Consider the following 72,089-nt stretch of genomic DNA (forward strand, 5'->3'; position numbering starts at 1 on the left):
AATTGCAAATTAGGGTAAAGTTCGTGTATGCATTTGCAATTAACCCTTAAATATATTATTCGATATAAATCATTTTCCGAAAACCTTTTAAAACATTATCATTTCAAATATCAAATTATCGTAATTGTTTTCCGAAAACATTTACAAATGATTCTTAGAAACCAGGGTCTTACTGCGCGATATCTCATATCTAGCACTGCCCTATTTCTAGTCATAATCGTGACCAATTCCACTCATGGCAATTGATTAAAGAAATCAAACGGAAGAAAACATCATTCATTAAAATTAATTATATATATATATACCGTTTGACTTCAATATTATTCACAACAGACGTCTACGGACTACTGCATCGCTATGAAGTGATACATCTTTTGACACATACTTCAAGTACTGTAGACTTCCGGAACAAGAAATGGAAGTCCATCCATTAAAATGCTTTCACCTGAAAGGAAAGACTGTGAGGGGTCAGTATATGGGAATATACTGAGTGAGTTCATATGTTTACTAATAAGTATTCAAATAAAACATAAAACAGTATTCAATCATATGCAGCCAAGTACAAGATCCGATTGAAACCCTAATCCTCGAACATGCTAAACGTATGAACTCAGAGGATACCTTATCCAATAGTCCGACCCGGGAGTATTCACACTCAACCACGTCAGTCGCGACAAATCTCTCAATTACAATGGTGGGTCCAACCCACTGGTAGGTCCAACCTACTAGATACGGGGCTCAGGTTACACTATAACCGAGTTCACTCTCGTATCGCATTCGTACATCCAACTTCGAAATTCGTGTTCTTAATCGTGTTCACAGCTGTATCAAATCAAAACTAGTGATCACGCAGTTCTATTGCTGCTCAATAGGTAGCACGTTCCATCGGATTATTACTGGTTTCAAATCAAACGTATATGCAATTCATATAAATATTTCGCATTTCAAACATGCCAATCAAACATAAAGCAATATAAAATAATTGTTTGAGTAAATACTTTAAAAGTAAATCATATAAACTCACAATGACCGCTTATCCAAAAATACTCTGGTGCTCAGAAACGTCTAGCTTCCTGAGCTCCTGGTCCAGCGGCTTCTTACCTTGCCGGATCTAAACTATTTCAAAATCGAAAATCAAATCAAAATCCTATTCTAGGATTGATTCTAGATTCAAGACACGACACATTACTTTTATCGATTATCGCGCTTCTCACGTGTATACACCGATAAACGATATCTAACTCTTTACGGATCGTATATCATTTCAAAAATCCACTCACGTATAACCTCGTTAGGTTAACTATTTAAATTAATCGATAATACATCGATTTCAATTAATTTCCAACCTCGATACGCGTATATAAACGAGTATTAAAACAACACAATCGGGGTACAAGAATTGGGGGTGCACGTTCGTGTCCTCGTGCACCTCTTGGTAGTGCACGTTCGTGCACATAGGTGCACGGTCGTGCACCATATATGGGTGCACGTTCGTGCACCATACCGGAATCGTTTTCCAGGGCGTTCCGACATGATACTAGCGAAAAACGCTCCAAACTCATCCAAAACGCATATTCTAAGCTCAAAACGCTATAAACCAATCCTATAATCGTTAAAACGATAAAATCGTTTCGTGGCCTAAAACTCTAACTCGATATAACTCAAAGTATATCCGTTTAAACGATAAAAGGTCAAGCTTACCGTGATTCGCCACTGAAACACGATCAATTCGAGCTATTGAACGTCGGAAACGGGCGAGAAACGGAAACCGAGCGACGAACCGTACATTACCGTCGAATATGAACGAAGGAAAAGGAAAGGAGATGAAGTCCGGATGATTCCTTCATCTGAAGGAATGTTTATATATATTTGGTTAATGTACTCTTTTAATCCTTCATCTCTTTAACTTAAACCAATTCTCTTTTAAACTTTCTATTTTAACTTAACGATTAATTATTTCCTTTAACTCAATTACGTACGCATTATTTATATCCAAATAAATAATACGACTCCAAAATTATTATTTTCCATCAATAATCTTTAAATCACTATTCTCGGGCTTAACTGGCTAATTTACGTTTTGGTCCTTGAACTTTTCAAAAGTTGCAATTTAGTCCAAAACGTATCCGCGTCCAAATTTTAAACAGTCTCCGATTGACTCGAGACTTTTATCATAAATACTACTCCCTCCGTCCCACTCTAATTGACAAAATAACTAAATTACAATAACCAATCAAACTAATAAATGACATAAATAGTTACTTTTATACCCCTCTATTGATAATGGAGCTAATTAATACTATTAGTTTGTTAGTCAAATTCTCATTAAATATTCACCATTTTTCCATAAAAAGTTTAAATTTAAATAAGGATAAAGATGGAAAGTTAAAGAAAAAAATTATAGTTAAGTTAGTTTTGTCAATTAGAATGGGACACCAAAAACTCCATATTTTGTCAATTAGAGTGGGACGGAGGGAGTATAAAATATTTCGCAGACTTTGGCGAAATAATTATTATCTCGGGATTTATATTTTATGTTATATAAATTCTCTAAGTTATTTCTTTAATTCTCGCTAATCCGCTTAACAAATATTATTCTTTATTCCCGATATAATTAAATTAAATCCGTCTTAACTTAATTCATCGGGATTTACGACACGTGGCATGACTTAATTATTTTAAAATATTTGGGGTATTACATTCACCCCCCCTTAAAATAAATTCGTCCTCGAATGTAAAACTTTAGCCACGTACTTAGGGTAAACTAGTACGAACATTTCTACCTCATATCTTCTTCTGGTGCTCACGTGTACTTTTCTACGGACTGACTTTTTCAAAGAATTCTTCCATAGGTACCTTCTTTATCCGCAACTTTCGTACTTGCGTACCGATGATCCTTACTGGTTTTTCTTCATACGATAGCTCTTCCGTCAACTCCAACGTTTGCGGTTAAATCAATCGAGAAGGATTAGATACACCTTTCTCGGGATAACTTGATAAACCTTCTGATGGCAGAGTTGTGTTCAAACGTTATTGTCATCCGTTGCATTGTACGCTTACCTCCTTTTTCATGTACTTGACGTCGTTTGAATACGATTATCACTAATCATTTTTAGCTTTCTTATGGTAGATTCCTTTCTTTGTGTGGTTTAATTCACGTACTTAAAGTAAGTGCTCTGTTTATGGCGTACCGCGGTCGCTCTTTTTACTGGAATTACTGACAATCTTGTTCTTTACTCTCTTACTACTTTGCTCGCAAATTTTGGCGACTTCATTTCTTGTGAATACTACAAATTGCCATCTTCATAACCCCTCATGTCCTTTGAAATCATGTGTGTCGTCGCTTCTTGACGGTTTTCCACTTACTTGCATGTAGCAAGGTTCTTTATTTGCATTACTTAAATTACTTATCCAAAGTAATTATCTCATATATTCCTGCTAATCTTACTCTTATATCCTTTATCTTATTATAATGTATAACTTCACTCTAGTTGATCGTAGAGTGAAATGACGCCATGTCCTTGCTTCTTATCGACACTCTTCTTGGTTAACTTATTGACTTCACGATCTTGTATCATAAGTCAAATCTCTTTTGAACGTTTGTCTTTATGGCGCTGTCCTTATACGTTTTCCTAAATTTGTCCAGTTCAACTTAACTTTTCTATTTTCATACTTCATGGTTTTTTAATCTCATGAAGTTGAATGAACTCTTGGCATTACTTGATATGTTTAGCATTCATCTTTCATGGCGTATCTTGTCTCTTGATCCTTTGATTCTATTTGTTTCGCTACTTGACATTACTTTCTCTTCACTTAAGGTTGCCTCTTTTCAGTTTTCAAATTTGTAAGTAATGTTGCGGACTATTCTTATCAATGGTTACAGGCGTCTTCTGTATAGTTTCATTCCGTTTCTTGATACATTGTTGTCCCTTCATATCCATTTTAACCACCTTTTTATCTTAATGACTTATGATTACCATTAGACATTCTTCATCTAATGGTAATTTACTTAAATCTGACCTAATCTTCGCGTTACTATATTCTTATGTCGTCACTGATCTTGTAGATTCTTGTACAATCCTGATTCGATTCTTCATTAGCTCTTTGATTCTAAGAAGGTATTAGACTTAACTAGTCAATCTGACTCTTCATCTCTCTATCATTTTCGATAGATGCTTAGCCTCTTCTCCATTTCATGTCCTTTATAAAACAATTCGTTTACGTTGGTTTATGAATTCGTAGATAGCTTACGCTTGAAATCGTAAAAGTGACGTCTATAAACTTCTATAGTAATTCTTCATTTCCTTCTTATACCTTTCCTTGTACTCAAACTCTCTATAAATACTTTTACTTACGATTCATTCTTATTGCAGCTCATTACTTCCGTTTATATCCCTTAATTTCATTCATTAGTACTATCTCTCTTATAACTTTCTTAATTTCTTCCACATACTCCTTTGTCGTTGTTCTCACATTCCCCTTCTCGTTGTTATATTTCCAATTATTAATAAAAATCGTAGACGTTCCTTCCTCTAGATCACTTTAACATCTAATACATTAATATTCACTTGTACTCATGGGATGCATCCATTACTGACATTCGTTATGTCAGTGAGACAAATTTCAATTTCTTATTATCGCATTCTTTTAAAACTTCTCGATTTTTCGAGCAAAGTCCATGCTGTATCTTATACTCGGCCTTCATAACACTCTTTGTATCTTTTTCTCATATTAGTCACTTGTCTATTTAATCTCCTTGATTCGTCCTAGATGTCTCGCGAGAAATTTTAAATCCTAAACAAACATCATTGCCATTAGGATGTTTGATCTCGCTCCATCAACCTCTTGAAAGTTGAAATATTAACGTTCCACGTATCCTTTCTTTTCGTCTTAATTACTTATAAATCGTTAATAAGCTTTTGGTCATACTCCAAAATGATCTATATCATTATTTGCCATTCCAATCTAGGTACAGTTAATGCACCTCTTAACCTTGAAACTAAATGATATTGAACTCATCGTTTCGCCTGTTGGTACAATGCCCTCTTTTTAGCTTCAACTAGTATACCTTGAACTTCGATCAATGTCCTTGAATTACGATTTCACTCTTGGTATCTAATCTTAACTATTGATTCCTCTTCTTTAACTCGTTCGTTATATATCTTTCTATCCACTTGCGTATATAAACGAGTATTAAAACAACATAATCGGGATACAAGAATCGAGACTGTGTACACCAGTAAGTACTCTGAAATCGGAAGACTAATGTCTTGCTTACGCTGGTATATGACGAGGATTTGTTCCCGTCCACTCTGGGTTCAATATAATACGTCATACTTACGCTGGTATTATTTCAATACTGTATTTCCATAATCTTAAGTATAATAGCATAAAAGGATTTGTTTTAAGGGTTTTAAACTTAATAAATGTAAATAGCATTATTAACTCATCTCAGTATATCTGACCCCTTGTTTTCCTAATTTTTCCAGACTTACGATTTGCGAGCGTTGGTCATCTCCGTTTCTTTATTTTCCTCTAAGGTTTTTATGTCAATAAAGCTAGTCAACTGTTTTATCTCTTAGACCGCAGTAGAACTAGTTTATCATTTTGATTATCGTACTTTGGATTGTCGGATTGGTCTGATTGTTTTATTATCACCTTTAGCATGTATACTTTGTATTTATCTCGTTATATATAAGGCATGCTGTTGAGACTCGGTTCAGTTGAGCATTTCAGATATTTAAGTTGTTTATATTAGAACTGTGATATAAACTGCTATACTTAGGTTGGAGTCTCGGTTGCCCCGAGCAGTGTTTTCTGCAGGTTTATATGTTTGATTGTTTTCCGCGAGACTTGCTACGGATTTTGGTACGACCATAGCCATATTCTAGCGCCGGTCACGATCCATGAAATTGGGTCGTGAAAAAGATATCCCCTACTCTCGTCACAGGAAGCAAACACTGACTAAATAAAGCAGGAAATGAATCAGAGAAAGAATTCGATACATACTAAACATCACACCAAAAGCGAATCGAACAATCATTGCTAATACGGGTAGAAACTTTAAGTTTTAACTTTTAATAATTTTAATAACAAAAAAGCTTATTATGTTTCATTTTTCTTAACACTGTTAAAAATCGTTAACATGATTGTCAAAAATAAAATAAAAAATTATATTACATCCCCCAACAATCCCAATTATGGTGAACATTGTGAAAACACCACGAGTAGTACTACATCTATGGTGCACCCGCGGTGATTTGCGATGATAATTATTTTATGTTGGTTGTTACTAATTTTTTTTGCTCTGTGGCTTTTAAAAATTCTAAAATGTATAAGACAAAATAATTCGATCTATCGTTATTTGATTTTTTTTATTAAGTATTCATGTGATTTTGGATAATAGAGTGATTTCACAATTTAGATTAATTTCCATTCCAAAAATAAATTTTAATTTTAAATATTAAACGGTTGCATATATGAATAATATTATATATATTATAAAAACAAAAGAAATTAGATATGGAGAAGTTTAATTAATATTCAGTTTCTGAGTGATACAAACTACAATATATCTATATTAATTGCCACAATGGCTTCATGTTGACTACACTTTGGCAATTCCTTTTCATAAGAAAGCTGGTGGATGAGATATGTTTGCTGCTTTATTGTCTCGACACATTTTTGCCTTTTAATTCATTTCAACATTTCATCATTACTTTATAAGTGGATTATACATTTTTTTTATTTCATGTCATTATTTTTTTCTAATTAGATTCCACTTTGCATCATTACATGTCATAATTTTTATTCAAATTTTTTTATTATTAAATGTGACACTTCTATAAGATTAAGTAGTCAATTTTCAATATAAATATTTAACCATTTTGTGAGGTGACAAAATTAAGAAAGATATTGTAACGAAATTAGTAATTTTATTTTCACCATAAATCTAATGAGACCTAACCCGTGTGACTAGGCTCTCCCAATGTACTTTTGAAGTCTTGATTGTCTCAACGCAGCTAGTTTAAACTGATCTATATGTAATGTGATAGATTTGAAAAAAAATGAACGGTTATGATTTTATATAACATCTTTGAAAGGTCGTAATTAAAATAAAATTTCGTGTAAAGATCATGATTTCTATGGAATTAACCCTATAAATAATACCAATAATTGATTTCTATTTCTGAAAAATGAAATAATGTGATAATATATATATATATATATATATATATATATATATATATATATATATATATATATATATATATAGCAAAATTCAGAGCCAACTTCATTAATGACTTTTGATCAATTTGGTTTGGTTAAATTAGAAATTAGTTTGATTTATAGTTTAGTTTTTGTTTTGCAATTTGAAAATTGATTAGCCGAACCGACGAACAATTTAATATCTAAAGTTTTTTTTTTTTTGATTTTTTTGGATTTTAACCGAACCAATTGAACTTTTTTTAAAAAAAAATCTCTAGCTCGGTTTGGTTTTAAATTTTTTATGGTGGGTTTGATTTCGGCTAAAAAATATTATCAGTCAATTTCTATTTTAAAATTGGAGGAGTTTGGTTTGTCGATTTTGAAGATTTTAGTTCGGTTTAAACCGAACCGACCGAATACTCACCTTTTTCTTATTAATTAGGAAGGGGAAGTACTTTTAAGAGGAATTGAATCCACAACTTTTACAGTTAGTTATCCAACGTTTATACTATTTGAGGTATAACTCGGTGGTATACTCATCCTTACATAGAAATATATACAGCTGCTGGGAGATGGAAGCAATCATAAATATGGAACATTAGCAAATAAACACAGCTGTTGATCAAACTATATATAATATTCAAAGTCAGAATCAGAAGAAGACATAAAGGTAGAATTTTTAATTTCTGGTAAGATGAGCTCTAGCTCAAATGGTATAAGCGCTAGGCAGCAAACTGCTAGGTCGTGGGTTCGATTCCTCCCACAAACGCTTCCCCCTCCCTAATTATCAAAAAAAAAAAAAAAGATTATGTCTGCCAAAAATATATATTGGGTGTTGATATGGGTCCTCCTCCTACTTCAAATTATAATCACAAAATTGGCTTATGGTCTTCACTTTAAGCAGCACAACTTCGTGGTGGAATTAGAAATATAATACCAACATTCGGATCTTTTTTCGCACTATTAAAAATATATAAATATAGAAAAATTTGATTCAATTGTCAACTACTCTTATTAGAGTTATGATCGACTACGGATTCTATTCATAGATAATTTTTTCAATTTAAATAAAATTGGATTTACATGAAAAGCGTATAGTCATAATGTTTAAAATCAAATATCAATATTAAACCAAATATTACCAGATTATCGTATATTTTTAACAGAATTAATCAAAATTCATATATTTAACTGAACCAAAGTAACCGAATAACAAATATCTTGAAATACTACAAAACTAAACCGACTATATAAACAATTAATATTTATGATTAACCAAACCCAAATTTGTAAAACATTAACCATATAAATTAAAATATTGTTTTTATTCCATTAATTTGATTTAACCAAGATTTTGCTTTGCAATATAAAATTATGCTTTACCAATGGATGGATGGGGCCACTTGGTTTATGGTATTACTATAGTTGTCAATGCATTCAAGACAAATCAGAAATGCCATCACAATCTTATCAAGAAACATTATTAGACACTCTAGTCCTAAAAAATCCATTTTATTATTTTCACAAAATTATAAAAAATAATAACTAATGTTTTATTTTTTTTATTTTTCTATTATACTCTTATTAAATAGTATTTCACTCTCCAATAGACTTTAAATAAGAGCGATGCAATAAAAGTTGTAATCTACTAAAAATGGACAAATATTTCAAAAAAATAGATAATTATTTTGGAACGGAAGGATTAAGTGTTTTGCTCACATATATCAATCACTTCAAATTTTAGATACTATCACTTTGATATTTTTAGCTAGAAAAAGGAATCCAGTTTGTGCACATAGAGATCAAACCCATGAGCACCATGTTTTCTTTTTCCCTTTTTAGTCACAATAAAGTAGTTTGTATCATCTCAACTTCAACTCAGCACTAGAATTGGCATATTTACAGTCTTTTTTAACTTGTAACAAAAGAAAAGCAAAGATCTTTCTGTACCAATTATGCCAAATTCAAATCAGCAGCAGGAGTTCTGTTTCTGCCTATGAACCTCTAGAATCCACTTCACAACAAGGATCATATAGCACATAGTTAACATTCACTGGAATAAGAACATGAAGAAGCTAAGAAGTGCCATTCAATCATGTCCCTTTTTTTATATATAAGTCGCCGTTTGATTGTAGAGATTAAACTTTTGTAATTTTCATAATCTTTGGCGGCTAGAAAAACCTCGTTGCATCTAATATTCTGCTCCGACTTCTGATTTTTCAAACTTCCCTTACTCTGTTCTGGAAATTGGGACTTGTACTATAACTTCAGGCTTTTCTCATTGTCCACAATCTCAAGCAGAGTGTCTGATTTAGGTCTGTCAACAACTTTCACCTAGTTTCTGCAATCTTTTTATCATTTTTAACCAGACAGAAGAGCACCAACACTGTTCATAATATCAAAATAGTCGAGCTGCTCCTACATAAGAGCCTTCCACTTTACACAATACAGATGTCCAATGCTGCCTACTCCCATTATTATTGCTGTCCGAAGCAGCTGGTATACCTGACCTACAAGAAAGTACAGTTTAACCATGCATGTCCATTGAAAATAACATATGTCGGAATAGGAGCTAGATGGAAGACAAAGATTCTTCCATGGAGACATTACACTCGAAGAGTTTCAATAATAACAGATTGCAACACAAGACTCTTGTAATAAACTGCAATTCTCTTTGGTGCTCAGAACACGAGTTTAAGTATCCAAAGTTGTCTCCCAACATATCAGAATACACTCTAACATGTAATCAACCTAGAAGATTATGTTTTGTCATAAATCACATTATTGTAACATGACCGGTTAAAAGAACATGGTAGAATTAAAATCCCGAGTAGAAATATGAATCTAAGGTTTTAGTTCACTAGAGAAACGGCATTCCAAGAATATGATCAAGAAGAATAAGAGTGACTTAAACCAGCTTTGAGGTGGTTTCCTCAACTAAGATGATAAAAGTATAAATAAGGAATCTACTGAGACTCATCTTCATCATAGAAAACCAAGTCTTTCTATATCGCTGTCAAAGAAAAAAAAATAAAGAATAAACCTAGCTCCCGGAATAAATAAACCAGAGGTCAACATTTTGCAGTTCCAAATCACTTGGACTGTAACAGGCACACAGAAGAGACGAATGATTCTTATTATTTTAAATACAACAAATAAAACAATACTCAAATTTCATTTCAAAAAGTTTCTAGTCTAATCTCCTCATCAAGATAAAAAAAAAGGAGGGGGGGGGGATTCAAAGAATTCAACGAAAAACTTGTTGCAGATGGTTATATTTGAGCGGAGAGTCAGTTTCACACACTAACATGCAAAATCTAAGCTAAGTGATACTTCTGGCGTACAGCTTATGGCAATCCTTCCTATTCCCTTTTTCTGCAATTGTAATAGCATAATCAGCAATTTCAATTATGGATGAGGGAAAGATGAGGTTGGTAATAAGGTAAACCATAGAAAAATGCTTTGGAATTTATATGCATGACAAAAGATTGTGATAATACAATGAACATAAGTCTACAATATATGTTGGTCCACTCGTTCTAGTCTATATACTGAACAGCAGCAACATTTCTTGATGACTTCAATACAATATACTCAACAATATATATTAGTTTCCCCTTATGCTGTAATTTCGTTTAGTGTGTGTGCAGGGGGTGTGATTCTAATTAGTAATAACTGAGTTTGCAGCAGGACTCACCATCACTGAGGGGGCAAAACCAAGTAGCAGAACTGATGCAGAGACAAATACCAGCAAAAGAATATTGCATACAATTTCAGCTTATTCCATTTGCTCTAGACTATAATTGCTTCTTGCCATTCTTAATTTTAGCTCCCACAAAAAAATGTTGAATTTAGATCTTCAGAGCCAAGAACCAAGAAACTTGCTTTTCAGATGAGCCATGTAGTGACAGATCTTCAGTCAATTCCAACCCATTTCCTAAATGTCTGAACAAACTCAACCCTCTTCTTTTGAACCTCATTTCTTGCTTCCGATGCTTTTAAAACCTTGTATAGATTTTTATGAAGCTTCAAGAACTCACTTTTATACATCCCCTTGTCAGTGCACATTTTACGTTCTTTCATGTGACCAGCAACCTCCATTACCCTCTCAAAGTAACCACCTCGGAGAAAATTCAGTAACAAGGATTCATATAGGTCTCTGCTCACCAAAAAATTTGTGGTCTTCATGTGCCTTTTGATGTCCCCCCATAAGAATGTAATATCTCGATAACTTTCCAAAGAAGAATAACCATACACCAGATACGCAAAAGTCTGCACTGTGGGTTGGATTTTCATCGCTTGCATTCTTTTGTATATCTTCATAGCATCCCCCATCATTTTGGCCTTGCCAAAGTAGTAAATAGAAGAATTTAACTCATAAACTCTAGGATGAGTGGCCTTCTCCTCTCTCGTTTCTTGAACTATGAAGTCAGCTAGATCTGATTTACTGAGTAAAGACTTATCTGCTTTTTCTAAAAGACCGGTGGGCGCAACCATCTCACTGGAGCAAGTTGTAAGTAAACCGGTCTTCCTAATTTGTCTTAGTAAGGCTTCTGCCTCGTTTGGCATCTGTCTACTATAGTAAGCTGTTAAGAGTATCATATATGTAGTCAAGCCGCATGATGAGCGAGCTGCTTCCATGTCATCCAAAATGTCATGAGCAGTTTCCGGCCAATCTAAATGAACGCAAGCATCAATCACATCCGAACATAAACTGGATCCTCCTATTGTCTGGAAGTCATTTTGCATGCTTAGTAAAACCTTTGTAAGCTCAGAAATTCTCCCCTGCCTCTTGTAACCACTGATGAACTTTGCTAGAGCTCTATTACTGAGGAGAAGCTTCCCATTCTTAAAGTCTATAAGTTCTTTTTTATGTTCTACTTTGATAATAATATCCTTCTGTAGCGACTCGGGCAAAATTTGGATCTTCAACCCAGCCCTCAGATTCTGAGATCCAATTGAAACAATGCTAGGCTTTTGCAGGTAATTCTTAGGCTTTTCATTAGGAACATACCCCCTCAATCTATTCATATCTAAGACAAGCTCGGCAGCAGCATCAAGGTCATCAAACTTAAAATACATGTTCAACAAGACTTCATAGAATTGCTGGTAGTGGCAAACAAAAGGAGCAGATACTTGATCAATATGATCTTTAAATTTTTTAATCTCATCCTTCAGGTTATTTAATTCATAGAGCTGGGCAATACTGAGAATCGAGTGTGCATCAGCAATGGTGCCTGTTCGTGACATCCATTCCACTAACTCTTGACCTTTCAGACACGATTTAAACCTGACACAAGCATCCAAAACGAGGTTGAACGTCAAAGTATCAGGTTTTATCACCTTTACACAATTATTTCTGTTTGTAGTCTTATGCAGAAAACACTCACAAATCTGAATCAGAAAATTGGAGGCAAGGCACGTTCCGGTCTCTGTCTTCACCATATGCAAAATAATTAACCTCAACAAAGTTACAGTGGGCACATTCTCTCTCTCTAGCATCGCTCTTAACATCGTTGAGGCAGGAAAAGGCATATGTCCTCTTGCAAAGGAGAGTGAAAGCTTTGTCAAGATTTCATTTGAAAGTAAAGCTGATTTCTCTTTCAAAATCTGAGAGACTAAATTACATGCTTTCTGCAGCCACTGACGATCGGAAGAGTAGGACAATAAAGTGAGCAACCTGCTCACAAGATTAGTTTTAGGAAAGCCATACAAAGTTTTAAAGTCATTAAAAGTCACCCACGCTTCATCTATTACGTGATCTTTTAAGGAAACTTCAAGCTTTCTCAAAAGAACATCATGAGAAGAACCTTCCCAACACAGCCTTTGAGGCTGAGCGCTATCAGAAAAAGGTCGAAAATCTAGAAACTGATGGCGAACGCAGAATATATCTAAGACTTGAAGCCTCCTAAAACATCCCTCACTTAAAATTCTGCTGCCATGATATGAAAGTAGGACAATCTTCCGGACAGCAGAAACCATGACAAGGGTGAAAAGCTACTGTCCCGGTGAATTGCAGTGTGCATCACTCCTCACTGTTCCATTGTAACAAAAAGAGATATATCATCATGCTTTTAAAATGTCTAAGTTAGAAATGCACGAAAAGTATATTAATCGATTTACATATTCAACTACCAATTGTTGTACTGATTAATACATAATGGCGAGATGATTTAAACGAGGCATCAAGCAGCAGCACAAGCTCGTATTCGTTTCTTATGAATCAACTTTTGAATCTAATGTTGAAGAACAAAAGATATTGTTCTAAAAGCAGCCAATTTTCAATCTTTAAGTGAAAAGATCACGAATTTTGATCTCTAAATGTTGGATAGTTCAGACTTTCAACAGTAAACTATGCAAGAATCCAATTTCAATGCCTTCTTTTAACAATTAAAGCTGAAAAAACAGAATTGTTCTGAAAAACTATGAGCATTCCAAACATGTAAACTGACTAAAAAGTAATCAAAATTGAACTGAATTCTAGCAATTTGTATACTTGGCAAACACTATTATTCAACTAAGAAATCAAAGAGGGAACTAAATCAAAAGCAAATACAGTAAGGTCAATGTAAAATATAAATGGTAAGATTCGTTGAGACAAATAAACAAACATATGGTGTGCAAAAAGAAAAACAAACCCAGAATCACAGGAAAACACATGGACCACTTGGGCTACGTGTGGCACTTTTGACTTTTGGGAATACTAGTGTTATTGTCTGGTACTCTGGAATTCTCTTCTGCTTAGTTACATTTGCAAGTAAGATTGTTTCATATTTCACATGCAACATAAATTGAGAGATTTAGGAATTTACCTAAAATATAAAAATAATAGGATTTTATACCTCAATAAGGAAAAGTTAACAAAAATACATCATAATTTTTGCTCTTTTAAAATTATACTCTCAATATCTTAATATTTGTGGTTTTACTCTGATAATATAACATGTGTTACTTCCCTCTCTCTATCTCTCTCCTTTCTCTTTTTCTCTCTATTTCTTTCTCTTTCCCCGATAAATTGCACATGCCATATTTTTTTGTGCAGGTAACATTTCTTTTGTTTTTTTATCAACCCTTTGTTCATTTCTTTTGTTTATTCCATTTTTATTCTTTAATTTTTTTTTCTTTTTTCTTTTTTCATCATTAATTAAATTAACAAAAGTGCAGATCACACATTACCAATAAATTAAACTTTTTTTCATTTATTTTAGTATTATCAAATATTTTTTAATTTAAAAATATATACTACTATTTAAATATTTTATTATATAATAGTATATTCAAAAATTATATGAACTAGATAAAAAAGCATAGTATCACATTATTATATAATTATCACAACTTCACCTTTGCATGTAATTATCAGCGTATCATATTACATTGACATTTTATTTTTATGTATGTAGCAGATTATTATCATTTCGTTATCATAATTTTTCTATAATTTGTTTTTCATGTCATATTATCATTTTATTATCAATAAGAACCTTATCATACTATTTTCTTCACATTATCATCTCGTTATCATAATTTTTATATAATGTTTTTCCATATAGGTATCATATTATCATACTATTATCATAATTTTGTTATTGAATTATCATCTGGTTATCACTGGTATCATGAATTTTTTTGTAATTATATTTTCACGTACGTTATCATACAATTATCATACTTCATTATCATCTAGTTATCATACTGCAATGTTATGATAACGACATGATAATCAGAAACTACATAGCATTATCATTATATTATCATGAAATTCTTCTATAATTTTTTGTACGTACGTTATCATAATCTTATCATCCTTCATCATATAGTTATCATAACATTATCATTTAAGTACAATAATACATTATCATCTCGGTATCATATGACTATATTATGATAACGAGATGATAATACAGTAATAACAACATGATAATCAATTTTTTACTTTGTAAAAAATCTTTTTTTTTCATGCAGTGTTATGATAATAATATGATTTTATCATAATATTACCAAAGTTTTATTATGAGAATTTATTTGACTCACTTTATAATAATTTTATCATTATATTATCGTAATCTTATCATTATCTTATCATTATCTTATCATAATTTTATCATAACCAAGAAAATAAAAGAATTCACTTGTTTTCGTAGTAAATGACATCAGATACAACTTGAGAAATTAATTCTTCATTTTTTTTATGTAGATATGATTTGTATTTTTTTTAATGTTAATACCTACCTCCATTTATTTTCCTTTTACTCATTCAGTAGCTGCATTTAGAATAATCAAAGTCCAACCAATTAATTGAAATAATAAAACCCTAAATAAATTGAATTACCTATCAAAATAATGAAACACACAGATATTAGAGGATATAATGGCAGAGCCACAACAAAAGTCTTAAAGCGAGCATCAACAACGACTCTTCTCATCTACCCTAATTTGCGGCTTCACTACATCTCCACCACTGAAGATCGCCTTCCGCCGTCGAGGATTGCCGCCTCCGCCGAGGATCGCCTCTGCCGCCAAGGATCGCCTCTGCCGCAGAGGATCGCCGCCGCCGTTGAGGATCGCATATTACTCTACTCTTCTTCTAAGCTCTCTTCTACTGCTGATCTAATCAAATCATTACTTATCCACCGCTTCCCGCTCTACTGCCACCGCCGACGACGATTTGCATAATTCAGAGAAACGAGCAAATAGTGAAAGAGAAAGTAAAGAGTAAAGAAAAATAGATACAGCGTATTAGTTTTAAATTAGAAAAGTAAAAACATAATTAAAATAAATTATAGAGTAAAAAGATAAAGCTAAAAAAACCGAGAGTATTTTGTTTAACTTTTTGCAAGTGAGGTAGGTTTTACAAATATTTTAAAAATTGGAGTATTTTTCCTAAATTTCTCACATAAATTAGATATGAATTTCCTAATAGGCTTTTTTAAAATTTACCCCCTTTTCCTTAGGAAGATTTACAAAACTATCCTACTTTTAAAAAATAATTACACAAATAAATGACATGTACATTCGATATTTCATTTTGAAAAGTAATTTCAAAATGATATTTTCTTCCATTAGAACTTTATGCATACAAACAAACAATCGCCGCCTCTCTCTTCCTCTCTTTCTCTCAAATCTCAAATCTCTCTTCCTCTTAAATTTTTATTTTTTAATTCATAATGTATATGAGCACAAAAAAACCGATGTCGATGATAGGGCTTGGGCTCGGCAGGTCGGCAGCTATGGGGCTGATAACGACGGGACTGGAGGCATCGGCGGATGAGTAGATTGCGGTGGTTGGTGATGCAGTGAGTGATAATAGGGGGTTAGCTTTTGTTGTTTGTTGTAACTCTGGTGATCCTTTAATATTTTATAATATTCTACAACCGGCTTTGGAAAAAATCAATAAGATGAGTTCGATTGAGTAATTTGTGATTGAGTGTGATTGATTATGGTAGAAATTTATTTGTAATTGTCACCTTATGATAATGAAATTAAACTCTTTATTCTGTTGTGTTGATTTTTGGAATATTTTAATCAAATATATTCATTTTGATGCTATTAATTTTGTACACAACAAATTGATTTATGTGTTTTTTAGAATGTTTTTATCATAAATACACCAAGTGCTGGTGTATTTATAAATTCATAAATATATACCATAAGAACACTATAAATAACATAAAAACACTATAAAAACATCACCAAAAATATAAAATAAAAGAAATCGATAAAAGAAAGACGATAAAAGAGACCAATTAAGGAAGAAGGACATTAATTGGGCGAGATGGGAAAAGCTTTGCGTTCCCAAGAAGTTTGGAGGAATGGGTTTTATGAAAGTTCGAGAATGTAATATAGCCATGCTGGCGAGACAAGTGTGGTGTCTTGTTAGTATGGAGGATAACTTGATGGGGAAAGTTTTTAAAGCTAAATATTTTTCGCATTTGTCGTTATTAGATGCTAAGTTGGGGTCTAACCCTAGCTATGTTTGGAGAAGTATATTTGAGGCTCAAGAAGGGATGAAGAAAGGAGCTAGAGTTCGCATTAGCAATGGAAAGAAAATAAATATTTGGCTTTCGCCTTGGCTGAATAATTTGGAGTCTGCTTATATCCAAACTGAGCAGCCTCCAAATCTGCTTAATGCTAAGGTTAGGCAGTTACTTGATGTTAATGGTAATGAGTGGGATGTTGGTTTATTTTGAAATGTTTTTGTTCAAGCTGACGTTGAAAAAATTGTGAGTGTTTTGGTTAGCAATCGCGATGTGGAGGATAAGTGTTCGTGGATAATAGATGCTAAAGGTAAATTCTGTGTCAAGAGTTTTTATAAAACGATATATGGAGAGATTGACGAGGCCCTAGATAAGTTGTGGGGTTTGTTATGGTGAGATACCTCTTCACGTTAGAACTCTGAAGGGCTTTCTCCGGATATCTTCCTAGAGTTGATGCTCTAGCTAGTCGGAGGGTCTTCATTAATTCCTTGTGCTCAGTTTATAATTCTTCGTTGGAATCGTTATCCCATTTGTTTTGTGTTTATCCCTTGGCGATTGACAGTTGGAAGCTTCTGAGGCTGGAAAAGCTTGCTAGGATTGAATTGAGCTTTAAAGATCGGGTCTTGTGGTGGTTGGACGTTTTGAAGAAGGAAGATAGAGGTTTGGCTGCTGTTTCTTGTTAGCAAATTTGATTAAATAGGAACCGTACGGTGTGGAATAAAAAAATGGGTTAGCTGAAGCAATTGTTGCAGAGGTGGGTTTTGAGATTTCTTCTTAGCAAGCTGCGCATAGACTGATGAGGGAGCTGAGAATGGCTGCGGAAGGGAAAGTAGATGTTAACTTGGTTCCTCCTCCTGGAGGGATGGTTGAAGGTGAATAGTGGCGCTGCAATTTTTGCAGGAAGACATCAGATTGACATCTGTACTGTTGTAAGGGATTGGAAGGGGAACTTAGTTCAGACTCGACAATCCAAGGTTTATGGCTATTTTTCGGCTCGAATAGCTGAAGTTATGAGTATCAGAGAAGCGTGCTAAAGGGTCGTCCAAATATTATTGTTGAGTCGGATGCGATGGACGTAGTTCTAGAGATTACGAATCCAACCTTAGTGGATTCAGAGATGCTTGTGGAAGATTGTTCGATGTTAGCAAAGCAGTTTGATATTATTTCTTTTTTGTTCGTGAGGCGATCTGTAAACCAGGCAACGCATGTATTAGCGCAATATGCATGTTCCATGTCAGGCCATCGGGAGTGATTTTTCATTATCCGGAGCATCTCACAAATATAACTGCTTTGAATTTGATTAATTGAATTCCGTTATTGATAAAAAAAACCTCTTATTTTGAATAAATACAAAAATAAAAATAGTAATGCATATAAATAAATATGAATTATAGGCCTCATGACATTGTTAGCCCAAACTCAGCACATAGCCCAATATCTTGGGCCAATGTAATCAAGTACATAAATTCGTTTTGGTGTCATTCTTTTATATTGTTATTAAATTTAATGTTTATAAAATTATTTAATTTTTCCTATTAAAAAATATTTATTCTAAAATTATTTTTTAAATCAAATTTTAAATTTCTTTAAATTCATAGATTTTAAATTTACTCTTTTTAAATTTCTTGTTTTAAAATTATTATTCAATCAGTATTAATTTTAAAATTAATTTAACTTAAATTATAACTATCACTAATAATCTAATCTATATAAACTATGTCATTTATAAATTATTCTATTAATATAATTTATTTAAATAAATTAAATAAAAATTTAAAAACATAAAAGGATAAATATAATTATAAAATTTATAGTTATTTCAAGCTCTATATATACACATTATACCTTTTAGTTCTTTTTTTTACTCAGATAATGGAGTGATATAGATACATAAATAAAAGGCCATACATGTAGGCCCCTTGGCCCCTCACTAAGCACAAGAAACCTGCTTTGGCTGATTGGGCCAAGTTATGGGCTGCATTATTGTCTGTTCTGCTAATGTAACTAAAACTATAACAGTCAAGAAACGGCTTTAAATGCCAAATATCTTGACAAGTTTCCAATTAACTGTCGAGGGACATGAGTCCGAGTTAACTGATTAAGAAACTAGATTGGCGTCGCCGAGAAAACAAACCCTTCTCCATTCCTTATTGATAGACCAGTTCATTACTTTCCTAAAGGCCAAGAACTCCAGAATGCCCGGATCTCAAATACCTTCAAAAATTGCTGAAAAACTTGCTATGATCAGGCCTTGAGAGTCGAAAGCTATTGCAGCTACTGAACCAAACTTGTAGTTTCAATTTGTACTTACATCATACTTCAATGTTATCAAGTTATCTGGATGGTCTTCTGTATCCATGGGAGGGAGAACATTGTTTTGAGGGGAACTAATTGATGGGGGGGGGGGGGGTCTATAGCTCTTAGGCTAGCTTGAGTAGCAGCGAATTCGTTTCTGCTTTTGATGCTAAATGCCACTGTGTGTTCTATAGTCCAGCCTACTTCATTGAAGATACATGAGTTCCTGGCTTTCCAGATTGCCCAATGAATGTGGCAGGAAATAATCATCAATTCCCCTGTATTGTCTCTGGAGCTGAGGTCCTTGCCGAGAAGATTCCATACTTGATGGAATTGAATGTTCCCATCCATATTAGGGAGAAAAGGAAGAGCGGATAGCAGCCAGACTTTTTTAGCGAAGTCACAAAGGAAAAGGAGATGGATACTGGATTCAGGGGCGCCACAATGGGCACAAACCAAGCTGCTTTGAATTCTGCGGTTTAAATTTTATGATGTTGGCAGGCCATCCAAAATGGTCAGCCAAATAAAGATTTTGATCTTGTTTGGCACTTGCATGTCCCATAGCTCCTTCCATTGAGGTCTATATAGAATGATTCTAACCACTTCTGTGCTGTCCTCTTCCTGATTCTGAGCCACGAAATAACCAGACTTGACTGTATAAGTCCCTGACTTGTTGTGATGCCAGATTTGCCTATCTCATCCAGGGAACAAGGGGATATGGATTAACATAATAGCCATTGCATCTTCAGAAGTGAATAGGTGGTTAACCAGGTTCTCATTCCATCTCCTTTCCTAGTGGATCATGAGTCCTTGGACCAACGGAGGCACATGTGACTTTTCAATTCCTTCTTGAAGGTGTGGTGTCAACGGATAGCCCCTTGGGATCCATGGATCCTCCATTGTCTTAGTCTCCCTACCCGAGCTAATCTGCCATCTTATCCCTTTCTTCAGCAAAATGAGACCATAGAGGAGACTCTGCCAGCCCCAAGAGGAGGAAGAAGTTTTCTTTGCTTCCCAGATTGATTTGTTGCAAAAGTATCTACCTTTAAGGACTTGAGAAAGCAGCGAATCTTTGTTATTTAGAATTCTCCATCCCTGTTTCGCCAGTAAAGCCTGGTTAAAGAAAGTGAAGTCCTTGAAATCTAGACCCCCTTCCCATTTACTCTTTGTCATTCGATTCCAAGCGATCCAGTTGATACCCTTTTGAGAAATGTCTCTTCCCCACCAAAACCGAGCCATGAGGCTGTTGATTCTTTTGCTAAGTAACAAGGGAAGTTTAAAGAACATCATGGAATATATGGGGATTGCAGACACTATAGCCTTCAAAAGGACTTCCTTGCCAGCCAGGGACAGGAACTTCTCTTTCTAGCTTGCCAGCGCTTGTTGGATTTTCTTGATGATGGCCTCAAAGGATTCCTTCTTGGATCTCAAAATGAATGGGGGAAGCCCCATGTAAGTACTTTCACTATTAATATTCTGGACTTGAAGCAATGTTGAAAGGTATTGCCTTTGACTTTGCTCTGTATTTCTGCTGAATAACACTGCTGACTTGGTAAAGTTTATGAGTTGGACACTCTTCTCATCGTAAGCTTGCAGCAGCCTTTTGAGTCTCATCACCGAACTATGTGCTGCTTCTGTGAAGATGATGGAATCATCTGCAAAGAATAAATGGTTGATGACTGGTCCATTTCTTGAGATTTTTATGCCTGAGATAGCTTTGTTGTTTATTGCTTGTTGAATGTTGTGCGCCAATCCTTCTCCATAGAGGAAAAACAAAGGGGGGGGATAGGGGATCCCCCTGCCTAAGGCCTCTTTTTGGAGCAAAGAAGTCACAGCTCTGACCATTTATTGACAGTGAATAAGTGACTGTCGTAACACATTCCATAATCTACTTGATGAAGGTAGGATGAAAGCCCCAAGCCTGAAGAATCTGCCTTAAATAATCCCATTCAACTCTATCATATGCTTTGCTGATATCCAGCTTGAGAGCTAAGAACTTCTTGTGACCTTTTGCTCTCTTCTTAATATGGTGAATGACTTCATGTGCCACCAGGATATTGTCTGCTATAGACCTGTCCTTGATAAATGCATTTTGTGATTGTCCCATAATTTGGGGAAGGATTCTCTGCAGTCTTGTTGTAATGACCTTGGATATGATTTTATAGTATACTGTGCAGAGACTGATTAGTCTGAAGTCTTTTCACTTCTTGAGGTTGGAATGTTTTAGGAATCAGGGCAATAAGGGTGTAGTTTAGGCTTCTCAGTATCCTCCCACCTCTAAAGAATTCCTAAATAGACAAGGTTATAACCTCATTCAGGATCGCCCAGTACCTCTAAAAAAGGAATGCTGTAAATCCGTCTGATCCTGGGGCTTTAGAGGGGTTTATGGAAAAAATAGCTTCCCTTATTTCCTCAGCTCTGATAGGACTAACCAGGGAGGCATTCATTTGCGGGGTGACCTTAGGCCTGAAGCCTCCTAAGAATTCCTGAATGTTCCCGGTTGGGTGGTTTTGAACAGGTCTTTGAAGTAACTGCAAATGACTTGGGATATTGTTTCTTGATCTGTTTCCCATTGCATGGTGTTTGACAAGATTCCTCTAATGTTATTCCTCTTATTCCAGTTTTTTATTTGTGTGGAAGAATTTGGTATTCTTGTCTCCCCATTTGAGCCAGTTTTGCCTAGCTTTCTGAGCCCAATAAGCTTCTTCTTCCATATTAGCTTCTGTCAAGTCCTTTTCTAACTCTCTAACCATATTTCAGTTGGTCTCTGAGTCTACCCCTTTCCTTGCATTCTCCAATTGGTTCTGGATGCTCAAGATTTTTGATCTAGAATTTAAGGACTTTCCATTTTTCCACTTGAATAGTCTTTGTCTTATAGTTTTGAGCTTGCAGTGAACCTGGAACATCTTACTGCCTTTGTCTATTCGAGCCCATTCCTCCTCTATAATGTTTGTGACTGCTTGGTACTTACCCCAACGCTTGTCAAAGAAAAACTTTCTATGTTTTCTAATTCTGGCTGGGTCAGTGCTGATAATGATCGGTCTATGATCTGAGCGTGATGCTTCCAAGTGTTCAGTAACTGCCGAAGGAAAAGAATCTAACCACTTCTGATTGGCAAGACTTTTATCCAGTCTTATAATGATGTGTTCAGGTAATTTCTTCTGTTGCACCAAGTGAACATGGGCCCTAGGAATTCCATGTCTATGAACTGCATTTGATGGATGAACTGTGCAAAATCTGTGTGCTTGTTATGGTCAAATGGATTACCTCCCTCTTTTTCATTTGGCTGCAGGTGATCACTAAAGTCCCCAATGGATTTGTAGGAGCCCTTAAGTGATGTTTTCTGGTTCAGTATGTGCTCAAACTGTTCCCTCCTGATGCCTATGTTTGAGTGAAGGTGGCAAAAGATTATGCCAGAGCTGGGACCGTTGACTAAGTTAAAGGAGCATGTAATATGGAAATTTCCTGCTTGCTGTATTGTGAAATCTAAGTTCTCTTTCCAAAACACACACAATCCACCAGCTATACCAACAGGATCCACAGGGATAACCACAGTACTTAACTATCTTTTTTATTTTCATATAATTATTTTTTTTCTCCATGAGGAAGACAATATCAGGGGATAAGCTACTACATAACTTTTTTAAGTTGTGTGCTGTCAAGGCACTCCCCAAGCCTTGACAGTTCCAGCTAATAATTTTCATTTCTTCCCCTGAGGCTTTTCAAGGTGGGCCTCTACACCTATCCCTGTGTTCTTCTCCTTCTGGTCCCTCTCATGGTAGCTTTCTTGATTCACAATGTTGGTCATATTGCTAGTAAATTCTCCCTCCAACCTTCTGGTGTTCCTCATCCCCATTTCTGCAGCACGCTAGAGGCTGTTATCAAACTGCCTAGCAATAGAGGTATTAGCCAGTTTCCTCTTAGGTTTGGTCTTGGAGAGAGGCACCATTCCTTCTTCTAGGTGGTTGTTGTTGGGTGGGGTGTTTCTCTGGATCTTCTTCCATTTTCTGGCCTTCACTGCTTTGGCTATCCGGCTGGTGCACATGATCTCTTTTTCAGCTTGAAAGTCCTTCACAATATTAGGTAGTACATATTCCTTAGGATTGATCTCAGCCAAAAACCTCGTATCTCCTCCATATCTTTATCAGAAACAATCTGAGGGATATCACCGGTGGCTGCACCATAATAAAAATCCACCAGTATTTCTACTTGACTTTGCAGCAAATGATTGTTATTTCTGTTCAATCCAGCATATTTCCTTTGAATGTTGGGACTTAGCTGGTTTAGGATTCCCACTGGAAATCGGCTTGCAAGAGAGTTCAGGTACCCTTTCTTCTTAGCCATTATCATGGGAGTAAAGGAGGATTTGGGCTCCACCTTCTGGAGGCTTGGGGTGGTGTCATTGTTGTGAGTTTTAGGATTTCTCAATTCTGCAAAGCTCTCCTGGAAGAAATTGGTGACCAATTGATCTTGATGAAAATGGAATTCTGGCAGAGGTTGTGTGTACTGTGTGTTGATGAAGGAGTCTGCAAAACCGAAGTTCTGTTGGTGATTGTGTGCAATCTGATGATGGAATTCTGATTAGTTGACATTCATATCTGGAATCACTCTTTGGGTGGCCTCTGCAGTGTTTTCTTTGTCTGTAATCTCAGTTGCCAGCTTCTGCGCTTTCACTATAGGCATGTCTCTAATTCTTGGAAGGTGGGAGCCTCGCATGAACAGCCCATACTTATACTTGCTCATAAACACTATACCGTTTTCTTCTTCTGCTTGTTTTTTCTCACAGAAGTTCCTGTTATGGCCAATTATACCATTAAAAAAACAAATATCCGGAAGGTTTTCATACCTGAACTTGATCCACTCGCTCTTCCCTTCCTTGGTTGTATTGAAGAAGCCAGCTAAAAAAGGTTCATACACATGATCTTCTAGTCGAATACGGAGGAATTGTTGTCGCCATAGGGGGGCAAATGGGTCTGTATCCATCTCCAGGAATCTGCTGAACAGGCTGCCTATGAGGATTCCATTCTCATTATTAACCTGATTTTAAAAGTGTCCTTTGATCTGCATCCAGAATGGTGAAGTGAGAAATTCACACTAGTCATTGCCACGTCTCCTGGCCACTCCTGAATGTTCACTAACTAGTTGTGGATAAGCCAGGGTCTCTCTTCCAGAATGCGGTCGTAGTCTTTTTGGTTGTCTACACTCATAGAGGATGTATTCAAGTCCACTCTGGCCAAGGCGAACTCCCCTTTCAGCCTCCAGTTGTCTTCAATGTTTGAAGTGATAGTGTTCAGGCTGAAAATCTTTTAGGAAATAACTTTGCCTGCCATCATCCACTTCTTAATATCCTCTGGTTTCTCCTTCTTCTCAAAGATGATGAGTTTTGGTTCATTGATCTTGAGTTGATCAGTGCGGGTGATCATCTCTGAGACTGGGCTCATGTGAGTTCTGTTTGTTTCGTTCTGGAGTTGATGGGATGATGAGGCCCCATGAGTATTGAGATTAAGGCCCCCGTACTGGTTGTTTCCATCCCAGAGAGCTCTTGTATGGTTCATACAAGAGGTTAAATGGTCTCTAGGGTTTGATTGTAGATCTCTTCTGGATGCATCTTCCCTTTCCCCTTGCCTTAATTATTTTCTATGCCCTTCTTTAAAGTTGGAGTCTTTGATGGTTCTCGAATGGTCAGTGGGCCAAACTGGTTGTTGCTTATGAAGTTTTGGTCGATGATTGATTCAATGGTTGTCTCTTCTGCAATGGTGTTCAGGAATGGGCATCTCCTTGTGGATGGTTTTTTCTTTCGTGGGGCTTGGATGTGGTTCTTTTTGGGGCCAGCCATTAGTAGGAGGAGAATTATTAAGAGTTTAAGTTTGAAATGGTGAATTATTTGAGGTTGAGGTGTGGTGATATGTCTGATGGAGCTGTTAATGTGGGTTTCTAATTTATATGGCTGCATTTTGATCGCTTCAACTTCTGGATAGGAACGGTTACTCGATACTCTACAACTTCGAGATAATCAAAGCCAACTCCAGTTAAACAAGCAATTGAGGTTTTTCTTCCCCAGGCGACGGCGCTTCTGAATAGGTCCTAAAATTAGGGATTGCTGGTAATGATTGTGAATAGTGATTTAGGATAGGAGGAGAGGAAATTAATAGCCTGGCTATAAGCGATTTCTATAAAAGCGAGGTCATGCGTATGTTGGATCAGGAAATCTAATTGAACAGACAAAAGGGATTTTGGGTTTTTTTAGGTTTAAGGTTTACTGAACTCTAAAATTAGCAATAAATGCGGGTCGGCTGAGTTTAATTGGCTGGGGGGTTTACGAAAAGATAATGAGTAATTTTCACTAATCTATCTAACCGGTAGGATAGCGGAGATACCAGTTTACAAGGCTTCAGATCGTAGAAGATGAGGAGGCTTTCTCTCTCTAGGCTTTTTCTCACTAGACTTTGTTTTTTATAATTTTTTATGGAGAGCCATTTTTTCCTTTTAGTTCAATCTCAGGGTGAAATACATGTTGAAAGAAACATTTACGCCCTCCTCAATAAATTCTTTTAGCTCATATTTCTCTTCATTAAAATTTAACAATATTAATTGGGCTCAGAAAAAGAAAAAAAGAAAAGGCTTGGGATCTCCAAATGATCCCAGAAATAAGAGTGTTTATCCCACACAACGGATGTGCCACGTCATTTTTACAACAAGCCAATAATCATTTGCGATAGGGAATCTTTATTTATTACTTATTTTTTTATCATTAAACATTTGCACATGGCTAACGCCTTATTGGTTTGTTGCACGAATGACGTGGCGCAACCGTTGCGTTGTATAATTATTCCAGAAATAAAGGCAAAAAGATTATAAGTTGTTCTAAGTGGAAGTAAAGTAAATTATATAGTTTTTTTTTGAGATAAAGTAAATTATATAATTCATCACATGGTAAGGGCCATGTGCTACATAATCCTAGGCTAGCTACTTAATTACATATAAAAAATATTTAATTTAGTTATATAGAATTATAGAATAATTTGAAATGAAAGTTTTACCCAGAATAATAGATTAATTTGAAATGAAAGTTTGACAGTTCCCAATGTGAAGAGGAGGTATTATTTTTTAAAAATTAATAGTATAAAAAATCTTCACCTTTTAACCCCTCTATGTTTGCACTCTGATATTGTAAAATGCCTATTTTATCTAAAAATTCACATATTCGTTTTCAATTGCACCCTCAAACATCAAAATTCATATTTTTTTTTATTTCAATTACACCCTCAAACATCAAATTGACCTTTTTTTCCGATAATATATATTTTAACATATATTTTAAATAAAAAATTATATTTATAACACACTATTTAGGCCAAATGATCAAAAAAGACCAAATCTTTAATGAAAATTTCACAAAAATCCAAATCTTTCAATTTTATCCAATTTGTCCTGAAATGCATTGTCACGACCCGATTCTCGGCGTCGAGACCGGCGCTAGGGAATGGGAGTGGTTGCTCCGAAACCCGTAGCAAACCTTAAAAATAAATTAAAATTCACTTAAATTTTTTTCGCGGAATTCAAATCATTTTCGAACATTTTAAAATCGCAGTTTAAAACGTTCTTATAAAAATTACCATTTAAAACATGCACATAATTTTCTCTTTAATTATTGCATTATAGTTTCAAAACCATTTCTCTATGGTTTATAATGCATCTCAACATGCATACCATCTTACTATGGTAATTACTGCATTTCACTATGCAGGCCATTTCTCTATGGACTTAACTGCATTTCATTATGCAGATGCGCTCGCCGCATTTTATACTCGTGCAGTCGCTCGGACTTTCGCACAGCATTCACATATTACATATTATCAGAGTTTAAGCGTTATAATAAAATATAAAGCATAAATAAGTCCAACGACTACTAAGGTATCACCGTTCATTATTCTAGCTACTGCAACTCTAGACACATAAAGGAAAGTCATTCTCACTTTGTTCAAGTCAGGGATTTCCGGAACAAGAAATTGGAAATCCACACGTCAAACTACTCGCCTGTAAAAATATTAAATTCAACGGGGTCAGTTATTAAAACTGGTGAATGCGTACAACATGTACTAATAAACATTAATATGAAAGCAATGCATTCCAGATTACCGATTCATATGAAACCCTAAACCATGATTCATGTTCCTATATGCTTTCAACACAGGAAACATAAATATTCCACATCATTTCATCATATTCGGGTTAACCTTTTATTTTTCTTTGGCCGTATTTATTTTCTCTTTTTGTACTTTTAGCCAGTCAAATCCGATTATTCTTATTTTACGTATTTGAAAGTCCCAGACTCTTCTTACAATACAACGGATTTCGGCAGTACATAAATACTGTCGCCAATTTCACTTTTTTAATAAAAGGTTCAACCTCTCAGATCTCGGCAGTTTGCTGACTGCCTTTGGTCGTCTATATTCCGTTGCCTCTGAAGATCTGTTCACACAGAGTCTAGGCCGTCGCCTGACTTTCCAGGCCGTCGCCAGGATTCACACAGCACATTCACATGCAACCCATTCTAAATGCAATACCGGTGATCACACAGCACTATTGCCGCCCAATAGTAAGCATGTTTCAATGAATCTAAATCGGTTTCAAAACTATGTATAATAGTTCATGCGATTTAAATTCAAAATAAAATAAAGCATTTGCAAATCATGTAAAGCAGTTCGCAATATTTTTAATACTAATATTTAGCAGTATAAGTTGTAAACACACTCACAGTACTCGCTTATTCCAAATATTAAAAAATATCACCCGTCGAATATCAAAACCTTTGCTCGCCGGTTTCCGCGACAAAACTCGCTGGATCTAATTTAGAGATTAAAACATTAATAAATGTAATAACTCTAAATTCTAGGATATACTCTAGACCGACTCAACCATATAAACCACATAATCACAAACCAAATTTTGATTCCGACTATCTAATTCCGTGTCATCGTATTTTTATACGATACACCACATAGTTTATTTATTTTCAATAAATAAACATAGAATTATAATTCCATATAATTCTATCACACATCAATTCACATAATTTTCTAAAAATACATTTTTAGAAAATCTCAACAAATATACCACATTTCAAAAATAACCAAAAATATTTTTCCGTAAAATATTTTTGACCCGGGGCTCGGCCCCCCCTTATTTTCTGCCAAAAACATTTCGGCACTAACTGCTGCCAAAGGAGTTTAGGACTGAGCCAACATGCTCTATCCCCTTCACTCAAACTCCGGTCACCGTATTCCGGTAGTTTTGGCCGAAAAACTCAAAAACGCTAAAAATGCTTAAAAATCCATTTTAAGCCATTTTTATACCGAAATTCACCAAAATCATTTTCAAATACATTTTTAATTTTTATCTTGTAAAAACAGCAGCCCAAAATTTTAAAATAATATTTTTCATTATTTTAACCATTAAAACCGAAATATCAATTAATAATCAAAACCGATTATTAATCCGTCAAAACACTACACAAAAATCATTTAAATTCCATAAATAATTATAATATGTATTTCCAGAAATTTTTTCATGAATAGTTTCTGCCCAGAAATTTAAATGACAGTTTTACCCTTTTTTAACAATTTTAACCGAATAGACAATTATTAAAATTTAAACCCGGTTACTAAATCACTAAAAATTCACCATTAAATATTTATTTATCATCATTCAAGCACTTAGATCAACCTTAAACAAACTCATTTCCAGAAATTTAAAATCATTAGATTTACCCACATTTAAGCATTTTTTTGAGTTTTAAACTATTAAAAACCGAAACCCAACTAATTAAATTAACACCCGAATTAATTAACATTTTTAATCCACAAAAATCACACTTTAATGAATATTTTAACTTCATCATTTAGATCAGCCCAGAAAATTAAAATAAATAATTTAATTTCACGTAAAAATTATTTTAAAACCGAAACCCATCAAACTAGCAACTAAAACCAACTAATCAACCATCAAACATCACATATAAACCATCCTAAGCATGTTTCTAGGACTCATCAACATCAGGAAATAAAAACTAAGATTTGAGCTTAAAATTATACCTCAAACGAACATGCAAAGATAGATTAACGTTCTACGCAATATTCCCGACAACTTTTGTTAAGAAAATTTTGAGAGAAAATAAAAGAGTAAAGTTTTGTGTTTTGAGCTTGAATGGTTCGGCACCCACACTCAAATGGGGAAGATGATTAAGAAACTTGGGCACCAAGTTTATGTAGAGAAAATATCTAGATATTATTTGGTTGTTCAATTATTTACAAGTTCGCCATTATGGCATTCTTGTAAATAATTCGAACTCTAGGGGCAAAATAAATTCAACTTTCTCAAATATTCAAAAACATTAAATCATAACATATGGGCTGTTTTAAAATATTTTTGGGCCTTTAAAAATATTAAAAATAATTATTTTTACGGTTTTTAATGAAAAATCACAAAATTCACTTTTAACACGTAAAATTGCCAAAAATCACATTTAAGGCAAACACATAGCAAATCACATTTTCACCCATATAAATTTATCACGTGAATTTATTCACTATTTTCGAGGTCCTAATTAATTAAAATTGGACACTAGCGAAAATAAACACTAATAATTCTACGGGGTATTACATTCACCCCTCCTTATAAGAAATTCGTCCTCGAATTTCAAAATAAACTATTACCTTGAGCAAACAAGTGGGGATATCGTTTCCGCATATCCGCCTCTGTTTCCCACGTACATTCCTCAATTGTACGGCTCCTCCAGAGCACTTTTACCATAGGTATCTCCTTACTACGGAGTTTCCTAATCTGGGTATCCACAATTTCTACGGGTTCCTCCTCATAAGATAGTTCCTCGTCTATCTCAACCTCCTGAGGTTGAATAAGTCTATGAGGGTCAGGAATATACTTCCTAAGCATCGACACGTGAAACACTGGATGTACCTGCGACATCTCAGACGGTAATGCTAACTTATAAGCTACCTTTCCTATTCGCTCAACTACCTCGTAAGGCCCTGCATATCTCGGCGCTAGCTTTCCTTTCTTTCCAAATCGGATTACACCTTTCATAGGTGATATTTTAAGAAACACAAAATCTCCGACTTGAAATTCTATATCCTTTCTCCTCACATCAGCATAGCTCTTTTGCCGACTAAATGCAGTTTCTAAACGTTGCTTAATCAACGGCACTTTCTCAGACGTAACCTGAACAATTTCAGCTCCTGTCAACTTTCTTTCTCCAACTTCCTCCCAACAGATTGGAGATCTACACTTACGTCCATACAACGCCTCATACGGTGCCATTTCAATACTGGAATGATAACTATTGTTATATGAGAACTCTACTAACGGTAGATACTCATCCCAATGGCCTCCGAAATCTAAAACGCACATTCTTAACATATCCTCCAAAGTCTGGATAGTCCTTTCAGACTGTCCATCTTTTTGGGGATGAAACGCTGTACTAAAATCCAAACGCGTTCCTAAAGCCTCTTGCAGACTTTGCCAAAATCGGGATGTAAAAACTGATCCTCGATCTGACACAATTGACACAGGAACTCCATGTAAACTGACCACTTTGCCAATATAAATCTGTGCCAACTTCGCTGCCGTATAGGTAACCTTGATCGGAATGAAATGAGCCGACTTTGTCATTCGATCAACGATAACCCATATCGAATCAAAACCATGTTGCGACTTAGGCAATCCAACGACAAAATCCATGGTTATTCTTTCCCATTTCCATTCTGGTATTGGTAATTGTTGCAAAAATCCAAATGGTCTCTGATGTTCCAACTTCACCTGTTGGCATATCGGACACTTAGCAACAAATTCTGCTATATCCCTTTTCATACCATACCACCAATACATCTCCTTAACATCGTGATACATCTTGGTAGAACCAGGATGAACACTATACTTAGATCCATGTGCCTCCATCATAATTCTCTGTTTCAATTCCTCTACATTTGGCACGCACACCCTTGTACCAAATTTCAGAATACCATCTTTCAAATTATACTCAGAGTTCATTCCCTTTTAAACTTCTGCAATAACATGCTTTAGTTGAGGATCCGTTGTCTGAAGTTCCTTAATCTGATCATTCAATGTAGGTTTAATCGTCATTTGAGCTAACAAACTCCCCAAATACGAAACCTCTAATTGAACTCCTTGATCAAACAACGCATGCACTTCTCTAATCATTGGCCTCTTCTCAACTAAAGTTATATGAGCTAAACTTCCTGCTGATTTTCTGCTCAACGCATCAGCCACTACGTTAGCTTTGCCAGGATGATACTGTATCGTACAGTCATAATCCTTTAGCAACTCCATCCACCTTCTCTGTCTGAGATTCAACTCTCTCTGATCAAATATGTATTTCAGACTCTTGTGATCAGTGAATATTTCGCATTTTGCTCCATATAGGTAATGTCTCCAAATCTTTAATGCGAATATCACTGCTGCTAATTCTAGATCATGGGTTGGATAATTAACTTCATGTCTTTTCAACTGGCGAGAAGCATAAGCTATCACTCGACCATGTTGCATCAGTACACATCCTAACCCGATCCTAGAAGCATCATAATAGACTGTAAGTCCATCACTACCTTCTGGATATCTCGTACCAGAGCTAAAAATCCTTGACATCCTTTACTTAACATCTTTCTCGCTTTCAAAGCCGAGACTAAACTCTTTGGGGTTTCCAACTTCTCTCCCCGAATAGAGATAAGTTCAGTTCCAGGTGCATGGAACTTCACTATCTTCTCTCTACAATCCACATTCGCATAATGTCGCGACAACCAATCCATTCCTAGGATGACGTCGAATTCTAAGACATTAAGCAACAACAAATCCGCAAGCAATTCTCGCTCTCCGATTAACACAGGACATGACGGATACACTACAATAACGTCTATGCTTTCGCCTACAGGTGTAGCTACTAACAATGGGTTTTGCAGAATCACAGGTTGAATTCCTAATTTTAATGCAAAACTCGACGATACAAATGAATGCGTAGCACCGGGATCAAATAAAATTGATGCATCATGCGAAGATATTGAAAATATACCTTGCACTACCGCATTCGATGCATTCGCCTCCTGAGGATTGATCGCAAAAACTCTAGCCTGCCCTCCGCTAGCAGTTGCTACAGATCCTCGTCCGCCTGTGGTCCTTCCTCCACCACGATTTCCAAAACCATATCCTCTTCCACGTTGTCCATTAAACACATTTTGATTCTGTGCCTGCCCAGACACTGCAGGATATACATGTCTAGGTTGTTGAAACACTGGTTGAACAACACTAGCACTTGAACCTTGTGGTCCAGACATAGGACATTCTCTTGAGAAATGACCTTGCTGTCCACATGTGTAACATCCTCTAGTTGCCCAATAGCATGCTCCAAAATGCTTCTTCCCACAAGTTGGACATAGTGGCATCGTTCCTCCTGAACTTCGTCCACTAGAACTTGATCCAGACATACTGAACCTCCTATCTTTCTTTCCTTTCTTAAATCCTTTACGATATGGTCCAGTGAACCTATTCGTATTCGAACTAGCAGTTCCTTCTCTTACGAGCTCACCAGTAACATTGATCTTTCCAAATTGGATCAAAGTACTTTCCATCTGACGTGCACTATCGATGATTTGCACCAAATCCTTCCTTACATCAGATAGCAATCCAATATATTCGGGTCCTAGCCCCTTAATGAACCTTGAATTCACCCTATCTCTATCCAACATCAAATCAGGTGTGAATCGACTCAATCTTGTGAACTCCGTCACATACTCCTGCACCGTCTTTCCTATCTTATTCAAATTCAACAACTTCTCTCGATGATTCTCCGTTACTGATAACGGCAGAAAGAATTCCTTAAATCGAGTGACAAATTCATTCCAAGTCATCTCTCCCATACTTGGTTGAATATGCCTTTGAAACCAGTCCTTCGCAGATCCTTTTACTGACATCTCCACCATCAGTATAGACTGTCTTTCACTAGCATTAAGACGTCTAGCGTTCATCTCTACTTCATCTAAGAAATCTAATGCATCGTTTGATCCATCAAACTTCATGGGCTTAAGCCTCATGTAAGCCATAACGAGATTACGATCAACATTAGCACCAACTCTCTGCTGTTGGTAATCCAACTGCTCTCTGTGCATATTCTGCACTTCCACTTGATTCGTTTGCATGGCTGCTATGCCAGCTAAAAATTGTTCGAAATCAAAGCCCAGAATATTAAAATTAGGCCCACAGCCTCTACCACGACCTCGACCACGTCCACGTCCACGACCACGACCTTCGCCTGCTGCGGGTATCGCATCGTTATGAACGGACTCCTCATTATGAACATTCTCCTCTTGAATATTTTCCTCATGCTGATCAGCCATTCTGATCAAAGCACGTCGTCTATTAAAAATCTATCTAAACGTTCTAATCGTATACTATCAGGCTCTACTTACTCCTAACAAGCATACAGACTCGATCCTAAGCACAGCTGGGAATATTTAAAACAAATGATGACTTAACAAATGACATGACAGAAACTTATATGTTGCAGTAGACTCTATATTAATCTATCAATCCTTAGCTAGATTAATCTAATGCCATGATACCTAGGAATCAACAACATCATAGGTTTCCTTTCACATATTAGTATACCACCTTTACTATCAACCACTTTTCGACTATCACTCAGTCAGTGGAAATGATACCAACTTTATCACTCCTTACTCATATTAGTAATGGTTTAAGACTATAAACCATCACTTTGATATCAAACTCGACAATGGCCCGTTTTTCGACCATTGCTCTGATACCACCTTTGTCACGACCCGATTCTCGGCGTCGAGACCGGCGCTAGGGAATGGGAGTGGTTGCTCCGAAACCCGTAGCAAGCCTTAAAAATAAATTAAAATTCACTTAAAATTTTTTCGCGGAATTCAAATCATTTTCGAACATTTTAAAATCGCAGTTTAAAACGTTCTTATAAAAATTACCATTTAAAACATGCACATAATTTTCTCTTTAATTATTGCATTATAGTTTCAAAACCATTTCTCTATGGTTTATAATGCATCTCAACATGCATACCATCTTACTATGGTAATTACTGCATTTCACTATGCAGGCCATTTCTCTATGGACTTAACTGCATTTCATTATGCAGATGCGCTCGCCGCATTTTATACTCGTGCAGTCGCTCGGACTTTCGCACAGCATTCACATATTACATATTATCAGAGTTTAAGCGTTATAATAAAATATAAAGCATAAATAAGTCCAACGACTACTAAGGTATCACCGTTCATTATTCTAGCTACTGCAACTCTAGACACATAAAGGAAAGTCATTCTCACTTTGTTCAAGTCAGGGATTTCCGGAACAAGAAATTGGAAATCCACACGTCAAACTACTCGCCTGTAAAAATATTAAATTCAACGGGGTCAGTTATTAAAACTGGTGAATGCGTACAACATGTACTAATAAACATTAATATGAAAGCAATGCATTCCAGATTACCGATTCATATGAAACCCTAAACCATGATTCATGTTCCTATATGCTTTCAACACAGGAAACATAAATATTCCACATCATTTCATCATATTCGGGTTAACCTTTTATTTTTCTTTGGCCGTATTTATTTTCTCTTTTTGTACTTTTAGCCAGTCAAATCCGATTATTCTTATTTTACGTATTTGAAAGTCCCAGACTCTTCTTACAATACAACGGATTTCGGCAGTACATAAATACTGTCGCCAATTTCACTTTTTTAATAAAAGGTTCAACCTCTCAGATCTCGGCAGTTTGCTGACTGCCTTTGGTCGTCTATATTCCGTTGCCTCTGAAGATCTGTTCACACAGAGTCTAGGCCGTCGCCTGACTTTCCAGGCCGTCGCCAGGATTCACACAGCACATTCACATGCAACCCATTCTAAATGCAATACCGGTGATCACACAGCACTATTGCCGCCCAATAGTAAGCATGTTTCAATGAATCTAAATCGGTTTCAAAACTATGTATAATAGTTCATGCGATTTAAATTCAAAATAAAATAAAGCATTTGCAAATCATGTAAAGCAGTTCGCAATATTTTTAATACTAATATTTAGCAGTATAAGTTGTAAACACACTCACAGTACTCGCTTATTCCAAATATTAAAAAATATCACCCGTCGAATATCAAAACCTTTGCTCGCCGGTTTCCGCGACAAAACTCGCTGGATCTAATTTAGAGATTAAAACATTAATAAATGTAATAACTCTAAATTCTAGGATATACTCTAGACCGACTCAACCATATAAACCACATAATCACAAACCAAATTTTGATTCCGACTATCTAATTCCGTGTCATCGTATTTTTATACGATACACCACATAGTTTATTTATTTTCAATAAATAAACATAGAATTATAATTCCATATAATTCTATCACACATCAATTCACATAATTTTCTAAAAATACATTTTTAGAAAATCTCAACAAATATACCACATTTCAAAAATAACCAAAAATATTTTTCCGTAAAATATTTTTGACCCGGGGCTCGGCCCCCCCTTATTTTCTGCCAAAAACATTTCGGCACTAACTGCTGCCAAAGGAGTTTAGGACTGAGCCAACATGCTCTATCCCCTTCACTCAAACTCCGGTCACCGTATTCCGGTAGTTTTGGCCGAAAAACTCAAAAACGCTAAAAATGCTTAAAAATCCATTTTAAGCCATTTTTATACCGAAATTCACCAAAATCATTTTCAAATACATTTTTAATTTTTATCTTGTAAAAACAGCAGTCCAAAATTTTAAAATAATATTTTTCATTATTTTAACCATTAAAACCGAAATATCAATTAATAATCAAAACCGATTATTAATCCGTCAAAACACTACACAAAAATCATTTAAATTCCATAAATAATTATCATATGTATTTCCAGAAATTTTTTCATGAATAGTTTCTGCCCAGAAATTTAAATGACAGTTTTACCCTTTTTTAACAATTTTAACCGAATAGACAATTATTAAAATTTAAACCCGGTTACTAAATCACTAAAAATTCACCATTAAATATTTATTTATCATCATTCAAGCACTTAGATCAACCTTAAACAAACTCATTTCCAGAAATTTAAAATCATTAGATTTACCCACATTTAAGCATTTTTTTGAGTTTTAAACTATTAAAAACCGAAACCCAACTAATTAAATTAACACCCGAATTAATTAACATTTTTAATCCACAAAAATCACACTTTAAAGCATATTTTAACTTCATCATTTAGATCAGCCCAGAAAATTAAAATAAATAATTTAATTTCACGTAAAAATTATTTTAAAACCGAAACCCATCAAACTAGCAACTAAAACCAACTAATCAACCATCAAACATCACATATAAACCATCCTAAGCATGTTTCTAGGACTCATCAACATCAGGAAATAAAAACTAAGATTTGAGCTTGAAATTATACCTCAAACGAACATGCAAAGATAAATTAACGTTCTACGCAATATTCCTGACAACTTTTGTTAAGAAAATTTTGAGAGAAAATAAAAGAGTAAAGTTTTGTGTTTTGAGCTTGAATGGTTCGGCACCCACACTCAAATGGGGAAGATGATTAAGAAACTTGGGCACCAAGTTTATGTAGAGAAAATATCTAGATATTATTTGGTTGTTCAATTATTTACAAGTTCGCCATTATGGCATTCTTGTAAATAATTCGAACTCTAGGGGAAAAATAAATTCAACTTTCCCAAATATTCAAAAACATTAAATCATAACATATGGGCTGTTTTAAAATATTTTTGGGCCTTTAAAAATATTAAAAATAATTATTTTTACGGTTTTTAATGAAAAATCACAAAATTCACTTTTAACACGTAAAATTGCCAAAAATCACATTTAAGGCAAACACATAGCAAATCACATTTTCACCCATATAAATTCATCACGTGAATTTATTCACTATTTTCGAGGTCCTAATTAATTAAAATTGGACACTAGCGAAAATAAACACTAATAATTCTACGGGGTATTACATGCATGATTTCATTTCAATTTTGTCCAATTGTATAATTTTACTCATGTGGCGCCTACGTAGTGCTGATGTGACATGCCACACATCAGCGCCACATAAGCAAAATTGTGTAGTTGGACAAAATTGAAACGAAATCATGTGTTTCCGGACAAATTGGATAAAAATGAAAGGTTTGGACTTTTGTGAAACTTTCATTAAAGGTTTGACCTTTTTTTTCATTTGACCTAATATTTATTTGTATAAAATAATAAATTATTATTGAGTTTTAAATTTTTAGAGTAGAAGATTTTCTTGTTTTAAATATAACATTAAGCGCTATTTAAAATATAAGTTAAAATATAAAGTATTGATTTGAACTTTTTTTTTTCAAGTGAAAAGGGATCAATTTAATGCTTAAGGGTGCAATTGCAAATGAAAGGTGCGAAGTTTGGTGTAATCGACAATTTTACAATGTTAGAGTGCAAACGAAAATAGGCTAAATGGTGGAGAATTTTTCAAACTGTTAGCCTTTTTTTTAACAGAAATATAATCTAACTAGGTTAATTGTTAGTCCTATATATAATAGTATGAGAGTAGCTTCTTTCAAGTTCAAAATTTCTTTCATTTCTCTTAAGTCCATTTAGATGGATAACATTAAAAAATTGGTAAAACATTCATTATATTATATTAAATTTAAATTTACTTAAGTGTCACTCATCTAAGTAACTTGAGAAAAATGTAAAAAATTTGGACTTAAAAAGAGTCATTTTCAATATAATATTTGATAAATTTAGCCGAAATAATAAATTGTACTGAATCTCCAGGATATAGTTTTCATAGTTACTAACAGTTTTGTCAGGGCCAGGCGAGTCTTCTTCTACTAAACCTGAAATCACAGAATGGTTAGAATGAGTAGGACCATGGAATCCGACAATCCTCCGATGCTTGAGTCACCGACGGTGTATTTAGAAGATGATTGAATAGTATATATGAGTGAAATTAGGATATTACCTTCATTTTCTCCTATTTATAGGTGTGTAATTTAGTATTTTTGTGGTAGTATGATTTTGCCACCATTAGTTGTGCTTTAGCCGGAATTCCTTTGTGAAGCAATCTCAATATCTTCTATCTTCTAAGATATGGATTGTTATACCCCATATATCTTATTTTAGAATGAGCCTGTTTGGTTTGGGCTATGCTTGAATCGTCATGGATGGGCCAACTTGTTTTGAGCTACTTTCCATATCCATTAGTCACTAAACTTTAAATTTCTCCCACCATAATTTTTATAATTCGTAATTATATTCTCCATTGATTTCTATTTTAGTGTTATTTTTTCCCCATTTTCATCGTGAATTTAATGTTATGACGATAAATAATAGTTATATGTTAAATTTTTGGCTTAATGATATCAGAAATTGAAACTTTTTTTACTTTTTATAAATTTATTAAAACTTTTTAAAAGTTGTAAATCTATTTCAATTTGGTCGATTCGTTGAAAATCTATCCAATTTTTCAATATCGCCGTCAATTTTTTTAAAATTAATTTATCTTAACCTAATTTGTATAAATAAAATAGAAAAGATAATTAATTAAATAAAAGAAATTATTTTTGAAAGAGATAATAAATAATAGAAAATAATTTGAAAATTTAGAAAATTTAAAATTGAAAATTAAAGGGTTAAATTAGAAAATTTAAGGGTTTGATTAGAAAATATGCCAAATGTAACTTTTTTTATTTATTTTTTCCAAAAAAAGAAAAGGGGACTGATACTTTAATTCAACAGCCTTGTTTGTGTATACAACAAAAGGCCAAGTAGGCTCTTTTTGTCAATGAAGGGCCAAACTTGGCCCTTTAATTTTTCTAAAAACATGATCCGTCCCTAAAACTAATCAATTTTAACATTGAAACAGATTAGGTTAAATAGAGATTTGTTTTTTTTTAAAAAAAATTTCATGATAAGAAGTATGTTATAGAAAAATTTAAAAGTCTGGACATCAAAGAGGTTAAATTGAAAAATGAGAGACCAAATAGATGAGAGGGTATAAGTTCAAGGTCAAAATATACATTAACTATATTTCATGTTAGCGATGAACATAATTGGTCACACGTCTTTTTATTTTGTAACCAAATGCTTATCCGGAGGGGAAAAAAAATTAAAGTTCAAATGGTAAAGATGTTAAACTGGAAAATGAAAAATCAGATGAGTAAAACAGTATAAAATCAAGGATTAAACGATGTATTAAACTATTAGAGACTCTCAATAAAAATTAGCATGTGAAGAGGCAGCCACCCATTTAAAAATATATGGTATCAATCATCTTCTCAAGATGAAGAGCTTAACCACTATATTTTTCTCTTCTCCTAAGAAAGTGGTTTTGCACTACTTTGGAAAAGAAACTTCCTTAGTTGATCATATTATGCATAACATTTTTTGTTCATTTTGTATGGTCCAGCTCCTACATGCATCTACCAATATTCCCAATGGCTAAGCCTACTCATTTTATAGCCACTCTCTTTGGTACTCACTAACCATAGCCCCACACCTCTCATCAAACTCCCCCAATTTTTCAGGACTAGTGTAGTCTTTGTACTACATATTCACTTCAAAATGTTTGCCCTACTCCTACAGATTTAATTAGTAAATAGGCAATTTTTTTTATAATTTTAGCCTATGCTTTCATAATTTGAATCTAAAATTAAACTCTTTTACATTCATTTTGTGTTTAGAGCATGTAAAAAAGCAATGTTAAAGATATTAAGAAATGTTGGAATGGACACAATCTAGTAGAGAAAAATATAAATTTACTGAAATTGGTGTATCATATCAAATAAAATATATAAATCAGAAGCTGATATAATTTGTTTTATTTTGAAGATAGAATTTTTTTAAGTTATATGAACTCCATCTATTAATTTAAGGGAAAAGAGTTATTTATACGCTTAAAGTTTGACTCTAGGATCAAATAAGTAAACAACGTACCAAAAGGTTCAAATATACCCTTAACGTATTAAAAAGTGAACAACCAGTCCCCGATTTAGACGCATAAATGGGATGATGAGAACCTAATTGTCAAAATTGAGGGGCCTCGTTGTTCACTTTTTAAGACGTTAGGGGCATATTTGAACCTTTTCGAACGTTAAGAGCTTACTTGATTCTAAAGCAAAATCTTAAGGGCATAAATGAACCTTTTATCTAAATTTAAAGATCAAAAGGACCCTTTACTCAATTCCAATTTTATTAAAATTTACCAACGAGTTATAACTCAAATGATATAAGTGTTGGGCAGGAATCTTCTAGATCGTGGGTGCAATACCTCCCACAAACACTCCCCTCCCCAATTATCAAAAAGAAAAATTCTACCAATGTTTAGGAAGAATTATTATAGTGATGTCTCAACTTTTCACAATTTGCTATTTTAGCATCTAAAGTTTTATTTCTTTTAAATTAGTGTTTTTTTAAAAGGCTTAATCACCAAAAATGTTAAACATTTACGTCTTGTGTCAATTATAGCCAACCCTTTGAAAATCACCAGATCTAGCCAATTACTATATTCTGTTTTTTTTTCCAGCCATTTTTGAATCGAACCAGATTTATTGCCTACATGTCATTTATGTCACTTTCAACTCAGCAAATTAGCTGACATGGTTACATCCCAAAAAATACCAATCCTTTACGTTTTGTGTCAGTTATAGCCAAACCTTTCAAAATCACCAGATTTAGCCTATTTTACTGTATTATGTTTTTTAGCTATTTTTCAATCGAACCGGATTTATTTCCTTCATGTCATCTATGTCACTTTCAACTCAGCAAATCAGCTGTCATGGCAACATTCTAAACCACCAACCCAGCTTAACCAAACTAAATATTCAACCAAATAAAATCAAATCCCACTAAATTAAATAATAATTTATTAATTACTAAAACTCATATATATATATATATATATATATATATATATATATATATATATATTAAAAAATTAATATTAATTTATTTTATTTAATAACTAATGGATATATAATTAATTTCTTACTAAATAAATTAAATAAATTAAAAATCGTAAAATTCAAGCGGGCATCCAAACTCGCCGCCAGGGAGACCTGCCGCCTCCGAGGCCCGCTGTCACCGAGACCGACCGTCCGAGGAGGAGCTGCTGCTCCTCCTCAGAGAAGGAATAGAGCAGATTTGCTCCTTCTTCAGCAGTCAATCTTGGAGGTGGCGGATTTTAAGATAATTAAGGTTTATTTTAATAAAATATAATCTTAAATTAATTTTAATAAATTTATTATTTAAATTTAGTTTTAATTATATTTTATATAAGTTTTTAGTTAATTAAAAAATATTAATTATTTTTAAATATGATAAAATATTAAATTTTACGATGTTCGTTCGAATTTATGATTTTTTATTTATTTAGTAAAAAAGTTAATTATATATCCATTATTTAATAGATAAAATAAATTTATATTAATTTTTTTTAATATATATGAGTTTTAGTAATTGATTAATTATTATTTGATTTAGCTGGATACGATTTTTTTTGGTTTAAAATTTAATTTGGTTAATTTGAATTAGTGGTTTGCGATGTTGTCATGTCAGCTAATTTGCTGAGTTGGAAGTGACATGAATGATACAGAGGCAACAAATACAGTTCGATTCAAAAATGGCTGAAAAAAAGAAACAGAATAGAGCAAAATTGGCTAAATTTGATGATTTTAAACGGTTTGATTATATCTGACATAAGATGTAAATGTTTGATATTTTTTGGTGATTAAATCTCTTAAAAATGTATCTAAATGAGTGTTTTTGTCATTTTTAGACCACTGAATTATTAACATTTTCAATACTAACTTTGGAATTTGCTGATATGAAGTTGATGTAATTGGCCTTATTTTGAAGAGATATGGATTAAGTTATCAAAATAGACAAAATTTAATTTATATGGACTCGACCCAGAAATCCGGTCTGAGCATAGTCCAAATTAAGAACTTCAACCCTTTATCAATAATCAAAAGCTAAATCTATCTAGAGACTCTTGTACTATATCATTTCTATTTAAAAAGTCTTTATACTATTTTTTATTTTTCCGGTCTTTTTACCTACATAATTTTTAATTTTAAGTCATTTTTTAGTTTTTTCCAGTTCCTCTACTTACAATTTCCTGTCCTACAAAAGAATCTGAAAATCAGAATTTTACCAAGTACAGGGATGCAAACGTAAATAACTTTAAGGTAGGGGTCTTTCGAACAAAACTGGTAAAATAGAGGGGCCTCCATTTGGATTTTGCCATAATCAAAAGATGATTTGATTGCTTTAACATTCTAATTTTTCTTTTTTTGTGTATTCAAAATGGATTAGGTCATAAAAATCCCATACTTTAGAATGTGAAAAAGTCAAAAAGATCTCACATAGAGATATGATATATGGACCCCTACTTTGACTATGCTTAAATGGGTAGCATTAATTAGAATGTGATGATATGTTATTTAAAGACATTTATGTTAATTAATTAATCCACGCCGTCCATATAAACAAATATTAGATGGTCAGCATGTATGTGACCGGTGAGGTTACCGGTGAACAGCTGACGTCGAGAGGCATGCGTATCAATTGTATCATCCCAGCAGGGCTAACTAGCAGAAATCCATATTATATTAATTTGATTATTTTAGATTAATGAGTAATCGTCAGCGAGGAAAGAGGACTTTTTGGCATTTTCTACAATGCAAAATAAATCCCACTTTGTTCCTTCAGTCTTAATTTAATGTCATAACCATATTAATGATGATTAACTCTTAAGAAAAAGATTAAATTTTACCCAAGCATACTTTATTTTTTTAACAATTACGTGATCTTTTATTAATATTATTAAATAATTACAAGTGTAAGAATTAAAAAAATAATAATCATTTCTAATGACCTGACATGAAATAAGAGGAATCTTGATCCGCAAACCGCCTTATAAAATTACATAACTTTTCTATCAAAATAAGATACAATTGTTCTCTATCTTCATAAAACTCATCAATCCTTTATAAAAAAGACAAACAAACCTTTCATATAGAAAGGACAACAAAAGTTTCATAAATAAAGACAATCGCTGTAATAAAGATATAAATAAAATTATAAATAACCTATAAACGATTTTATCTTCAGTCTTAAAAGGTATTAAGCTATCTCAGATTCTTGATATATATATATATATATATATATATATATATATATATATATATATATATATATATATATATATATATATATATATATATATATATATATATATATATATTAAAATTGAGGCGTTTCATCGAGAGATTTACTAATAAAAACAAAAAGTATGTAAAGGAGTCGGCTATTTATTTTATTCTAAAACAATAAAAAAATGGCTACTGCTAACGGCAAAAATAAAATATTAATGGCAACCGAAGAGAAAAATAAAAAGAAAACTCTTGACGGCTAGGGTTTTCTATTTGAGAGAGAAAAGAGAGAGAAAAGAGACTTTTTTTTACGCGAGCATAATTTGAACTTTTCAAAATATGCTATTTGAGCGTTTGAAGAATATTAATTTTTCTGGATTACTACCTAATATAACAGAAAGGATACTGAGTTTTTTTAAATATACATTTTCTTACAACGGAAGGTTACTCTGTCAGATCAGTTAAATTTCATTTACAAATAGAATACCAAATTTATCGTGAATTTCAAAAAATGTATTAAATAATATCTTCTCGTAAAAAAATATACCGTTTAGTTACACCTCTTTTGATAATCATGGCATTACCATGTAAGTAAAAACGCTGCACTTTTACATTTTTTGACCACAGTACCCCTGTCGTAACAAAATATATAAATGGATGACTTTTTTTTAACAAAATGAAATTGTTGGGAGCGGATCGGGTTGCAGGGGCGTTCGCCCAGACTTATGGCTGACCTCGGATCTGGTTAGTTTTGAAATAAATGAAGTTGTCACTTAGCTCAGTTAGGAGATACCTTTTATACCAACTAGATTGATCTCACATGCCGATGGATGAGGAATCGTGCATCAGACAAAACGTTCGAGTTTGTGGACACCCATTTACTCTTGACTTGCATTTTAATGATTAACATCAATTTAAAAGACATATCTAGAAGTGCTGGAAAGTAAATAATATGGAAAATATAAAGATGGAAAATGGGAGACTGGAAATAAGCATGCATGGCGCACATATGACTCGATCTGAACTAGCATATGAGCATATAGCAAGTACTCTTAAATAAGCATATAATCTGGGGGTTTCTAACATGTAACAAACAGAGATGGATTTTATTTCATTTGCATGCATAAATTTTAAATCGAATGTATAAGTGAGATTGATTTTAATTTAGTCATTTAAATTCCTATACAACCACTAATTACATTTTCATGGCCATTCTAAGATTTTCATGTGATTTGTTTGATTTAAAGCTAATTAACTTGATTATCTAATTAAGCATGATAAAATGGATCTGGACCTACATTCAAAGTGTTTAAACATTATTTACATGCACATATATAGTTAATATACATATAAAGTTAGAAATACTTTTAAACTTCATCTTTAGAGTGTCTAGCAATTGTCTATTATTTGTAAAGTCGGATTCGGGATCCGGAAAGAACACAAAAGTTGTTCCTCTAATCGATATGAATCTTTTGATACAAACCGGAGTCAGTTCCGAGTTGTTAGTTCGACAGGCTTCGACTTCGAAGCCCATGATGACATGGAGGTTCACTAGTTCTGACATGGCATGTAAGTGATACAACTAATTACAAGTCCGTGGGCTCAAACGAGCCCAGAAACACAAAAACAACAAATAAAACAGGAATCGAAGATCTGGTAAGAGTATGTAGCGAAGAATAATAGCGCTAGAATGACAGTCGCCGTTTTTAGAGGGACTTTTGCTGGCGCTAGAAGGACTGTCGCTGGAGCCATATGGAGTGGCGGTGGGGCCACTTGAGCCGGCGGCGGCGCTATTGAGGAGTGGCGGTGCCGCCACCAAACTCATAAATTGAACCATTTCGGGATACGTTCGAAAATCATGCAAAAATCGTTCCAAACGCGCGATTAAAGGTATGGAAATCAGTATATTAGAAAAATATGCATAAAAACAGATGAAAACATCCTAAAACATGTTTCTAGAATGAAAATCATGGTAAGCATGACAATATGGAAGTTTTATAATAAGAACAATAAAAGCAACTAATATGCATCTTAGTAATTGAAAATCAAACAACATGCATGTATGATTATAAAATATGATATAAAGAGTACTTATGGGTCCTCAAAAGTACCGTTATGTGTCTTGTGGTCATTTTTTATTAATCCAAATGTAGAATCCATATCTAGATCGAAATGCAATGATGATTTATTTATTGATTGAAGTATAATATCTTGATTTGTTGCGTAAAATCGTCTGTGATTTGGTTTAGGTTTACGGTGTAGCCAGACCGAGGTTAGACCTTTCGAAAACCACTTATATTTTCAAAATACACTTTTCGTAACCCCCCGTCCGAGGCCAGACTTTTCAAGCCCGTCTATCAATATCGCATGAACTTTCGCAAAACACTTTCTTTAAATAGGAAATGTCATTTAACAATCACAAAACGCTAAAGCAATGTTAACGAGTTAACTCTGAACTCTTTAAATCCAATTTAATATCCTGAAACTATAACCACCAACATCAGCCCATAAACATTATTATGGCATCTATAATCCTATTCAAATCACTAAAATTATTCTTGCCGAATTCGGCAAATCTTTGAGGCTATTCGTAAAAATAGTCAAATCGCTCAAATTTCACAATTTCTCATCTTATTGATAAAACTTCAATTTAACATTAATATCTCAAAATCATAGATTCAAAAACTATTAAATCACTAAATTCATTATTCATAAAAAATTTGATATCCATAATCTTAATTCTTCAATTTCTATTTATAACAACAATTAATTAACCAATAGGTTTAACTAATTTTACGTAACCATATACAAACTCTAACATGTGAATTTATCAATCCTCGAGTCAATTTTATCATCACATGATTATCAATTTAACAATTCAACCCAAACAAGCAAATTTATGTACATGCATGGCACAATTCGACCAATTTCAAACTCAATTTCTCAAGAACACCATAAATATCAAACCACCAAATTTCTTACCAAATCAAAAACAATGAAAAGGGTTTATTCAATATACCTCAAGAACGACTCCACCAAAATTTAAAAGGATTATACCAAGACAAATTGAGGAAAAATTTAAATTGTTTAACTTTTTTTTGGATAAATGATTGTTAATAAGCATTATCACAAGGTGTAGTAGGCAAAATACAAAAAGGATTAAAAAAGTCGATGTGACTTAACAAAACAATCTAAACATCTAAAAATATCATTTTCGGAATAAAAAAACTGAGAATGGAAAGAAGGGTAAAACATAACAGCTCGACAAATACTCAAAAAGATTAAAGACCCTATTTAAGTAAATTAATCTTTAAAAATTCTTCTATTCATTGCCTTTCAAAACTCCCAAATGCAAAAGAACCATTCATTCTTCCATAATTTCTTGAAGTTGTTCAAAACTAGATTATTCCAAAGAGTAAAAAATTGATCGATATCCAGAGGCATAACCCAAGTTATACCACCTCTCTGAAGAATGTAACACCAAGTACACCAAGCAAAACTGCAATGTAGAAAAATATGTGAAACAGATTCCACCTCATGGAAAAGATATTAAAATTTGTAGAAGAAGAGAAGAAGATTGTATTAATGAAAGTTATGAGAAATTCTCATTAACCTTTAATCTGTACATTTACAATGTTTATATAAACTAAGTACATTGCCACTTGTCTATTTCTTATTTGTCTAATATTACAACGGCTACTTCATCTATTACTAATAACAGAAAAGCTAAAATACAAACTAACACATATAACTGACTTTGCTGAGCTGTATTCTTCATTAACTAATCTGTTGAGCTGGACTTTTGAAACCTGATCTCTGTATATTCTAACACCCCCCCTCAAGATGGAATATATATGCTATGTATTCCCATCTTGATCAAAAAAGATAGGAAAGTTGAAATTGGTAGAGGTTTTGTGAAAAAATCAGCTAACTGTTGTGCTGATGAGATTGGCATTAAGTGTATTAAACCAGACTGGATTTTCTGTCTTACCACATGACAGTCAATCTCAATGTGTTTAGTCCTTTCATGGAAAAACTGGATTATGTGCTAAATAACAAGCAGATTGATTATCACAGTATACCTTTACTGAATCTGGATGCTGAACTTGTAAATCCTTAAGTAAATAACTAAGCCACTGTACTTCACATGTAACATTGGCCAAAGCCCTGTATTCTGCTTTTGAGCTGGATTTAGAAACAGTGGCTTGCTTTTTTGTTTTCCAAGAAACTAAGGCTTCACCAAGAAATACACAAAAACCAGTAATTGATTTTCTAGTTTCTGGACATGTAGCCCAGTCAGAATCTGAAAAAGCTCTGAGTGTTAAACTATTTGCAGCTAGAAAAAACAAACCTTGAGCAGGAGACTTCTTCAATTATCTTAAGACTCTTGAGATAGCTTTGAAATGAATGTCTGTAGGACAGTCCAAAAATTGAGATAGTTGTTGGACTGAAAAAGAAATATCTGGTCTTGTATTACATAGATAGACCAACTTTCCTACTAGTCTTCTATATTCCTTAATGTCTGGATATGGAGATCCATCATTTTTGAGTAATTTTGTTCCTGAATTCATTGGAGTTGCTGCAGGCTTAGAACCTAGAAACCCTGTATCTGTTAACAAGTCTATGATGTATTTCTTCTGGCACAAATTTAAGCCTGACTTGGATCTGGCCACCTCTAATCCCAGAAAAAACTTTAGATCACCTAAATCTTTAATCTTAAAGACTTCATGTAGATACTGCTTTACTGAGTTAATATGTGTGATGTCATTTCCTGTTAAAATGACATCATCTACATATATTAATAAAGCAGTAAAAGAACTTTCTACTTGTTTTGTAAATAATGATGAATCTGAACTAGCTTGAATGAATCCTTAAGACAAAAGTGCATCAGTAAGCTTCACATTCCATTGCCTGCTTGCTTGCTTCAGTCCATAGAGAGACTTTGCCAATTTGCAAACTGTATTTGGCTGTGAACTTTGTAATCCAGGTGGAATAACCATGTAGACCTCTTCATATAGATCCCCATGCAGAAATGCATTATTTATGTCAAGCTGTTGAAGAATCCAATCCCTGGAAGCTGCAATTGCTAATAAATTCTAATTGTAGTCATTTTAGCCACAGGTGAAAAAGTGTCCATATAATCAACCCATTTTGCTGAGTATACCCTTCAGCAACTAACCTAGCCTTATATCTCTCTATAGATCCATCACTATTATATTTTATCTTATAAACCCATTTACAACCTATATGTACCTTTCCCTTAGGTAATTCTGTTAAAATCCATGTATTGTTATGCTCTAAAGCTTCAATCTCTTTGTTCATAGCATCCTGCCAGCAACTATGTTTAACAGCCTCTTTATAATTTTTAGGTTCTGTATTGACATCTATCTGAACAGATAAAGCTCTATGACCTGTACTAAGATTATCATATGTAAAGACTTGATCAAACAAATGAGGAGTTGTATTTACCACAGAATTGCAGACATAATCTTTCAAAAAAGAAGGTTTAACTATCATTCTAGTTGATTTTCTTACTGGAACATTAAGTATTTCAGCAGAAGCATTGTCATTGCTAGTTTGAATATCAGCATCAACATTAGTTTGAATGTTATCAACAACATTAACCTGATCACTATTAACAGATGTTCTTGATAAAGGCAATTCTAGATCCTGTGTAAACTTAGGTAGAACTAATGAAGTTGCAGAATTAGATATTGACATAATGTCTATATCCTTATAAGGAAATAAATGTTCATAGAATCTTACATTCCTAAACAAAATAACCTATTTAGACTCTATATTATAAAGCTTATATCCTTTTGTAGTTGAAGAATAACCTAAAAACATACACTGTATAGCTCTAGGGCTAAATTTATGTCTGTTAGGTGGTAATGAACTAGCATATGCTAAACAACCAAATACTTTCAAAAACTGAAAAGATGGAACTGTATCATATAATATATGATATGGAGTTTTATTCTCCAAAACTGGTGAAGGCATTTTATTGCTCAAATAAGTAGCATGTAACACACAATAAGACCAAAAACATAAAGGCATATGTGCTTGAAACTTAAGAGCTCTAGCAACATTTAAAATATGTTAATGTTTTCTCTCAACCACTGAATTTTGTTCTGGTGTATATACACAAGAAGTTTGATGAATTATACCTTTTGAAGCATAAAACTGAGGCATACAAAATTCTAATCCATTATCAGACCTTATGTTTTTAATTTTTGCATTAAATTGAGTTTCTGCATAAACACAGAAATCTTTGATTAACTGTCTAGAACTCAGATTTTTGTTTTAACAAAAATAACCAAGTAAACCTGCTTTTATCATCAACTATACTCAAAAAATACCTATGACCATACAAAGAATCAGATTTTGCTGGTCCTCAAATATCTAGATGTAATAAGTCAAAACACTGATTAACAGAAGATGTACTCAAAGTAAAAGGCAATTTCTTTTGCTTAGACAAATGACATGCTTTACAATGACTATCAACTGAAATTTTTATTGAATTATCAATATTCTGTAAAAGTTTCAATCTAGAATTAGAAAGATGTCCCATCCTAAAATGCCACAGATTACTTTTGTTTACAGAATCAACCAAACAAGATTCAACTTTGTCAACAGAATTATTATCAATTACAATTGAATTAACAGAAACAGAAGAAGCAAAATAATCTTTATCAAGATGATAAAGCCCTTGTCTTTGTCTAGCTAATCCAATCATCTTCCAACTGACTAGATCCTGTATTATGCAAACATTCTTATGTAATATTAAACAGCAATCATATTGAGATGTTAATTTTCTAGTAGATATCAAATTAAATGAAAAATCTGGAACAAATAACACATTATGCAGAATAAAATCCTTACTAAACTTTACTACACCTACATGTGTAACTGGAATTTTTGAAAAATTTGGCAAAGTAACAAATATATTTTGAACCATTTTATATGATGTAAATGATTTTAAATAACATACTATATGATCTGTTGCACCTGAGTCAATAATCCAAGTAGAATTTATATGATTCTTAACCACAGCACAACCAACAAAATGATTAAAATAAGAAGGTATATAAAAAGATGTACCTCCAGGATCCTTAGCAGCTGCTCCAAAATTAGTTGATAAAACATTCACTCTGGGAGAATTAATTGTTGAAGATTCATTGTTGTTTTGTTGCAATAAAGACATTAATTGAGTGTACTGCTCTTGTGTAATAACAGGATTGATTGCATTAGACACATTCTGACCATCATTAACCACTTCTTGTTGTTGACTATATCCTTTATCACTTCCAATATATTCATTATTCTCATAGTATCCAGCATTACTATAAGTCTGATCATCAAAAAATGAACCCTGCATTTGATCTTCCATAACAACTTCCCCAACTTGATTAACATAGGATTGAGGCCTAAATTTTGGTCTAAAACCAGGAGGATATCCATGCTTTTTAAAGCATATATCAACACTATGACCAGAAGAACCACAGAAGCTACAAATTGGTTTCCCATTATTTGGAGCTGAGTAAAACCTTTTCTGTCCACCCTGAGGCCTAAAAACATTTCCCTGAGGTCTAAAATTATTTCCTTGAGGTCTGAAATTAACACCATTAACAGGAGGTCTAAAAACTCTATTACCAGCAAAATTAGAGAATGACCTATTTTGATAAGAACCAGTATTTGCTTGTGTAGCAAAAACAGATGACTCAATACTCTGAGAAGTTGGAACAGACAATTGTCTTTCATGTTGTAAAACTAATGAAAAAACCTTATTGATTTTAGGTAAAGGATCTAACATCAAAACTTGAGTCCTAATCACAATATAAGAATCACTTAATCCTTTTAAAAACCTTATCACATAATCTGCATCTTGCTGATCCTTAACAGTCTTTAAAACATCACAATGACATTGTGGTATACAAGAACAAACTGGAATCATTCTAAGATTAACATATTCATCCCACAAGATCTTTAACTGAGTAAAATATTCATTAATAGACAAATTATTCTGCTTATGTGCAGCAATTTCTTCTTGTAAATCAGATATACGAACACAATTACCTTGTGAAAATCTGTCAAACAAATCCTTCCAAACATCCAACGCATTGTCAAGCCACAAAATGCTTTGTGCTATTGATGGAGATAAAGAATTCAATATCCAAGAAAGCACCATAGTATTACACCTTTCCCAAATAGAATAAATTGGATCTGTAATTGCTGGTACTGATATGCTTCCATCCACAAACTTCAATTTATTCTTAGAAATAAGACACATTCTCATTGACCTAAACCATGAGTGAAAATTCTGTCCATTTAACAGAGGTGAAACTAACACCAGAGATAGGTTTTCGTTTGGATGAAGATAAAATGGACTTGAAGGACTTTCATAATCTGAGAAAGAACTAGTCATCTTGAAGATTCAAGATTTCAGAAAAGAAGAAAATTGATTCAAGAAAAGAAAAATTGATTCAAGAAATAAGAGATTGATTCAAGAAAGAAAAGATTGATTAAAGAAAATTTCAAGATTCAGAACAATAACTGTTTGTTTACTAAGAAAATCACAAAAGATAGAGAAGATACTGCTGATTATAAGAATAGATTTTTTCTAGCAATGATTACAAACCCTTGATTGAGCGCTCTGATACCATATTAAAATTTGTAGAAAAAGAGAAGAAGATTGTATTAATGAAAGTTATGAGAAATTCTCATTAACCTTTAATCTGTACATTTACAATGTTTATATAGACTAAGTACATTGCCACTTGTCTATTTCTTATTTGTCTAATATTACAACGGCTACTTCATCTATTACTAATAACAGAAAAGCTAAAATACAAACTAACACATATAACTGACTTAGCTGAGCTGTATTTTTCATTAACTAATCTGCTGAGCTGGACTTTTGAAACCTGATCTCTGTATATTCTAACAAAAGAGAACAACCAATAAGCGTAAGGTCAAGAATACTTCTTGAAACTAGAGATTCGTTACATGAAATACGGTCTCTCGACATAAGCCAACAAAAGAATTGAATCCTTGGAGATAATGTTTGTTTCCAAATAAAGGAATACGCGCGCCAAACTGATGATTAATGCCTCCTATAGCCGAAACCATCATACTGGACATGGAGCTGGTTATATAATTTGCCCGTTTTCTCATCCAATACAAAGTATCTGATCTGTATTGACGCCTGAATTCCTCCAGCTCTGCCAACATAAGCTGCAATGTCTTTGTTTTCCCAAAGGCAAATTACGAACCCAAACAAAACTGTCAAATTGAAGACATGTTGTTCCCGTCAAAAACAGATCTGCCACCAAGCTATATTGAATTCTGGACAGCTTAAAAAGATTAGGAAACATGAGATACAAAGAATCCAATCTCTTCCATCAGTCCCTCCAAAATCTCACCTCCGAACTAGTACCCATCGAAGAAGAAATTTGGGACTTAAATAAATACTAAAACTGAGAGTGATTAATGCAAGTGTTATTTGTATCTTTCCAAAATATGAGAAAGCTTGGAAATATTAATGGTATCGAGATCATGCCAGTCACCAATAGAACAACTATTCATAATAACAGAACTCCAAAGCAAGTTATTTTCTGAAATTAATTTTCAAATTCATTTGAAAAGGAGACTCTTGTTTATTGTTTTTAAAAGTCGATAAATTCAAGCCTCCTTTCTCAAAAGGAAGGCACACTTGCCTCTAGAAAACCTTACATTGCCCTTTCCCATCAGAAGAGTCAAACCAAAGAGAACGCTTCATGCATGTCATGATTGTTTAACTTGATCAAACACTTGAGAAAATCTTGAAACAATCCACTTCAATCCTTCATGAATGTTGATTTTGAACCTTAAATTGATAATCTTATTGTATCGAAGTATTATTAGGGTTTGGTTATGAGAGATTAGGGTTTTATAGTGAGAAAATCCTAGAAATTATGTTTGAAACTCGTCATAATGGGTATATCTATAGACCTGTCCATCCTAACGATCGTGCACTATTTTAGACGATCGTCCAAACCTCTGTTGCCAAATCCCAACAACAGTTCAACCAACAGTTCATTTGGGAGCGATCATCATTTTACTACACTGTGCCAGTTTTTAGATGGCATCCAAATACTACCCTTAGCAACTTCCAAAAATGAATCAAATCAGTATTGATATAATCCCACCTTTTGTACTTATTATACATCATATATACCTAATATATAATCCATTAAACAGAAAAAGGAAAAACCTTATGAACATAATAGAAATAAGTACTAAGACAAACGATCTTCTTAACAGATATCTCGTAAAGGATTAATTATATCAGTTGGCTCACCATTCACCAATACAGTATAGGATACAGTCGCAACACATTCCATTACCCAATAAACCCAACAAGGGTGAAATCTCTGCCGAAACAACACGTGTCTATGATAGCCTCACTCAACTCGATCGTATGCTTTTCTTAAGTCAAGTTTGATAGCCGTATCTTGTCTTTTTCTATTTTTTAAGAAATACATAAATTCATGTGGTACCAATATATTGTCAGACATAAGTTTAGACTCCATAAAAACACTTTGAGATCTGCTAATTATCACTTGTATGTTATGTTGAAACGCTAACTAAAAAAATTAAACACTCAAATAACAAATTCAGAAAAGTTCAAATATTTGTATCATGATTTTTCCTTATAACTAATACGAGTCAAGATTTTATTCAAGTCGTATATGAATAGAGGCGGTCTAGGCAGATTCAAGAACATATGAGAAGTAATAGTTTTTGAACCTTCAGTAGTTATCGGTTGTTTAGTCTATTCCTTTCAATATTATTTTTATTGGTAAATGACTAAAATGGCCAAATTTTTGTAGAAATTTTTATAAAAGTCCGAATCTTTCAATTTTATCCAATTTGTCCTGAAATGCAGAATTTCGTTTCAATTATGTCAAACTACGTGATTTTCCTTATATAGCATCTACTTGGCGCTGATGTGGCATTACCACACATCAGCGCTACATAAGCAAAATCTCGTAGTTGGATATAATTGGAATGAAATCCTGTACTTCAGGATAAATTGGATAAAATTGAAAGATTTTAACTTTTGTGAAATTTTTATAAAAAATTTACTTTTAATCATTTAACCTTTTTTATTTTTAATTGTCTGTTATTTTTCTAACCATAAGTTTTTTTTTCTTTTGTCTTCACTTTTTATTTTCTGGTTCCGAAATGGAACAAACTTATATGAATGGCAAAAATATTATTACATAGCTATTAATATTGCTGTATATTTAATACTTGAGATCAAAACGTCTGACATAATTAGAATAATGTTGTACCAACATATGTAAATGTTTAATAATAATTTGAGTTGTGATTTAATTAAATAATTGGTTGGAATTTTATTATTTAGTGATTTGATGAAAATATAAACCAGTTTCACATGGGAGGATGCTCCAAGTTGATTCTTAATAATTGTACAAAGACAAGAGCCCTGTATAATAATGCTCGGAGAATCCCAGTTTCAATTTGTTTTCTTATGAGTTATAATTTTTTGTAATTGGCTTGTCATGTAGGAAAGTGGGCAAATTTTTAATTGAAATATATTCATCAAATGATTCTTAACCACATCTAGGTTTACGTTTAGAATATATATTTTTTGTTGACAAAAATGTTTAGAGTTAGTATTAAGAATAATACATAAACAATTTACATAATATTTAAATGTTTCTATTATATATTAGATTGTTGCATTTTAAGGATAATTTCTTTTCTATCATTTGGGATATAATTTTTTTTAACAGTTGTAAAAAGATCCAATCCTACGATATCGATAAAATATTGTCCAAGACACACACACATCATTTAAATTATAACTCTTTGATCATTCTAAAAATGAATTAAAATGTTGCCAACATGCATTAAATTATACTATTCATTTATAAAATATTTAAAATATTAATTACTTATTGGATATAACCATTTTAACGATACCCACTTCTTATTGAACTATCAATTGTTAGTTTATTTAGTCTAACCAAATAGGTTGATAATTCGGTCAGTTCAGTTAAAATATAAAAAACATAAAAATTAAAATAAAATGATTTATTCGATCTGTTCGGTTAATTTAGATAATCTGAAACCGAATCAATTACCAAAAGTAGACAATTTTGTCTATTGAACCAAACAGACCGAACCCAAACTTACAACGACTGAAAGTCATCGATCTGTCGGTAATTTTTACTCACCCCTATCGATACCCGCTCGGTCTGTTCAAGAATTGAGAGTTTGAAAATTTAACTTTTATTTAATATAATCCAATCTCGAGTCTATATTAAATTTATTTTTAATGTATGGGGATGGAATTTTATAATAATTTAAAATTTTATATGTGCTTGCATAAATTTATTTTATAAATCAAATTAAAATAATTTAAATAATTTTGGACCAAGCATAAATTTATGTATAAAGAAGAGGTTTAATTTATCGAGTCCAGTTTGACAACATTTAAATTCAATCTGATCAAGTTTTGGCCGCACGCATCATATCATAAAACTTTCAAGCTTCTTCATTCGGAGGCCTTCCATGAGAATCTCTGAACCGACAATATCAATAACCATTATGTGAACCAAACTAAAATTCTCCCCTTCATTACTATCCTCAAACACATTATATGTTTGCTGTATATCAGGGTCAGTCATCCTATTCTCCATACCATGGTGAATCTAATCATAATAGCCTCACACAAATCCATGCTTCGCAATATGGAATTTCACTAATACAACATATCGAAAACTCTTATTTTAACATCTGACTTTAGTGAATGAATATTTTATATGTCCCTATGAGCAAAGCGGAGGCTGTTCGCCTAAGCTTATGGTTGACTTCGAATCTGGAAATATTTTAAAAAATGGAGTCACCACCTAACTCAGGTAGGAAATACCTTTTATACCAACTGAGTAGATCTCTCACGCTTATGGGTGAGACCACTTTACATCGGACAAAAAACCGGGTTCGTGGACAAACTCTTGTACTCTGCTTATCGAACACATCATATATTTACGTGACATATCTGGTTTATCTCATCTCGACAATCAATAGCATGCCAGAAGATATAGTACTAGAAATGTAAACACGTCTGAAAGTAATAAACAAGTAAGACGCGCATATAACTCGATCTGGACTAGAATGTGAGACATGTAACATGTACTCCTAAACATTCATCTAATCCTGGTGGTTTCTATCATATAACACACAATGGTGAGTCTCTACCATTTTGCATGCACAAAACCTAAATCGGATGTCTAAGTGAGGTTAATTGTATTAAGTCATCTTGAATGCCTATACAACCACTAATTACATTTTTATGGCAGTCCTATGATTTTTAGATGATTTGCTGGATTTGATTGAATTTGACTACTAAGTTAACATGATTAAGTTTATTAACCTGTTAATATTGGATTGGACATAATTTTGGAAAGCGATTAAACAGTATGAGCATACACATAAAACATGTGACATACATACAAGGTTAAATATACTTTTAAACCTTATAGACCGAAGTATCTGGCACTCGATGTGGTTTGGCCTTCGAGATGGTCAGAATAAGGACTCGATCAGACACAAAAATTCTTCGTATCGTCGATACAGATCTAATGGTTTAAGTCGGGGTTAAATTCGAGTTCAGACGAATATAGAATCGCGTCTGGAAGTTGCTGGTTTCATCAGATACAAGCTTCAGGGCCCGGTTGGCTTGGCAGATTATAATTGTGGGCTTCGAGGCCCAAAATAAATTGGGACATACCTATTACAACACATATTATGATTCTACAACTAATTGCATAATTGCGGGATCAAATGGTTCCCAATTTTGAGTTTTAACAAACCCGGAACATTGTGTATTGAAGCTCTCATATGGATAAGTTGATTCACCAAACTTCATGATGACAACTTAAAAACAAAAATAAATAAATTAAAGAAAATAAAACGCTCAAAATAATAATTAACTAAGTTGTATTGATATAGATATCATTCTCCGACAACATCCCCAAAAACTTGATGCACAATATTGAAAGTATACAATATTGTGATTAAGTAATAAAGAGTAAGTAGAGTGTCGATCGCACGAGAAATGATTCCAATACCAAAATAGTTAGCTAAAATATTATATGAGAAATCAAACATTGGAATTTTTTGAATTTTATATTAAACTAATGAAAACAGAAAATACTAAATAAAAGAAATTTATAATAATAACAAACAACCCAGAATATTGGTTTCGTATGGGTTTTCGATTCCTTACAATTCCAACCCATGCCAATAAATTTTAATTATTACATGCAATGGATGATAGATCAAAATTACTAACTCAGTATTCCTATCTATTGCTAGCCTATCAATTATAACCCAATTATCCAAATTGTCCTTGATGTCATGACTTATAAAACAATAAAAGATAATCAGCAAAATTATAATCAACGTATTATCGATTAGCTATCCACATAGACCACATAACGCAAATAAGGTGGTCTGACTCATGTTTTGTAAGCATGTATTGGTTATCTCTTCCGATTAAATTGCGTATGTTCCCTCCTCATAATTCAATATAACTTCATGCAATTATTGGCCAATTAATCACAAGCATTAAACTGAATAACTAAGATTGCATTAACAAAAAAAGATATGTAAATTATTTTTCAGGATTTAAATCATGCAAGCATACTACTTACAATACTCTAGATTAATTAATTTTAGCTAGACATGGTAAAAACAAACAAGCAAACAAAAAAGAATTGTGTAATTAAAGAGAAGGGAAAAGACATCAAACTTGATTCGACTTGAAAATAATCCACTTCAATAAAATCTTGGAATTCCAATTGTACTTGGAAGATTTTACAAGTTAATCTAAAGAACAACTAAACTAAAAACTAAAAATAAACTAAATTAATAAATAAAGAATATAATAGAATGATTTATTTATATTATGAATTGAATTATTCAATAGCCTTGAGTTGAGCTTTATTTATAGAGGGTTTGAAACTTGAGTTTTGCCTTAAGTCATTCTACTGGATATTAAACTCCCTGGGTCACTAGAGTTATCTTGAGTTACAAAATAATCGCTAAACTTTATTTTGTTACAAAATGGTCACTGAACTATACCATTTGTTATAAAGGGGTGCCACTCATATAAAACGCAACGTTTTTGCTTACATGGCAAGCTAAAAATATGAAAAGGGACATAGTTTAGTTACCTTTTTGTAGTACAAAGTATAACTCAGTGATTTTTTTGTAATTCATGAAAAGTTTAGTGTTCTTTTTGTAACAACTTTAGCGTGAAAACGGTGCGTTTAATATGGGTGACACCCCTTTGTAACAAAAGATATAGTTCAATGACCATTGTGTAACAAAATAAAGTTCAGTGATCATTTTGTAAATTAAGGTTACCCTAGTGACCCAGGGAGTTTAATATCCCACTCTACTTTTAAAATTAGTATTGAGTTTTGAATGTGTACAGAAACACTCCTAATCTAATTTAACTTTGATCTTTGATATTCTCAATCTTCTAAAAATAGATGATCCCGCCTTATATATTGTAAAAAAGACCAGGTCAAACTATGATTGATCCCCGATACATTTAAATATGCAGTCGCCATCTAGCTCAGCTAGAAAATATCTTTTCTACTGACTGGATAATCTCTCTCACTTATGGGTGAGATTTCGTACGCCGAACCAAAAGAATGGCTTCGTGGACATTCAACCGAAACTCGTGTAGTTGGCTTGTCGATTACGTTGTTATTTACTAGATATTTTCAGTTATTCTCATCTCGATATTCATACATGTTATAGTATAATTTGCTGGAAATTAAACACGTATGAAATGGATAAAGGGACCCATATAAGACACGTATATGACTCGATCAGGCATGTAAGGCAAGTAGTAGGTACTCGTAAACATACCTATAACCTTGGTTGTCTTTGTCACGTATCAGATAATGGCTGGTCTGGATCATTTTACATGCACAAAATCTAAAACCGGATGTCTACGTGAGGTTTATTTTATTATTAGTCATCTTGAATATCCTATATAACCTTCTAATTACTTTTCATGGAAATTCTATGATTTCTATGTGATTTGTTGGACTTGCTGAATTTGATTACTAAATTAACGTGATTATTATACAAGGTTAGAAACATACATATAAGGCATGTAATTAATATACAAGGTTAGAAATACTTTTAAACCTTGTAGACCAGAGTGGCTAGCACTCGATGTGGTTTGAATGTCGAGGTGGTCAGAATCAGGACTCGGTCAGCACATGGAAGTTGTTTTGTCTCGTTGATACAGATCCACTGGTTCAAAGCAGGTGGATTCAGAGTTCAAACGAACCCGAAAGCTTGTATAGAATTTGCTGGTTTCATCGGATGTGGGCTTCGAGGCCCGGTTGGCTTGACAGATTACAATTATCGGCTTTGAGGCTAGAAATAAATTGGGTTTGACCAATTACAACAATTATTATAATTCTAAAACTAATTAAAAATCCATGTGCTTAAACGAGACTCAGTTTCGAGTTCAAACAAACCTGAAAACATGAAAATAAGATCAGATTAAAGTTTGGAGGATTTGGAAAGTGTTATGGGATGAGGACCAGGGAAGATCATGGCACCGAAGGGAGTAGGAGTGGCACCAGAGCATAGTAGCGCAGGCACCACTCCTTCCGAGGGCGTTAGTTCGACGTATTTCGGTAGTTTCGTCGTTTCGGTTCGGTTTTCATGCAAAAAAACACTCAGAAACGCATAAAAACAAACAGAAAACACATTGGCATGTATTGGAATCAATATACAGTTTATAAAACATATTAAATAGGCTAAAAACATGTTTTTAGTGTGAAATCATGACAATATGAGCTAGAACACGTTTATGGCATAAAAGTGTAAAACATATCCTAACATGCGTTCTAAGCATCAGAATCAAACTAAAACAGGATATGATTTATAAAAATATTAAAACATCCTAATAACATGTTTCTAACTAATTTGTATGGCAATCATGACAAGAATATTGAAATCAGCAGTTATGACAGTTATAGTAGTTTTATGGAAAAAATAGTCACACAAGCTAAACATATATCCTAATACACATAATTCAGCAGTTTTGATTAAAACAAGATAAGAAGTGATAAAGGAATATTTTGGGTCTTCAGAATTTCTGAGTCCCTGGCTCGTTTTCTAGTGATCCAGATGTGGAATCCAGCTTTGGATCAGTGCGTAGTAGGGCGTTCTTGAGTAATTAAAGCGTAGAAGCCTGCTTCTAGACTGGAAATTGACAGTGTGTGTGCTTTTTGGTTGTGTGGGTCGGCCAATAGGGGGAATTTTGGGTTTGATTATTCTTTTCTCTATGTGATGGTGCCACCCTAGTTCAGTTGATTAAGGGGTCTATTGATAGAGGTTAGTGGTGATTAGGGTTTGCTTAGTAATTGAGTTATGTCAGGTCTGTGCAAATGTGTGAAGTGGTGGGATTAATAGTGTGAAGAGATAGACTAGGTAATATAAAAACTCTTAAATTGATAATTACAACATTAAATTTGTATTAAATAATTAATTAGGTGATAACTATGGCTAAATGGCTTATTTGGTGCATAAATGTCATGACCCGATTTCCACCTCGAAACTCGAGCCGAGACCGGCGCTAGGGAATGGGAATAGTTGTTCCAAAACCCGTAGCAAGCTTTAAAACCTCTATAATTTTTTCGCAAATATAAATCTAGATTATATCCCACATACGATCTATTTTCATAAAACATCATTAAAACATTTTTCCCATTTAGCGTAAAGACAATTTTAAAAATATTTGAAAATATTCATATAAGCAAATTACATTTTCAGAAATGCTGGTTAAATAGCCCTAGTTATTTTAACCCAGGGACTTAGTTCATATGCCTTACCTCAAAGACAGCCCTGTCTCAAATCACGCAACTGAATAATTTGTTTAATAAAATATCTCAAACACTTTCTGTTTCAAAAGAGTTATATTAAACATATTAAGTAAATTATACAGCAGGTAAGATACATAAGGCCAGCAAAACTATACACAATGTCTTTGCAAACCAAAGACACAAAGCCAGACCTATACGTAGAGGGACAGAAACTTGATACCAAATGCAAAGTACGTAGCCACCTAATTGGTATAAACAAAAACAGGTTCCTATCAGAGTATATAGACATAGGAACACTGATTTGGCTACTGGCATATTAGTCCTATAACACAAAATTGCAGCAGCTAAGTGTACAAAGTTTTTATATACATAACAAAAGAGAAGCTTCCCTGAAACAGAAGAGTGGAAGCTCAACCAGACCCAAAGAAAAAAACCTGAAAATGATATACAACAACGGAGTCAGAAATAGAAATATTTCTCAGTGAGTAAATAGGTTTACAGTTAAATATCAAAATCGCATATAGGTAAAATATTGGTATATAAAATATTACCAGTTCTCGATTCAAATGAAACCCTAATCCTCTTACGTTCAAATGCTATAATGCATATGCTCAAATATTGTTTAATATAGGACGAACTATATACTTATGTATCGCAGCCATCTTAACTCTGTATAGGGTTGTTGAGCCGTAACTTGAGTTTTTTACCGCCTCAGGACTACCCGTTAGGTTGAAGCCGCTTTGCAAGCATCTGTCTACACAATCTAACTTCAATATGTGTATGCTAATGTTGTTTACCTCTCACTCTAGTTCATTAACACCGGTGATCACACAGTCCTATTATTTCCCATAGATAGCTCGATTCAGTGGATCTTCCTTGGCTAAGTTCCATACTTAGTGCGAATTCTGGATTTAAAAACAATTGAATACAAATATTTAAAAGTAAACAAATTCACTCACAACACCGCTAGGTCTGATACTTATTCCTGAGATATGTATGACAGACTTCCTGTGGTCGTGGTCTGACAGTTGGCTAGCTGGTCGGACTAAACTCACAAAACAAACAGGATAAACACATCAATATATGTTTCCAATATAACTTATAGGACCAGAAACCTAGCTCCAGGTAAAACATACAATCATTTAAACACATAACATTTATGGTTTTTTTCTTCTAAAACCATATAATTAATTCTCATTTTGAGAAACGTTCAAACTTCTCTTTAGAAGTCATTTTAGGTATAGCAATACCTAATGAAAACTATTTGTAGTATAGACTTAATTGTCAAAACAATTCTTAGTCATATACTAAGTATTTAGCAAAACCGATTACTATTTCTTTAAAACTGTTTAAACGTTCACTTTAATTCTTTTAAAGTCCGTTATAAACGTTTAACTTTACTTTCAAAAATCTCGTTCTAAGTCTTAAGATTTAGATTTTAAATTCTTGTCATTTTACTTTAAAAGAAATTATCACTTTTAAAAGTTTTTGGATCAACGAAACTACGTCAAATTCTTAGGGAAAAAAGCCCCAAAAAGTCCCCTCCCTTCGGCAAATCGGCATGGTGCACAATCGTACACCACGTGCACCCCAGGATGGTGCACGGTCGTGCACCTCCAAATGGTGCACGTTCATGCACAAAATGTGCACGTTCCTGCACCCTAGTGCACAGTCCCGGGAAACTCAATTTCCTGGGCTTTCCGACGTGCTCTAACCTCATTATTCCGCTCCTTACACGTATACAGAATCCAATCTATCCAAATTCACATTCAAAACGTAAAAACAATAAGTATACGCTCGATTCGATACGGTAACCGTTAATAAAGAAATATGTATTTGAAATATATCAAAATAACCATTTAATACGGGTATAATATCTCGATTAATTGAGTAATCGTTGAATAAACGGAGTTAGAAATGAGGAATCGTCGAGTGGAATCGAAACCATTGGTTTATTTTGTCAATTGAGAGCAAGCAACTCTATTTTTTCTATGTGAAGTGATGAAATGAGGCTCGGGGCCTATTTCACTTTATATCATAACATAAATAATATATATATATATATATATATATATATATATATATATAATATTGGCTAAAGTGCGTTTTAGACCTCCCAAATTTCGTGAAAATTTATTCTAAAATCAAATAAAATATAAAAAGAATAAAAATATAATTTTTATTTCCATCCGACTTATATTTTATTTTAATAAATTATTTTTGACTTATTAAGTCCGCATTGACTACGCTTGATAAAATTTCTACTTCCAAATTTTATTAAATTTTCACGATAACCCTTTTGAAATTTTTCGCAAACATTGGCACCAAAAATATTCGCTCGGGACTTATGAATTGTTCTGCACCCAATTCATAAGTTTATTCTATTCCCACAAACTATATAGTTTATCAAATTTAAATTTTTGAAATCCTATAACCACAATAAATTTTTAAGGACATTTATTAATTAAAGTTATCTTTAAATTTAATTTACCTACTCCTGTCTAATAAAATATTAAACATGTTGCTATATTTTATCACTTAAATTTTTGGATTATCACACTAAAAGTATCAAAAATGGCTTATGGGATTATAAGGGTTTAGGGTATGGTCAATTTAGTATATTAAATTTGTAAATTGACCCATAAACTTTTAAAATTTTGCAATTAGTCCAATGTCTTAGATTTAAATTACAATTTCTTTGGTTTTTATAGGCTATTTATGGCTAATTACGTTTTAATTCCTTTAATTTGCAACTATGCATTGATCACGCCTGTTTGAATTCAAACAAACGAATCGATAGCTCGTCATCCGGACAAATTTCTCTAGAAAATCATTGGACGCTTCAGTCCCTTATCACTTTTTACCTATTCGAAAAATAGGTGTATACAGAAAGTTTTAAAGTTTGATATATTATTGAATCTTTTCAATACCTTCCATCAATCGGGATCGTTCCCGCTAGTTATTAATAGGCTTAAATGCACCAAAAACTTTCGCGTGTTTTTGGTATTTAACATAATCTTTTAATTTTAGCATATTTAACAAGAACTTTCCAATTTTTTGCAATTAAGACCACATGTGTTTTCCTTTTAAAAATAGTGTTATTTTACATCCAAAACGACGTCGTTTTAATGTAAAACGGTGCCGGTGTCTTTAATTGCAAAATTTTGAAAGTTGATGTACTTTTTTTGCCAAAATTAAAAGATTATGTTAAATACTAAAAACAGGCGAAAGTTGATGATTTTTGTTGCATTTAAGCCTTATTAATATTGCTTTCCTTGTTCTCATTTCAAAGATTAAAGGGGCGTTTGATATTTCTGATTATAGACCAGATAGTTTGATTAATGGTCTCTTTAAGCCGTTCTCCGAGGTTTTTGCCAGTAGGTTTTCTCCTATTAATACTTTTGTTACTTCAGATTGCGAATTTGGTTTCGTCAAGAGCCGCATCCTTCACGAATGCCACATGATAGCATCAAAAATTATTCACATTGCCCAACGGAGTAAAGATCAGGTTCTTCTTCTGAAGTTGGATTTTATGAAAGCTTTTAACATTATTTCTTGGGATTTTATTCTAGAGATATTGATCATAATGAACTTAAATTTGACTTGGATTAAGTGGATTTCGGCTTTCTTTAACTTCTCTCAACTTTCGGTTCTTGTGAATGGTATTTCTACTAAGAATTTTTCTACAGGAAAAGGGGTTAGGCAGGGTGATCCGCTTTCTCCACTGCTTTTTGTTTAAGCTTTGGAAGGGTCTAAAAGCGTTAATCAACCAAGCAATTTAACATGGTTTTCTGGATGACATTCATGTTCATAGATATGCATATCTGATCTCCATTCTTTAGTTTGCGGATGATATTCTGATTATTATCCCTAAAAATCATATTATGTTAAAGAAACTTTTAGGGTTCTTCAGTGTTTTGAGCTAGTGCCGGGTTTATCCATTAATCATCATAAAAGTTCTATTCTTGGTATTAATGTGGATTATGATTCTTTAGGATACTGATATTTTGAAATATTCAATGGGCCATTTTGCTATTACTTATATGAGTCTTCCTATCTCGCCTAAGCCTATTTGAGCTAATCTGTGGTAGCCAATTGATTTCAATTTTTCGACCAAGCTCTCCCAGTTAGGGGTGAGCACTGTTCGGGGGAATCCGGGGATTGATAAATCTCCGGAACCAAACCAAAAGTCGGGGATATCAAAAATTGGATCTCCGGATCCGTACCGATAATCGGTCCGTTTCGGTTCGGAGATTTTATTTTTCGATACGGTTAGGTACGGGGATTCGGTTCTAATGGTTCGCTATGGTTCGGTACGGATATCACTAGAACCATGGATATTGTTTTATTTAAAATATGATCTCTATTATATTATAATATATTATTTTAAATTTTAAAATTAATTAGCTACTCATTCATTCTTTTTTATATTTTCAACTATCACAAATAAATAATCATCAAAAAAATAAAAGAACACAACATATATATTATCGTTTGATTTAATATTAAATTTTTGATTATTTAATAAGGATATTTTTATCTATTCTCAAGTCTAAACTATATTATTTTTGATAAAACTATATAATTTCGTTAATAATAGAAAATAATGAATATGTAAATTGTTCATATCGTTTTTTGAAAAAAACTTTTAATAATTATTAAATATTTGACAAATTTATATAATTTTATAAAACAAATTTCATGTTTAGTAATTCAAAATTAATACGAATATAATAATCAAATTAAAAATAGAATTAATATATATATATATATATATATATATATATCTATAATATATAATTTTGGTTCTTCGGGTATAAGTTCGGTACTTCGGTTCGGTACGGTTCGGTTCGGTTCTCGGTACGGTTATTTATAAAAGATCCAGAACCGTACCAATTAAAATTTTGGTACGGTTCGGTTCGGGGAAAGTCAATGGTCAACGGATATTTTTCGGTCCTGGATATTTTCGGTCCGGTTTTCGGTTCGGATTCGGAGATATCCAGGATCCGTGCACACCCCTACTCCCAGTGGTGGGGTAATCTTTTATTTCTTGCGGGCATGCTTATTTTGATAAGGGCGACCTTTCATTGCCTTTCGGTTTATTATATGGGTTCCTAATCATTCCCCAATCGGTTATTTTCTTTCTAGACCGGTGCATGAAAAGATTTCTTTTGTGTGGCAATCATGTTGGTAAAGGCATTTATATGATTTCATAGGCAAAGATTTGTCTCCCTTTTGAAAGGGGCGATTTGAATTTAATTTCGTTTAAAATTAAGAATCAATGCCTTCTTTGCAAATGGCTTTGGATTTGAGATCAGATAATTGTTATCTTTGGTTTTTTTTGTGGCTTCAAGGAATCGGTCTATCAATTCTTTGCATGATTTGGAGTCTTGTAATGTTGGTACCTATCTAATCTTTGGAAGGGAATTTTTAATTCTCGCATTAAGAATTCTGAGATTTGAATTTGTTAAATAATGGAGTTTCAGTTAGTATTGGGAATGGTAATTCAATCAATTTCAAAAATGATGTTTGGTTGGATGACTCTTCTTTTATGGTTCAATTTTTTGGTATTTTTTTCTTGCCTAGGAATCAGTCAGCTTCAGTTAAAGACCTGTTGCAGTTGGGCTCGGCGTTTCCTGCTCTGATTCAAGACATGGCAACTTCTTCCAATCAAAATAATTCGACAGTTTCAGCTGTTAATTTCAGTTGGAGAAGATGGATTCGAATAAGAGATTGAGACAAGCTAGTATTCTTCAAAATTTGGTGTCTTTGGTGTGCTCATTTTTAGCAGGTCTGATCGGTTTCTTTAGCATCGAAAAGGGCATAATTTCATTCTTTGATACATCTCGTTTTTTCTTTTGAAGCAGCCTACAGGGACAATAACTAATATCAATTTTGGAGTGCTTATTCCGTCTCTTTGGAAGTGTAATCTTCCTTTGAGGATTCGATATTTTTAGTTAGCTTTTGGTTAGAGATCGTAATTTTTAAAATGCTTCTTTGGTTGCAAGAAGTATTTTGAATCTCAATCTTGTTGGTTGTTTGGTTTGTAATATTGATGAAATTACTAATTGTATATTTCTACACTATTCTTTTTGCCTAGAAATTTTAGTGCTTCATTTTGAGTAAATTTGATGTCTAGTGGATTTCTCCGTCTTCGGTTTTTTTTTTCCAGCTTTTGGATGTCGCTATCCAATGTTACTTATATCTATTTGTGGAGGTTAATTTGGTTCTTTAGAATCTGAGAGTTATGGAAAATTAGGAACAATAAACTCTTCAACAACGTTTCGTGTTCTTTTAATGATTTGGCTTATTCAAACATATGTGATATAGCGAAAGTCACAATAAAGAACAAATAATTTAAAAGCTGTTGATTATCAAATAATGCCAGTAATTAACTTCTAAAACCTATTAATGTAATAACAAGAATTATAGAAATTAGGCATGAAAAGTTGTTGATTCAAATGAATACCGATATTTGGAAAATGAACAAATTTGTCGCAAAACATCAAAAACTAAAAACTACCTTCTAACAACTCATAAGGTTGTTTAAATGGTAAAACAAAAGAAAAATCCTAAACAGGCATAATAGAAAATAAATTAATAAAAGTCTAAATCAACTGTAATTGCAAAATGCTATTTTGGAGGCCTAAACGAAGAATTTCGGCCTAACAGTGCTTGGGCTCATAGAAAAACTAATGAGTCTTTTTTATTGGCCTGTTTCCCGTCGAATTAGACCTAAAAATCGTCTAATTCGAACACCTTTTGCATTCTCGCAGATCTGGAAAACTCCATAATTATCTCGATCCAACTTTCCCACAATTTTTGAATCCACATCATTCCCTTCAGGTTATATTCGTCCTCGAATTTGACTTGTAATTATGCATTTTTTTGCTAACAAAAATTCTCTAAGAACGGAATACTTACCCACTTTTATGGATGTAGACATCCATTCAGTTCCCCGGAATTTAATGAAATCCTCAATAAATAAATCTTTCATAGTGGAAAAATCAAAAACTCCAAAAAATCTAGATTAAAATATATCGTCATAAAAATCATTCATCTTTGCAATTTCTTCATGATCATCATTATAGATTGCTGGCAATTCCAATTGACAAACTGTAAAATTTCTTCACCATGAAGATAAAAAATATCCTCCATAGTTTATGATTTTTTTTGTCGTTATCTCGCTTGTTCAGGTACGAACGTAGCTTTGATACCAACTGATGTAGCTTAAGTCACAACAAAGAACAAGATAATTTAAGAGTGTTGATTATCAATTAATGCCAACAATTAACTTATAAAACCTATTGATTCAATAACAATTCTAAGAATTAGGCATGAAAAGTCGTTGATTCAAATGAATGTCGATATTTGAAAAATAAACAAATTTGTCTCAAAACATCAAATACTAAAAACTACCTTCCAACAACTCATAAGGTTGTTGAAATAATAAAACAAAAGAAAAACCTTAAACATGCATAATATAAAATAAATTAATAAAAGTCTAAATCAGCCGTAATTGTAAAAACGCTATTTTGGAGGCAGAAACGAAGAAATTCGGCCTAAAAGTGCTTGGGTTCATAGTAAAGTTAATGAGTATTGTTTATTGGTTGTTTCCACTCGAATTAGATCTAAAAATTGTCTAATTCAGACACCTTTTGCATTCTGGCAGATTCTGTAAAACTCCATAATTATTGCGATTCACCTTTCCTACAAGTTCCGAGTCCCCATCAATTTGTAAAGGGATCCAATTTTATGCTTCTTTACATTTTCAATTATCATTTAGTGAAAATGATGTCTTTAGATGTTTAGACTGTTTTTGCAAAAAAGGAAAAGTTATTAATGTGATTTTAGATTTTTTGTCTCACTTTTTATGGATGTGCTTATAAAATTATCATTCTATAAAAAAATAAACAGCAGTTGTTAAAACTTAAAAAGCTATCAATAATGTTTTAATAACATTCAACAAACGCTTCAATAGAGGATTTTAGAAAGCGATAACTCTCTCTTATCTCTCTAAACTCTCTCTTTCTTTTCAGAAATCCTAGCCGCAACAAGAGAGAGGTGATTTTGGCCATTATTTGGTTTAAAATCACCTTCCTACCTTCTCGTTTTCTCTTCAAATCTCGTATTTAGTTTATTTTGCGTCAATAATCACAGATCTGAGATCTGTTGGTATTTTTCTTTCTTCCTTTATGGATGTTTTGTCTTCCTTAGTGGAGTTCTGACTCTTATCCTTTATGGGTTTTGCTATTTCCTTGATGGAATTATCTACGGAGCGTAGATATGAAGTGCTATCAGTAGAAATCTTATTTCTAATATTCTCTTAATCGGACTCATTCAAAGACCCAATAGTCGATTTGTGGTTTAAATTTTAAAACCTTCAAGCGGAGCGGACGGATCGCCGAGTTGCATATTCAAAGAGCTCCGTCAATGCGATTTAAGAGATTAGATATGATTTTCTGTTATTTTACTGATATTCTATTATTATACCTCTTGAATGTATTAATATATTCAATATTTGATCAAACTGTATTTTTATTTCTCTATTAATAAAATTTTCATTATTTAAAAAAAAGCGATAACTAAAAGCTATTGAAATGGTAAATTAAGCGGCCCTATAATAAATACAGCAAGCTGTCTAAGTTAATAAAAGATAAATTCCATTTTTGTATATTTTTATACTAAACAGCCTACTAAGTACCACTTTTTATTTTATTTTATTTTTATCAATCAATGAAAAAAAGGGTTTTGGACATATATAAGAGTAGGACCACAAATGAAAATCCTAGTTAAATTATTGTTTTAACATGACATATAGCTTAATTCATGGAAGTCATTTCTTTGATAGAAAATGACAAATAGAGGACGTAGTAGTAGTAGTAGAATAGAGGACCACCCACCAAGAGTATTATTATGTCCTGGCTAGTTCGAAACCTTATTATTATTATTATTATTATTATTATTATTATTATTATTATTATTATTATTATTATTATTATTATTATATAGGTTGGCAATTCAATTAGAAAAATATATGTAAAATAATTATGTTAGATATAATAACAAAATATGTATTAAATTTTATTGATCAATTATAAAATAAACTATATGCAATATATCCTTGTAGCTAGGTTAGTGGAAATTTTAAAAGAAATAGTTGATAGATTCCTACAGGCCGTTATATAGTATTTTACACCCTTTTGGTATTGATAATTTCATGTGAAGAATTTATTAGGCCGAGCATTATTGACATTAAATTTAAAGTGTTCCTCATTAAATTAAACTGATATGTCGTCAGCCCAGGTAGGTTTTACATATTTATCAAGCTCTGGCCCGAACAAATAGTTCTTTCTATTGTGTAAATGAACAGAGGTCTAGCTCAACTTCTAAGGCTTTCAAACTGCATTTCCGAGATATTACTTTTGAGTTTCAGTAGGGCCATTAGTTTGAGGCTAATTTATATACAAAAATCTAACATAACAACTAACTATATCGACAAAATAACTTAATAGACTGGTTCAACTATCACTACAAAAAATACAAATTTGGTAATAATAATTTTACAGCAAACTTTTTTTGCTGTTAAAAAATATTTGATAGCAATAATTTTAAAAATTGCTGCCATTAGTTAGTTATTAGTAGCATTTTACAACAAATTTTATTGTCAATAACTTAACATTTTATTAGCAGTAAAATGTGACAATTTTTTGTTGTTGTTATATGTTAATATCAACAATTTTAGCAATATTAGCAAAAAAAATATTTACTGCTAATTCTAGTATTACTTGTAGTTTGTAAATAAAAATATATTATTCAATTACTTAAATTAAAAAAATCAGTATGAACCAATTATTGGAATTTTAGAAAAAAGCATGGAGATGATGAAAATCGATAAATAAAATTATTTTTAACTCTGCATTAGTACTGGCGTACAAATATCTTATAATGAAAATATTATAAAAAAAATTCTTATGCCAACAATTGTTTTTCCATGACCGATCTTATTGCAGTAGCCACATTAAAGAAGCTTCTTTTTTCCATCGTGAGAATAAAATTTTAGCTATATAAGCTTCTTTAATTATGTTTTCAGCATTTTCCTCTATTTTTTTAGCGTGCTATGCATTAATTATTTCTGCAAGGATATTTTAACAAATCTTTTAATTCTTCTAAACAATAAAATTTAGACTCGTAATTTTCAAGTAAATTTATAAGAATTTTTGAATAATACATTCAATAGAATAATCTTGTGACAATTTACCAGAATACATATTTCGGCATTTTAATTACAACTTTACATTACAAGTTTTGACTTTTCTTTTCTGACTTTTTTATGTACGAAAAATATCTTTTTTTTAATTTCACAAATACCTTCTTCGGTTTCCAATTTCGATTTTCGGTTTTTTCGGTTCGATCGACC

General features: G+C 33.1%; 3 protein-coding genes, 2 long non-coding RNA genes and 1 pseudogene across 8 annotated transcripts; 1 reads left to right on the top strand and 5 right to left on the bottom strand.

Annotated features, from left to right (window-relative positions):
- Nucleotides 1-9,099: 9,099 nt before the first annotated feature.
- Nucleotides 9,100-14,012, bottom strand: LOC126674947 (pentatricopeptide repeat-containing protein At4g17616). Of its 4 annotated transcripts, none has more exons than XR_007639655.2 (3): nt 13,848-14,012; nt 10,907-13,244; nt 9,100-9,714 (listed from the first exon to the last, which is right to left on the bottom strand). XR_007639655.2 is itself a non-coding variant. In XM_050369499.2 (2 exons), the coding sequence occupies exon 2, from the start codon at nt 13,189-13,191 to the stop codon at nt 11,125-11,127; it is 2,067 nt and encodes a 688-aa protein (XP_050225456.1). In that variant the 5' UTR covers nt 13,192-13,244; nt 13,848-14,012; the 3' UTR covers nt 10,648-11,124. The 4 variants fall into 4 exon arrangements, 1 of the variants encoding a protein (XP_050225456.1); XR_007639654.2 differs by having other exon boundaries at nt 9,100-9,719; XR_007639656.2 differs by lacking the exon at nt 9,100-9,714 and adding an exon at nt 10,224-10,584.
- A 3,009-nt stretch (nt 14,013-17,021) lies between these two features.
- Nucleotides 17,022-17,869, top strand: LOC126672690 (uncharacterized). Its single transcript, XM_050366643.1, has 3 exons — nt 17,022-17,370; nt 17,416-17,578; nt 17,749-17,869. Exons 1-3 carry the CDS (start codon nt 17,022-17,024, stop codon nt 17,867-17,869), a joined length of 633 nt encoding a protein of 210 aa, XP_050222600.1.
- A 2,404-nt stretch (nt 17,870-20,273) lies between these two features.
- Nucleotides 20,274-21,326, bottom strand: LOC126672691 (uncharacterized). Its single transcript, XM_050366645.1, has 2 exons — nt 20,856-21,326; nt 20,274-20,801 (listed from the first exon to the last, which is right to left on the bottom strand). The coding sequence occupies exons 1-2, from the start codon at nt 21,324-21,326 to the stop codon at nt 20,274-20,276; spliced, it is 999 nt and encodes a 332-aa protein (XP_050222602.1).
- Nucleotides 21,327-27,184: 5,858 nt separating this feature from the next.
- LOC126671534 (uncharacterized) lies at nt 27,185-29,700 on the bottom strand. Its single transcript, XR_008790410.1, has 2 exons — nt 29,576-29,700; nt 27,185-28,328 (listed from the first exon to the last, which is right to left on the bottom strand). It is a non-coding gene; the product is annotated as an uncharacterized LOC126671534 (long non-coding RNA).
- Nucleotides 29,701-34,600: 4,900 nt separating this feature from the next.
- On the bottom strand, nt 34,601-35,820 carry LOC126671533 (uncharacterized). The gene is made up of 2 exons (XR_007639040.2): nt 35,656-35,820; nt 34,601-34,934 (listed from the first exon to the last, which is right to left on the bottom strand). It is a non-coding gene; the product is annotated as an uncharacterized LOC126671533 (long non-coding RNA).
- An 11,255-nt stretch (nt 35,821-47,075) lies between these two features.
- LOC130015268 (uncharacterized) lies at nt 47,076-53,526 on the bottom strand (annotated as a pseudogene).
- Nucleotides 53,527-72,089: the final 18,563 nt, after the last annotated feature.

Source organism: Mercurialis annua, linkage group LG3 (genome assembly GCF_937616625.2).
Source record: "Mercurialis annua linkage group LG3, ddMerAnnu1.2, whole genome shotgun sequence".
Classification (NCBI taxonomy): domain Eukaryota; kingdom Viridiplantae; phylum Streptophyta; class Magnoliopsida; order Malpighiales; family Euphorbiaceae; genus Mercurialis; species Mercurialis annua.

What these genes read in the sequence shown, in the direction of transcription:
- LOC126674947 (XM_050369499.2), bottom strand. Translation starts at nt 13,191, where the DNA reads ATGGTTTCTGCTGTCCGGAAGATTGTCCTACTTTCATATCATGGCAGC.
- LOC126672690 (XM_050366643.1), top strand. Translation starts at nt 17,022, where the DNA reads ATGGGTTTTATGAAAGTTCGAGAATGTAATATAGCCATGCTGGCGAGA. An exon ending in GCAGTTACTTGATGTTAATG is followed by an intron (nt 17,371 to 17,415) that starts GTAATGAGTGGG and finishes TTTTTGTTCAAG; the next exon opens with CTGACGTTGAAAAAATTGTG. An exon ending in AAGTTGTGGGGTTTGTTATG is followed by an intron (nt 17,579 to 17,748) that starts GTGAGATACCTC and finishes GGCGATTGACAG; the next exon opens with TTGGAAGCTTCTGAGGCTGG.
- LOC126672691 (XM_050366645.1), bottom strand. Translation starts at nt 21,326, where the DNA reads ATGGTCAGAGCTGTGACTTCTTTGCTCCAAAAAGAGGCCTTAGGCAGG. An exon ending in AGAAAATCCAACAAGCGCTG is followed by an intron (nt 20,802 to 20,855) that starts GCAAGCTAGAAA and finishes GTCCTTTTGAAG; the next exon opens with GCTATAGTGTCTGCAATCCC.